Raw genomic sequence first — 72,089 nt, 5'->3', positions numbered from 1 at the left:
TAGCTTAACTCTTCTTATATATTTACCAATAAATTCTTCTTACTCAATTACTTTTGTGCAAGACTATCCAACCTATGCATGTAATATACACAATTTAAATGCAATGCTAAAAATAAATAGTAAAGGGAAAAGAGAAGACAAATACAGTTTTACGAGGTTCAGCCAACTTGGCCTATGTCCTCACCATGAGCAATGATTACGCATCAAAACTACGTAATTGGGCATCTTAACCCGGGCTTTATGGTTTATATTTTTAATTAAATGTCCAAAATTGTCCAATATTTTAATAAAGTGCCAAAATCATCATTCTTGAACTTTATTGCACTATTTATAAAGTTTTGGTAATTTTTTGTCGCAAGAAAATTCCCGAGAACCAAAACCGACACCTATTTGTATTTTGTACATAACTTTTCCATCCAAGCTCTGATCGAGACGATTCAAATTTTTGGAGAAAGAGGAAAGGATTATCTACAACTTTTGTGTTTTAATTTTTGTGAGATACGGACCTTAGAAGAGTCAGATTTGCGACGAACAGAGAACAAAAGAAAATGAAAAAAAATATAATAATTGGGTCATTGATGTGACTCGGCCATGCATGGTCGGGTCAGGTTGTCCACACCTGATCCTAGGGCACCCAGCTCTTCCTTTAAATCTTCTTCTCTTCCTCTCCTTGCGCAAGCAGCCTCGTGAGGGCTCTCCTCTCCTCTCCCTTCCTCTCCTCTTCTTCGTCTTCTTCTTCTTCTTCTTCTTCTTCTTCTTTGGTTTTGTATTTTTTTCTTTCAATTGCTGCTTTGCTCCTTCTCTATTTGCCTTTCCTTCTTCCCCTATTTTCCTTAATCTCTTGCAGTCTCTCCCTCTCCCTGTTCCTTACCTGCTGCTCCAACTTCGTGGCACACCAGCAGACCTGAGAGCCACCACACAACCGGCTTCCAGCCATCTTCAAGACAGCAGCCCCGACCTCCAGCTCCTTCACAGCAGTAGGCCGAGAGCTCTTCTAGAACAGAGCCACTCCCACTGCACACCATCTAGTAGCACAACTCCCCTGTAACAACTTCCCGTGAAGCACCAGTAGGCCTCCCTTCTCCTCAATCCTCTACACCACCGAGAGCCACCACCACAACCACCTCTGCACGAGCCTCTGCAGCAGAAAATCACCACCGAGACACTCCACAGCAGGCCAGCACATCCTGAAGCAAATACCAGCCCACAACAGGCCCCTGCTCTCTCTCTCTCTCTCTCTCTCTCTCTCTATCATTATTTATTATTAAATTAACTATTGAAATTTTGGATTTTGAATATTAGTTAGGGAGTTTTATTATTGTTGAACTTTAATTGTTTATTTAATCACTCTTAGTTGAATTTTTCCATCGATTTAATTAATATTTGAATTATTTAATTAGTTTGGTAAAGCCGGTTTTATTCTTAAAAAAAACGAAAAGAAAAAGAAAAAAATGAAAAAAGGTGTTTTTGTTTTGAGGTTTTTTTCAAGATTTAATTTTTCTATTTGTTGAAGCTCAATTTAGTTAGGGTTAGTTTTATCAAAGTTCGTATTTTTCTTGTGTTTCATTATCGTTCAAGTGTTAGGGTTGTTTTAATTTTTTATCTTTCGTTATTGATGCAATGAGCTACCATGGAATTGATTTGACTCAAAAATTGTGGATTACAAGCATGAGTGGCTAAGTTCGGTAACTTGGGTTGTGGGTCGATGTCGTTTGTGTTCCATGGTTTATTAGTTATCCTATGATATCATTGTTAAACTTTTATTTAGTTAAAACCAAAAATTGAAGGGATCGTTGATAAATCGCTAGCTCTTGCTTCTTGTTTTGTTGTTGACGTTAGGCACATCAAAACCTTGATTTAATCTAGGATTTTCATCAACTAATTTACACGACATTCGGTTGATGCTTAATGAGAGTTTATATTTTCTTCCGTTTGGATGTGGCAAATTTACTCAAGTTTAGTAATAAAATTTCATCTTATTAATGCCTTGATTGGATTAACAAGAAGATGAGTAAGGCCGAGGGAATTAGTAAACGATGGAAGCAAGCAGACATTGACCCGTAACCCGAGTGTTTGGTAAAAATTGTTTCAGTTAATCTATTTAATTTGATTGCGTTAGTAGGTTTACATTTTTGGAAAATTGATAAAATTTTAGTTTCATTTTGATAGTTTACTCAACCTTCTCTCACTTTGTTTACTGTTTTCAAAATTGTAAAAGACCAAAAAGATTTTCAAACCCCATTTTTCAGCAACAGGATTTCACTAAACTTGCGTAAATACTTTGATACTCAGTGGTCCCTATGGAATACGATCCTAGACTCATCCTTGATACAACTTGACACTTCTGCACTTGGATGCATAACTCAGAACGAGTCAAGCAACCACTCAAGGATTCACTAAAACCCTGCTCCTTAAAGTGGGATGGAGCTTCCCTTACAATCCGCTACTTACGAGAGGCACAACTTCCTCCTACTCCACTACTTACAAGAGATATAACTCTCTCCTCACACACCAGTTCACACACCGAACCGTGTATGCAATAGAATTTGAAAATTAACACTCAAAACAATGATTCTAACAAAAACTGGTAAGTACAATTCAAAATCCTAATACATTAACATATGATATAACTTGAAGCTCATGAATGTATGAAAAACGATACAATTTTTTATGTATGATATGCTTCAACACACAACTCACTATTTAACCAAAACTCCCAAGTAAAGATATATTTAAAATGTTTTGGAGTCAACTAGGGTTCTTAGTTCACTTTGCAAAGATGCACAAGTATGTTTGATGTGAACTAGTTAACAAAAACTTTGTCTTGAATACAAACTCAATCAAACTCACAAAGTTTTATTTCATGTATTCAATCACAAATTGAGTATATTAATTTTCAGAATATATCCCTCAATTAAATGTATAGTAATAAGTACCAAGGATATTTAATCAAGCTTTAATATATCTAAAATATAAATCCTTTAGAAAAAACACCCACTTGAATAAAAAAATCAATCAATCAAGTTAAATAAGTTTTCTCAAATAATGATCTTTTCAAAACTCAATCTCTATACGAATATGCACACTCAAGATCAAAAACTTTTCTAATGATAGTTAAGAGCACGTAATAAGATGAGATGAGATGTTCTTAAGAATAATAACTTGAAAGATCAATCCTCAATACTAGATTGAAGTACAGTTGAGTAAACAAGTTCCCTTTAAGAATATAAGTTGATTTGCCCAAGCTTGAAGATTAGAGATTGAAGTGTAGGCAATCGTATATCACTAAGAGCAGATTTTCAATGTTCTTTCAACAATGTATGTTTTTCTATTGCTTGTGTGTCTAACATGTGTTCTAGGGTTTAGGTATTCAGAATATATAGTGTATTACCCTTAGGGTTGATCTCAGTCGTTGGATCAATAAAATAGTTCTTTTAATAAAAATACAATTTTTAGACTTTCACGTGACTTCAGGCAACCGAAGTGGGGCTCAGGCTTCTAAAGTGACAACTTCAGGCGCCTGAGTTTCTAGGGTCAAGTGACTGAAGTACCTCTACCAGGTTCTGTTTTCCCATCTAATTCTTTAGGCTACCGAACTTAATCTTTAGGCAACCGAAGAAATTCTTAAGGCTACTGAGGTAAAGTTCAGGCTACCAAAGTCTTTTTTTTTTAATTTCGTTTTTCTAATTTTTAAAAAAAGCTTTGCTCTTTTTCTTGGGCTTTTTATAAAACATATTTTCCATGATTTCAAAAACATTTCTAAGTCCATGGAAGTTCCCTAATGATGTACATGAAATGCATGAATCCTAAAATCATTCTAAGTTATGTAAACCCTCAAATTAAATCATACGAAAATGTAAGTACAAGAGTTCTAAATACCCATTCCCAAGATATTCTTGAACTTTGCCACTTGCATCTTGATTCTTGTACTCTTTGGGTTCCATGGTGCTTTCCAAGATTTGTAAGTTTTACTTGAAGGCTTCCATGACTCGTTATCTTTCCGTGCATGCTTAACGTAAGTCCTGTTCACAAACTTAATGCATGGATCAAATACAAAGTGATTTTTCATTATCAAAACAGGATTGGAACTCGTAAAGTCAACAATCTCCCCCTTTTTGATGATGAAAAATACACGCGCAAAAATATATAATGGGTTATGCCTAACAAGGCTCCCCCTCAATTAATGCATCAAATATTCAATGATTGACAATATGCTTATGTTCATACACAAAGTGTTTAGCCTGAATCCAAATGAAATATGAAATATGCTCATGATGAATATAATATGCTAGATTTCTCCCCCTTTGTATGTCTCACCCTTTGCATAACTTCAATAACAATTTTTGTATCTCACCCTTTGCATAACTTCAATAACAATTTTTGCTCCCGATTTTTCTCCCCCTTTTGACATCAACAAAAAGGTGTAAACAAATAAATCATGGGTAAACGTACCCTTATGTTCTTCTCCCCTTAGAAATCTTAAGGTTTTAAATGTGTCCAATTTTTTATTAATGCAATGTCAAGTGATTATATCGTAAGTGATGTTGCTTCCCTTGAATTATATCATGTAACATGATTCTAAGCAACCTTTCGACTATGCATGAGACCTAATTCACACCTAATTTGGATAAACCTATCCTCCGCAAGTGGTTTTGTGAATATATCTGCCCATTGTACATCTGTGCTTACAAACTCTAGTGTTACATCCCTTTCTTGTACATGGTCACAAAGAAAGTGATGTCGTATTTTTGTGTGCTTAGTTCATGAATGTAATATGGGATTCTTTGAGATACTTTTGGCACTCGTATTATCGCATCTTATAGGGATTGTTTCATAACTTAATCCAAAATCTTTCAGTTGTTGCTTCATGTAAAGCATTTGAGCACAACAACTACCCGCCACTATGTATTCAGCCTCAGCTATGGAAAGAGCAACTGAATTTTTTTTCTTGGAAAACCACGTGACCAAGGAGTGACCTAAGAAATCACAAGCACCACTAGTGCTCTTCCTATCCACTTTGATACCCGAAAAATCAGCATCTGAATAACGAAGAATCTCAAAGGATGTGTACTTAGGATACCATAACCCAATGTCCATGGTTCCTATCAAATATCTAAGTATCCGTTTAACAGCTAGCAAATGAGACTCTTTTTGGAGAAGACTGAAATCTTGTGCACAAACATACGCTAAACATTATATCTGATCAACTGGAAGTCAGGTATAACAAGCTACCTATCATTCGATGATATAGCTTGACGTCTACCGGTATACCCTGTTCATCTTTATCTAATTTCAATGAAACGCTCATAGGTGTACCTAGTATTTTTCCGTCGTCCATATTAAACTTTTTGAGTATGTCTCTAATACACTTTGATTGATTTATCAATATTGCATGATTTTCTTGTTTGATTTGAAGTCCTAGGAAGATGTTTAGTTCACCCATCATGCTCATCTCAAATTCATTTTGCATGATATTGGTAAATTCATTACACAATTCTTTATCTGTAGCGCCAAATATGATGTCATCTACATATACTTGCACTAGGAGAATATCATTTTTCTTAGACTTTATGAACAAGGTTGTATCTATCTTTCCTCTTATAAATCCATTTTCTAATATAAAGTTGTTTAGCCTTTCATACCAAGCTCTAGGAGCTTGCTTAAATTCGTACAAGGCTTTCGTCAGTCCATACACGTGATCTGGATTCTTATGGTTTTCAAAACCTGGGGGATGTTCTACATACACTTCTTCATTTATGTAGCCATTTAAAAATGCACTTTTGACGTCCATTTGATATAGCTTGAAATCCTTAAAAGCCGCATATGCTAAAAGCATTCGTATGGCTTCCATCCTAGTTACAGGGGCAAATGTTTCTTCAAAATCTATACCTTCTTCTTGATTATATCCCTGAGCTACTAATCTAGCCTTATTTCTCACAACTACTCCATGTTTATCTTTCTTATTCTTATATATCCATTTGGTCCCTATGATTGACTTATCCTCCGGTCAGGGAACTAAAGTCCATACTTTGTTTCTTTCAAATTGATTTAATTCTTCTTGCATCGACAACACCTAAGATTCATCCTCTATAGCTTCACTCACATTTTTAGGTTCTTCCTGAGATAAAAATGCAAAATGACTAACCATGTTACTAAGAGAGGAGCGAGTGGCTACTCCAAGTAATGGTTCACCTATTATTTGATCTATAGGATGATTCTTTATGTATTTCCATTCTCTAGGTAGTTCATTAATCTCATTTGTTGTTTTATGAATTTCAATGGATGGTTCTTTAAGTTCATTTTTCTTTTCTGAGTAATTCTCAATTGATAGTTCTTCTAGTTCCTTATTTAATTCAATTTCATCTTCATCAATTCTTTTGGAGAAGGGATTTGACTCATCGAACACTATATGAATAGATTCTATGACTATCAATGTTCGTTTGTTATACACTCTATAGGCTTTACTATCTAAAGCATACCCTAGGAAGATACCTTCATCTGATTTCACGTAAAACTTTCCTAGATGCTCATTGGCTCTAAGCGCAAAACACTTACATCCAAAGACATGAAAATATGATATGTTTGGTCTATGGCCATTCCATAATTCATAAGGAGTCTTATTAAGCGATGGTCTAATCAGAACTCTATTTAGCACATAGCAGGCAGTATTCACTGCCTCGGCCCAGAAGTATTTAGGTAATTTATGCTCGTTAAGCATAGTTCTGGCCATTTCTTGTATAGACCTATTCTTCTTTTCAACTGCACCATTCTTTTGTGGTGTTCTAGGAGCTAAGAAATTATGGGCAATTCCTAATGAATTACAATAGTCTTCCATGCCTTGATTTTTAAATTCTCTACCCCTATCATTTCGAATTTTTGTAATTATGTATCCCTTTTCATTTTAGACTTTCTTTCACAGGTTTATAAATTTTTCACATGCTTCATTTTTGTGACATAAGAATAGTACCCATGTGTATCTTGAAAAGTCATCAACTATGACAAGAGCGTATGATTTTCCTCCTAAACTCTGAATTGGGTTTGGTCCAAATAAGTATAAGTGTAGCATTTGAAGTGGCCTAGTAGTGGAGATCTCTTTCTTCTTCTTAAAACTTGTTCTTTCTTGTTTTCCTAGTTGGCATGCATCATAGATTTTATCTTTCACAAATTTAGTCTTAGGCAGTCCATTAACTAATTCTTTCTTAATTAGTTTTGAGATTAAATCCATGTTTGCGTGTCCTAGTCTCCTATGCCAAATCCAACGTATTTCATTCATTGCAGATAAGTATGTCACACTCTGTGAAGTTAAGTTATCAAAGCTTGTGGTATATACGTTTTCATGATGCCTAGCAATGAACAGTATCTTATTATCAGTTTTGTGTTCAACTATGCACTTGTCATGTTCAAATGATACTTTGTAGCCTTTATCACATAGTTGACTTATGCTCAATAAATTGTGCTTCAAACCTTCAACTATTAAAACATCATCTATAATAAGTAAGGAATCATTACCGACTTTACCAAAATCTGTGATCCTTCCCTTAGCATTATATCTAAAAGTAACAAACCCTTCATCTTTGAGTATGAGGGATGTGAATTTTTCTTTATCCCCGGTCATGTGGAGTGAGCATCTGCTATCCATATACCATCTATCTTTTGACGATGCTGATCTTAAACAAATCTACAAGACACAATTAAACAACTAACTTTGGTACCCAGATTGTCTTGGGTCCAAGAGGGTTAGTGCTAGATTGACCTTTGACCTTCCATACTTTCTTAATTTTTACATCTTTATTTTTGAAAGGACAGTCGAATTGTATGTGAGCCAACCTTCTACATTTAAAGCATGTAGTATATCTATAATGATTCTTAATTGGAACAAATGACTTTGATTCTTTTGTAAAATACCCCATGTAAAGATGTCTTTTCTTTATATTTTTCTTACCATTAAAACTGAGCCGTTCTTTTTCTAGGGAATTTCTTTGAGATCCTAGGAGCTTCTCAAATTTTTTTTGTCCTTTAGTAAATTTACAGATAATTTCATATTTATCTTTCAAGTCCTTTCCTAACTCCTCAATTTTCAAATCTTGATCTTTTATGAAAGATGCATGGAATTCATTTGGGTGTTCAACTAGATTTGAACGTTCTTTGACTTTGCTTCTCAACTCAAAAATTTTCTTTGTTTTCTTCTCAAGCATTTTAAGAGTGTACATGTATTCTTGTTTCTATTCATCATATGAAATCATATCATTTTCATTTTTAGATTCACTAGAATAGTATGACATTGATGAAAAGCATGATTGCGCCTCAAGGTCATCATGTGCCATTAGACACAGATGGGCAACCTCGTCGTCACTGGATTCAGATTCTGAACTGCTAGTTCTGTGTGTATCCCATCCAAATTTCAGAACCTTCTTCTTTTTCTTTGAAGCTTTTATAAGCTTGGGGCACTCAGGCTTGATGTGTCTAACTTCTCGGAAGTTGTAGCATGTTGGTGGATCCTCCTTCTTTTTCTTCATGCTCTGCTCTCCTCTTTTCGATTTAGAGTTCCGGAATATTCTGTTGAACTTTTTTTTCTTCTTCAAGAACTTCCCGAACTTCTTTGTTAGGTAGGCCATGTCATCATCTGTTTCGGAATCGCTTCCTTCACTTGAATAGCCTGATGATACCTTATGTGCAGTGACCTTCTTAGCTTTGCTTTGCTCATTTTTCCTCTTGTTTATTGCCAGCTCATAGGTCATGAGTGATCAAATGAGTTCGTCCACCAACATCTCCCTGAGATTTCTCCCTTCTACTATTGCCATAGCTTTCGCTTCCCACACTGAAGGTAATCCCTTGAGTATTTTCCTGATCAACTCATAAGTAGGGTAAGTTTTTCCAAGAGCATTTAAAGAGTTAATGATGTATGTGAATCTAATGTACATGGATTGTATGGATTCATCAACCGTCATTTTAAATGCTTCATATTCACTAGTGACCATGTCTATCCTACTATCCATGACTTCCTTAGTGCCTTCATATGTAACTTCTAGTTTTTCCCACATTTATTTAGCTGAGTTACATGCCATTACCCTATTAAATTCATTGACATCTAATGCATAGAAAAGTAAGTTCATGGCAGTGGCATTGATTTGAACTGACTTCCAATCCTCTCCAACATATTCATCTTCAGTTCTAGGTACATTAATCTTATCAATTACTTTCATGTGAATGTGATTTCCCTTAGTCAATATTTTCCAAACTTTCCAATCTACATTCAGTAGATATATGCTCATCCTACGTTTCCAATAGGTGTAATTTACACCACAGAAGATGGGTGGTCTAGTGGATGAGTGTCCCTCACCGAATGGAGTTACACCAATGTGTGTCATGTGATCGTTTTACAAATTAACTATCAAGTCTAAGTAAACCATCTCTGATACTAAATGTTGAATCACGTGTAATCCCAAGAGGGGGGACGAATTGGATATTTAAAAACACTTTGGCACTAATTTACCGCTTAAACTCTTCTTATATATTTACCAATAAATTCTTGTTACTCAATTACTTTTATGCAAGACTATCCAACCTATTCATGCAATATACACAATTTAAATGTAATGCTGAAAATAAATAGTAAAGGGAAGAGAGAAGACAAACACAGCTTTACGAGGTTAAGCCGACTTGGCCTACGTCCTCACCTTGAGCAACCACTCAAGGATTCACTAAAACCCTACCCCTTAAAGTGGGACGGAGCTTCCCTTACAATCCGCTACTTACAAGAGGCACAACTTCCTCCTACTCCGCTGCTTACAAGAGATACAGCTCTCTCCTCACATACCAGTTCAGACACCAAACCGTGCATACAATAGAATTTGAAAATTAACACTCAAAAAAATGCTTCCAACAAAAGCTGGTGAGTATAATTCAAAATCCTAATACATTAATATATGATATAACATGAAGCTCATGAATGTATGAAAAGCGATACAATCGTTTTATGTATGATATGCTTTAACACACAACTCTATACTTAACCAAAACTCCCAAGTAAAGATATATTTAAAATGTTTTGGAGTCAACTAGGGTTCTTGGTTCACTTTGCAAAGATGCACAAGTATGTTTGATGTGAACTAGTTAAAAAAATTTTTTTTTTTGAATTCAAACTCAATCAAACTCACAAAGTTTTATTTCATGTATTCAATCACAAATTGAGTATATTAATTTTCAAAATATATCCCTCAATTAAATGTATAGTTATAAGTACCAAGGATATTTAATCAAGCTTTAATATATCTAAAATATAAATCGTTTAGAAAAAACACCCACTTGAATCAAAAAATCAATCAACCAAGTTAAATAAGTTTTCTCAAGTAATCATCTTTTCAAAACTCAATTTTTATACGAATATGCACACTCTAGATAAAAAACTTTTCTAATGATAGTGAAGTGCACGTAATAAGATGGAATGAGATGTTCTTAAGAATAATAACTTGAAAGATCAAACCTCAATACTATATTGAAGTACAATTGAGTAAACAAGTTCCCTTTGAGAATCTGATTTGATTTGCCCAAGCTTGAAGATTAGAGATTGAAGTGTAGGCAATCGTATATCACTAGGAGCAGATTTTCAACGTTCTTTCAACAATGTGTGTTCTTCTCTTTCTTGTGTGTCTAACATGTGTTCTAGGGTTTAGGTATTCAGAATATATAGTATATTACCTTTAGGATTGATCTTAGTCATTGGATCAATAAAATAGCTCGCGAGTTCTTTTAATAAAAATTTGATTTTTAGACTTTTCCGCGACTTCAGGCAACCGAAGTGGGGCTCAGACTCCTGAAGTGACAACTTCAGGCGCCTGAGGTTCCAGGGTCAGGTGACCGAAGTACCTCTACCAGATTCTGTTTTCCCATTTAATTCTTTAAGCTACCAAACTTAATTTTCAGGCAACCGAAGAAATTCTTAAGGCTACTGAGCTGAAGTTCAGGCTACTGAAGTCCATTTTTTTTATTTCCTTTTTCTAATTTTTAAAAAATGCTTTGCTATTTTTCTTGGACCTTTTATAAAACATGTTTTCCATGATTTCAAAAACATTTCTAAGTCCATGGAAGTTCCCTAATGATGTATATGAAATGCATGAATCCTAAAATCATTCTATGTTATGTTGAGCCTCAAATAAAATCATACAAAAATGTATGTACAAAAGTTCTAAATACCCATTCCCAAGATATTCTTTAACTTTGCCGCTTGCATCTTGATTCTCATACTCTTTGAGTTCCATGGTGCTTTCCAAGATTTGTAAGTTTTACTTGAAGGCTTCCATGACTCGTTATCTTTCCGTGCATGCTTAATGTAAGTCCTGTTCACAAACTCAATGCACAGATCAAATACAAAGTGGTTTGTCATTATCAAAACAAGATTGGACTTGTAAAGTCAACACATGACTCATTAGTATCCAAACTAAATGCTTATGAAGGAAATCTTGTCTATCATGCATTGAGAAAGTTCGATAAAAATCACTATCAAGCTAATGATAAACAATTTACCCCTTTATCCTAATCACATTAAGACTCTATAACGTGGAAGCATGTAATTGGAATATGCAATTCCCTCCCCCCAAGTAAGCAATGCAGTGTCCTCAATGGCAACAGAGAAAAAAATATGTAAAGAAAAACAAAGCAAAGAATGAAATAAAATAAACTAAAAAACAAACTGATGTAATTTGTGTAATTCCAAGAAGGGGGGTGAATTCGGTATTTCAAACAATTCTTCCTAAGATAGGTATGTTTAGTGTTAAACCATAAATAGTATTGCACAACCTAGGGTTTGTATAAGAAAATACCAATTACGCAACAATGTAAAACTAAGCAGACAAATAAAATAGATAAAGCAAACTCAATACTTCCCAATCATTCACAATAATAAAGATATAAACATTTAAGTGCTGAAATGAAATACCATAGGGAAGAGAAAGCGAACGCGATATTGAGGTTCGACCAAACCAACCTACATCCTCGCCTCAAGCTAACCAAAAATAGGATTCCCTAATGCTCACTTAACGAGTGGAACGACACCGATTACAACCTCCTCTCCTTACTGGGCGAGGAATACCCTAACTCAAATTCATAAGGCTGAGCCCAACCTACTACCACACCTTATAGGATAGTGATCCTTGTTCTCCTAACTAGGTCCAAATCAATCTGGTTCTCTCCTAACTGAGTTTGAGCTAATCCGGTGCATGTTATAGGCTAGTGCAATCCTTTTTGGACGATCACACACCGGGAATACGACAATAATAAAATTTGTGTGTACAACTAGTATGCTTCTACACTAAGTAGATGATGTAGAATAATAAGCACAAATGCACTCTCGTATGATATGAGTTAAAGCTCAGTAGAGTCTATGTATTTTTCAAAATAAATTTGCACTATTTGAGAATGATGTATACGATAAAATACTTCAAGGATTAAACCCTAGAAAAAATATTTCTCCAAATATATTTCTCAATAAAAATAAGGAGAACCTAGGGTTTTTCTTATAAAACAATTTCTGCCCAAATAAAGAATAAGAGACCTTTTTCAAGCAAAGATATACAAATGAAAATATGCTCAAGGTGCTCTTAATCTATCCATGGATTTTTTCAAGAAAAAAATAAACTTCAAAATAAATATAGGAGAAGCCTAAGGTAATTTTCTCAATAGAAATTTTCAATAAAGATTGAAAAGTAAAGAGTATTCCAAAGAGGGGGGGGGGGTGAATTGGGATTTAAAAATTTCTTTGCAGATTCTTTTTATAAGTTCCTTTACTTATTTTTGAATCTCAGCTGTGTTTATTTTCAGTTGTCACACAAAAGTATAATTAGTTTGCAATGACCAAAACTCAATATAATTAACAACGTAATATTGATTTCATAATAAAATAGAAAATTCAACAATCTTCCAAAATTCAGATTTTTGATATCAAACAAGTTACATTAGTTTAAGTCTATTAATGAACTTTGATATTTCTCGACGTACTTCTTTTAATCAAGATTTCCACAATCAACGTACTTTCTTTAATCAAGGTTTCTGCAATTCCCAATGATAATTTAATTTCCAGCAATTAAGTAAGCATCCACACAATTTATATATGCGGAAAATTAAAGAGAGTAGGGCAAGGAGAGTGACACCGTATTTTTACAAGGTTTGGTCTTAAACCTACGTCCTTGCTCAAAGCAAACTACTGTGAGGATTTTACTTTCCAACTTTTTTATTAGGACCAAGTTACGACCTCTCTAAAAGGAATCCTCTCTCATTAGTACAACAATCCAATCCCCTAAACCGTCAACATATCTCCCTAGCAAGAATCCCCTCTCGCTAGTCCAACGATTCCATAACCTGAACCATAAAAAATCAACAAGATACAATTTATGTACAATGACACTCTCAAAAGAGCTGATTAGTATGATGGAATGCACAACAAAGATACTTCAACTATATATCAATTTAGAAAGAATTGAAGCTCAGAAATTTTTCACCGTATTCTCTATTGGAATTGGTGTATTCCCAAGATGGGGGGTGAAATGGAGTATTTAAAAATTTATGACTAGGTAAAATTTGAATCCACAAACAGTTATACACAACCTAGGGTACGTCTATGCAAATTCCAATAACCCAACAAAATATAATTGAGCAGATAAATTGCATAGATACAATAGGCTCAGCATTTCCCAATCATTCACAATATTTTTAGCAAGTGCACATTCATAAGAAATTTAAATTTAGGTGTAAAATATGAAAGTGTAGGGAAAAAGATAATGACACGGTACGATATAAGGGGTCGGCCAATACTACATACGTCCCTACTTTAAGCTAACAAGCAAGAGGATTCCACTATCCTTTGCCCACTTATGGGTGGAGCGGCACTGATTACAATTTCCCTGTCCTTATTGGAAAAGGGAATACCCCGAGGCAAATTCACAAGGTTGACCCCAACCTTTACGACACCTTAATAGGATGGTGCACCTAGTTCTCTTAACTGGGTTTGAACTAGTCCAATTGTCACGCCTCAATTTTTCATACCATTTTTTTTTACAAAAAAAAAAATTTATTCAATGACAATTAAATCACACATCAAACATCACATCAACCATATCAAAAAATCAAATACCACACACAAGACCTGACCCGCATTGGGTACCGAGCATACAAGCAGTTTATTTATATTAACCTTAAAGTGGAAGACATAATATAGAAATCATCCAGAATAAGATATCTGGAGCATTAATATCCATATACATACATTTTTACCACATTCCCAAAAACCATAAAACTCTAGGGAAAATACACATTCCTAACCAATAACTCACCCTATATATCAGGGTATCTGCTCCCCACTATCTCATAGCTCTTTTTTTCTAGTCTATCTCGGTTTCCTAAAAAGTTTAGATAATTTGGGTGCGACACATCTTAGTAAGACAGAATAAATTATTTGCATTGTGTGGCATATGAGTTCAGTTATAACACATTTTACTTTTCAAATCATCGATTCATCTGAGAAAATACATTGATATATATATATATGCTCAAAATCATATAGATATAAAATACAAACTTTTATAAGCTTTTAATTTCATTTTCTACTCATTCGTATGCAACCCATGTTTGCCAACGAAGTTCCTAAGAATAGAGAAGATTAACCGTCCATACAAGTAGCTTCCCTCTACCCTAATATCGTTTGTAAGATTGCCCGAATAGTTCAAGTGTGACCACAACTGAGCACTCGCCTTACTCGGTAAGCTCTCAAGTGGAGAGTTTTACTTTGCTTAATTATTCAGGTTATTAAACTCCCACTCTTTCATTTCATTTTTCATCATTCTTTCCTTTTCTATTTCCATTTCTATTTCACTATCCAGCACATGAGTTTCCTTGGCATTCAGTACCAACATTGTGTCAGTAACTCATGGTTGCCCAGAAGATATGTTTTCCATGCCATGCTCTCCCCCTGGTGGTCAGGGTTGTGCAACTTGAAGGCTGGATCTAACCGCGGTTGGCCTACCCAATTAGATCAAAATGAAAATCCATCCATGCGTCTGTCGTATGAGTGGCTGACCTATAGCCCTGATTCGGACTCAGGGGACACAACAACCCTACTAAATGGCTAAGTCGACTGCCTATGCCACACTCTCCATGAGACCGCATGGCTGCACTAACACCTCATTAGCAACGGTACCGTGCTCAATATCACAACCTATTATTAGGGTTTCATAACCATCTGTCAGGGTTATCATTACCACATACCCATAATCATTAAGTGATATTGACATGTCATCAATCATATTTCAATAATCCCATTGCAGCTTTCGCAATTTGCAATGTTTACATTTCCTAGTATTTAATGATCTCATTGCAACTTTCGCACTTTGCAATATTCACATTCCAATTTCCACATTTCAATATTTATATTGCAGAATTTACATTCCAATATTCCCATTTTTAATATTCAAATTTCAAAATTCATTTCATAATAATGCATATAAATCTCATTTAACATTATTCAACATTTCCCAGTAAAACTTTTCTATACTGCATATTTCATCATTTTTCAGAAAATACTCTTCAATATATATATATCCTCATTTCAATGTTTCCCAATAAAACATATCTTCATTTCATTCACATACTAGCATATATCATAATTCACATGTTTCAATATTTCTAAAAATACCCATATTCGTAATTCACACATTCTCATTTTCATAGAAATCATTTCAATTCACATATAAATACCACATTTCATCATTTTCTACTAACATATCAATAATTCTCATTTCATTATTTTCTCAGAAATTACCTATTTATTATATTTCACAATTTCAGTATACATCATATGCCACACAACTTTTGTCCAATACTCATAATATATTAATTTTTCAGATAACTCATTATATTCCATTTTCACAAAATAATTCATTCAGTATTCTCCAAAAAAACTGCTATAATTTATTCCCCTTTCGTAGTTTCCTGAACTACGCTTGAAGGGATCCCCAAATTATACCCGCGGTGCTCAACTGAATCCTGAATTCAATAACCCTAGTTTAATCCCAGAATGCCCAATATTTTAACATTTCCAAATCTACATTAATTAAATAACAATTAATCTATAAATAACTCCCTTATCCTAATTTTGGGGCTATGCCTACATCGACACCATGAGAAATTTGCTCCATTAGACTTTCTGAGAATCATTCCTAGATTCTTGTGGTGATTTCTGATCTTCCATTTGGCTTAGGATTTAAGAAAATTGAGGTAAGCGTGAGAATTTACCTTACCCCAGGAGATATGTCTATGTCGCTCCTACGACAAATATGCTTTAGTAGAAATGTCAGTGGTGGAGAATGGAGCCCCATGGTATTTTATGATTTTCGATCGGCCGAATATTTGCTGAGAAATTGTAGAGAGAGAGAGAGAGAGAGAGAGAGAGAAAGAGACGAAGGGGTGAGATGAGAGAACTGAAGAGAACGCTGAGAGAGAAATGAAAAAGAAAAAAAGTGCAGGGGGCGGCTTAGGAAGAGAAAAGACATCCAATTTTATTAAAACATAAAATTATATTATATTAATGTTGCATATATATATATATATATACCTATATATCTATTACATCATTTATTAAATTACGTTAATTTAATAATGTTTAATTTATTAATTGACTACTAATCAATATATAGCTTTTATTTTACTTATTTATTTATTTATTCGTTATTTTACATAAATTGGGGTCATCACACCAGTGCTCTCTTAACCGAGTTTGAACAATTCAAGACTATTCATAGTGCTAGTCTCCCTCTTTCGACCACACATCAGGAATACAACAAATAATAAATAATTTTGTGTACTATACAGATGCTTCTTATACTAAGTAGATATATGCAACAACTAAGGCACAATGCACTAATGTCTATGTCTGACATGAATTAAAGTTGAATGCGAGTATGTGCATTTCTCAAAATGAATTTGTTATCTTTGAAAGTAATATATATAATAAGCACTTGAAAGATTCAATCCTAATATAATTTTTCTCCCAAAAGAAATATCTCAAATAATAATAGGAAAACTTAGGATGTTAGCTTTCCATTGGAATTGGTGTATTCCCAAGAGGGGGAGGGTGAATTTGGTATTTAAAACTTTTCTCCTAGGTTCAACTAATCAAACAAAAGTATTTCACAACATAGGGTCTTTCTATGCAATCCCAATCACACTAGTAATTAACTGAGCAAAAATTTAAATAATTAACGCAATCTTAGTACTTCCAAGCAATCACAAAAATTAAAATATAACATACATGCGCAGGAATATAAAGTGTATAAAATTAAAAATAAACACACGATATGTTATCAGGGTTCGACCAATACTACCTACGTCCCCGCCTTAGCTCGCAAGCCCGAGGATTATCACTATTGCTTACTTAATGGGTGGAGCAGTACCGGTTACAACTAAGTCAAATTCAAAGGGCTGACCTCAACCTTTACACACTCTCCTTATGGATGCTTCTAATACAAGAAGATTTGTATGATACGCACAAGAAATAGCCAATGCACTTCAATATAATAAGAAATTATAATCTCGGTGAAGAAATATGAAACTACTCTTAATATAATGTCAATATGTAATTAAAGAGTGAGCTAGTAAAGTTTCTTTGAAACAATCTTTATAAATATATCAACCACAAATAATGTTTCAAAGATTTCCAAGACTATAATCAAATATCTCAAAATAATTTTCAAAAGTTTAAGCACAAGAGATATTTGCTAGCCAAGCTCATCAAAAATATTTTATACAAAACACAAGACAAGCTTAAGAGTCTTGCAATAAAAGTGTAAGGACTCACAAGCTTGTGAAGTTTTCCCACAAACGAATTTATTGATTAAACCAATGGGGAAGACTTTGGGCTTAAGTCTCTCAAAAATCAACAATTAATATGAGAGTATAAGCTAGTATAAGCAGTGTAGGATCTTTCAAAGCGCTCACACTAAGTATGATTTTGCAAAAGAATGAAAATAGGTGGAGTATATGTGCTTGTATGTGGAAGTAAAGCTCTATAAATTTCAGAGAAAAAGTTTTTAATCAAAAGCCCTAATATTGTTTTTAATCTTTCAAAATGGAGGCATATATGTAGCCTCACTAAAAAAAAGTAACCCTTAGGATATGAGGGGTATTTTTAAATTTGTTTAATTAATTTTAAAACCAATTTACCTTTAGTTAACCTATGTTGCCGCAGTTAAAATTATAGCAACCCGAGAGTTTCGGTCGCCCGAACCGATACATACTAAAAAGTAGATTTCAACTTTAGGTGCCCGGTGAATGGTTTAGGTGGCTTAGTCAAAGGCAGTTTCTAAACTATTCGAGGTTCGGTCACCTAACAAAGAGTGCCCATGGAAGCTAGGAAAAGTCAAGGCTAGGGTTCGGTCAACCGTTATCATTTATTTCAAATTAGTTCACTCACCCAAGCCATAGTCAACATATTTACATTTCAACTATTCGATCAACTAAGGCATTTTTAGCGCACATAGTTTGGTAGCCTAAAGCCCTTTCAAACTTAAGATTTAGGTCTTATTTTTTAGAAAAAGTTACGTGCAAAGAACTAGGGTCATTCTATGCCCAAGGATTTTTAACTTAGCCAAAAAAACCTAGCATCGATCGACCGAAGTCTCGTCTAATGTCGTTTGATTAACCTACGGTCTGTCTACGACATTACCAAGCTTACAGTCCTACCATGCATGCAGTGCATTAATTATTACAAACCTTGGATTATAATTACAGACCTGAATAATAAATATGAAACAATATAATACAACTTAAAATAAACAAGGACTACATGCTCTGTTCCTCTACATTTCCAAGGAATGCACTGAATTGTGGGCTCGTTTAAGTGCTTCTTGGCTTCCATTTATCATCTGTCATCCGTGCTTAGAAAAGTAAACCTATTCATACACTTAGCACATATATGAGATAATGTGGTTTGTTATAATTAAAATAGAATACGAACTCAAAAAGTCAACAATCTTCTCTTTTTTGATGATGACAAACACATAAGCAAAATTTGGGTTCGCCTGACAAGGTTCCCCTAACAATATGCATTAAAAGAATAATATTCAATAAAGTTCATAAACAAGCATGAAGACTTGAGAATGTTTCAAGTTGTGCATTTAAGTTCAGTTCTCATTTTCCATTTTGAATAACAAAAGGTCATGGAGAAAGGATTAATTTTGCTCTTATAAAACATCTCTTTCTTTTGTCATCAGCAAAAGGGATATATATTTGAAAAGTACAGCAATTGAGTACACCAAAACAGCGTAAATGGTCATTATGAATTAAAATGACACAGTAAACAAGGTTAAACCATAAATATACACAAACCATTGCAAATAAAACATAGCATAAGACGTGTGAAAGATTGAGTTTAAAGCATACGACATATGATAGTAAATAGTTGGTTTGAGTAAAGACACAGACTAACTAGTTCGCATCCATTTCCATGTGTAGTCACTGAACCAGTAATGCATTGCAAAAGTTTGTATATATATGAATATTATTAAGGCAATACATAAATGTTTTTTGATTTGAAAGAATTTCTTGCCAAAAAAAAATTTCCTCCTGAGAGATTTATCAAAAGGTACTAAGGGGTGTGTGACAAAAAAAATTTAAAGATCATGCAAGCAAGCAACACTATTCTACTTAAAAATTTAAGCACACTTCATAAAACAACCAAAATAGGACAGCCGTATAGATCTTAAGAATTTAATAATCACATGCAAGATCATATGGCAAAGAAGAACTATTGTGGCTAAGCAATATGTATCTAATTAAGATTTTCAATAAAAAATATTTCAACATTTATTTTATTACAATCATCTTTGGCACAAGGTGTAGAGACTCGGAAAATAATATCCATTAAATAATAAAGAGAGAGGAAATAGGTGGAAGGAAAAAGAAATCAAAAAAGGAATTAAGCAAGATTCGTCGATGAACCCTCGGGTTTCATCGACGAACTTCCTCTTGGTTTCAACGTGCACCACGTGTCTCATCAATGGAAAAATACCGAAAGGGGCTATATTAGAGCCTGAAGTTCATCGACAAAGGTAACGAGTTCATCGATGAACTTGCTTCTTTGACTCGTCGAGGAGGTAACATGTCTCGTCGACGAAATCATGTGTTCAAAGGTGTATAAATAAGCTCAAAATGGGTTTTGAACGAGAAAATCACATGCAAAACCCTCTTTCTTTTTAAAATTCGTCTCTCCCTCCTCTCAAAGATTTCAGCTTCAATTCTCACTGGTTTAATGATCAGAAGCCGCCACGTTACTCCTGGGAAGATTTTTTACAATACCACCAGATCATAATTTTGATTTGGAGTATTTGGGCACCATCCTAAAATTTGGGTAAGTTGATTACTTTACGTTTAATAAGTTATTGGGTATTTCTGTACTAAGGGGAAGGTGAAGGAAGGTATTATATTGGGTTTTGTTGATTTGTTGGGAAAATGTAAATTTCAGGGTGTTGTGCTAAGAACACACAGGAGTATGTATATTTCGATTTGTAGGCTTCTCAGTATGCGAGGTAAGGGAATAAATCAAGTCAACATTTTTCATGAAATTATTTATTTATATACAACATTCATTTCCAGAAAATTATGTTTGTCATATTGTTATGTTTGAGAATACTGTTATTGAACAAGAAATAGATTTAATACATTTTATCAAAAAATATGATTTCATATCAGATTTTATGTTTAGGGTATTACTCACATTTGTGTGGCATGAGTATGGATTTCCTTGAAAATTATGTTATATCAAAATAATATGATTTTTCCAACTTAAGCATGTTACGACAGTTTTGAGAAAAATCATGAAAACAGTATAGAAACTAAGGTTTATAATTCTATGTTAAGCAGTGCAAAAAATTCATGTTCAGTATGTTATGATATGGCTAGTGTAGATGTCGTGATTTATATGTTATAATATGGCCGACGTAGATGTCATGATTTATATGATATGATATGGATGGCTTAGATGCAGTGATTTACAATTGGTGTGAATGCTATAAATATGTATGATATTTTAGAATCCATGAAAATATGATCATGTCTGATATTACTCAGAAATACGAAATAACTATGTATTAGAATTATGAAATGTACTATATGTTATCAGAACCAGGATGGTTTAGTTTAGTCTTTCAGAGCACGGTACCGTAGCTATATGTATAAGTTCAAGTTTATGTTAGTGCTAAAACACATCTTAGATAGAGTGTGGGAGATGACAGTCGATGTGGCTTCAGTGCAATGCAAGTGTTCCTCTGGTAGTCCAAACCAAGTGGGACAAGCCCATCGTACTAATAGACATATGTTTGACTTAGTGTGGTTGGCCAACCATTGCCAGGTCCCACCTTCGAGGTACACAACCGCCGCCATGTGAGGGGTAAGACATGACATCAGCTAACTATCCATCCTGAGTATTATTTCTATATTGTACAGTTATAGAAGATCTTTTACATGATTACAGAAATTAGTATGGTATTTATTATGATATTTATTATGATATGATGAATCATGTTTTGCTCAGAGTTCATACAACTAGTTTTGATTAGATATACACACTATGTGCAGTTCATGTTTAAACACAATAATACTCATGTTGCCACACATTGATATTAGTTTATCTCCCTTACTGAGAGGTGTCTTACACTAGGATTACAAATATTTCAGGAAATCCAGATAGAAGGGTGGATAGAGATCCGCAACAGTAGAGGTTGACTGAACTACCTTGTTAGAAGGGTAAGTAGTTGAGTTAGGGCAAGATTGATTTTTGGGTTATGACCCTAGGGTACTTTTTGGTCCTTTTGTGGATGTTTGTATATATATGACTGGTTCAGTAGATTTTTTAGTATTGTGCCCATTGTTGTAAGGCATGTATGTAATTTATGTTTTTCACTACTTAAATATCAAAGATGTATGATAGGTTTATCCACGGTACCCATAGGTCCGGGTTGATCATGACTAAATCAATATTAGTAGGATATTAGAGTTGTTATGTAGAAAAATAAATAAATATATGGTGAAATAGGCAGGTCGTTATAGTTTGGTACCAAAGCCTAGGTTGCTAGGTTTTGTAAACTTTAGAGTGCAGCAGAAACAATACCAGAGTATAGGAAAAATGATTTGAGGTTTTGTTATATAGTGTGGAGGCGGGACTTCTGTGGTAGTTTCTGTGTCATTCTTGGGGTGACGATTTCAAGAAAGTCATAGTAAACTATTGTCGGGTCGTGTTTTTTATAGTGTAAGACCAAATCTTGATTTAAGATAAGGATGTTAGGATAGTGATTAGATACATAAATTTTAAGGATAGGGTCCCTAAGCTATGTTTATTGTCTTTTCAGGATGGACCCCGAGGGTGGTAGTGCTAATGCAAGCGGTACTGAGGATGTAGGGCCCTTGGGTGCAAGTGGAGGTGATTCATATGCGGTATTATGCTGTGTAGCTCAATAGGTCATGGCAAAAATTACACGAAGCTCCAAGGAACAGAGAGGTCTGTCTGTAGGCCATAGGTGTACGATAGAGAAATTCACCAAGATGAATCCTCCGGTATTTTCAGGAAGAGTTAATCCTATAGTCGCCAAAAATTGGATGCAGAAAATTGAGAAAGTATTGGCGGTCTTGTATTGTACAGAAGAGCAGAGGGTCTTATTTGCCACCTATAAGTTGTCAAGAGAGGCCGAGAGATGGTGGACTGCGATAATATTATTGGATTAACAGAGGGCAATACCTATAGCTATGATTTGGTGCTGGTTTAGTGATTTTTTCTTCAATAGATATTTTCCAGCCACTACTAGAGAGGCCAAAGTAAAGAAATTCCTGAATTTGAAGCAGGGAGAGCAAACACTCCAGCAGTACGTAGCAACGTTCATATAGTTGTCCCGCTTCGCCCCGTATGTCATTCCTAATAAGGCAAAGAAGGCGAGATAGTTTGAAAGAGGTTTGAGGCATGAAATATATAAATATGTAGAGGTGCTGAAAGTCCAGGACTTTGCTGAGTTGGCAGAAAGAGCAATCATGGTAGAGGCCAATGAGTAGATAGGTGTAGAGGAGCAGGGATAGAAGAAAAGGTCCACGCCTTCATATTTTCAATAGGGATCTAGTCGAGTCCTATGGAGGAGAGGTAATTATGGTGGAGGAGAGAGGTAGGAGACGAGGGATTATGAAATTCAGGGTATGCAGATCTACCCTGTCTGTCAGGCATGTGGGAAGAGACATTTGAAGGATTATCGAGTGGGAAGAGGCTTCTACTATCATTGTGGAGTACCGGGACATTTGGTACGAGATTTCCCTACACCATCTGGTACCACTCCTGCTCCCACACCTTACTGGGGAGGTTATTAGGTGCCCCGTAGGGGTTAGCAGAGGAATGTAGCCCCGATAAGGGTTTATGCATTGACACTAGGAGATGCTAAGACCACAGGCGACGTCATAACAGGTACCCTTACTACTTTATCATGTCATGCTATTATTTTGTTTGATTTGGGTGCCACCCATTCCTTTGTGTCTATGGGATACATTAAATTCTCTGGAATCGAGACACAGTTATTAGATGTTGAATTGTCAATAACTACACCGACAGGGTTAGTGGTGAGGTGTCATAGGGTGCTCAAAGGCTATCCAATAGTTGTTCTGGGGAGAGTATTACCAGCTGACCTAATAGTGCTAGACATGCATAGACTCAACGTAATATTGGGCATGGACTGGCTGGTAACTAACTATACTAGTATTGATTGTCATCCGAAAGAGGTGATATTCAGACCACCGAGAAAGTGAGGATTCAAATTAGTGGGGTCGCGGGTGCATTCCCTGCCTCAGTTAGTGTCAGTCATACAAGCAAGAAGACTACTCCTAGATGGATGTTAAGGGTATATGGCCTATGTAAATAAGGTGACACAAAATGAATTGAAGCTTGTTAACAAACTAGTGGTAAAGGAGTTTCTAAACATTTTTCTAGAGGGGTTACCCGGGTTGCCTCCCAACCGCAAGGTAGATTTTTCTATCGATTTGCTTCCAGGGACGACATCAATCTCTAAAGCTCCTTATCAAATTGCTCCAGAAGAATTAGGAGAATTAAAGGATCAGCTGCAAGATTTATTGAATAAAGGGTTTATTAGACCTAATGTATCATCATGGGGAGCTCTAGTTTTATTTGTGAAAAATAAAGACAAAACTATGAGAATATGCATAGATTACCAAGAGATAAACAAACAAAAGTTTAAGAACAGGTATCCTTTACCTCATATAAATGATTTATTCAATAAATTTCGGAGCACACATGTTTATTCAAAGATTGATCTATGCTTTAGGTACGATCAGGTAAAAGTTAGGGCAGAGGACATCCTTAAGATAGCATTCCGAACTTGATAAGGCCATTATGAATTTTTTCTCATGCAATTCAGACCGACGAATGCTTTTGTTGTATTTATGAATTTGATGAACAAAGTCTTTCATCAATATTTAGACCAGTTCATTTTGGTCTTCATTGATGATATACTGGTTTACTCGAGGAGTTCTGAAAAGCATGAGACGCATTTAAGGTTAGTACTTCAGATGCTCAGGGAAAAGAAATTATATGCAAAATTTAGCAAATGTAAATTTTGGTTAGAGAAAGTTGTGTTTCTGGGGCCTCTTATATCAAGAGATGGAATTTTAGCAGATCCTTGCAAGATAGAGGCAGTGGTGAATTGGGCTAGACCGAGGAACATTCAAGAAATCAAGAGTTTTTAAGACTAGCGAGTTTTTACCGTCGATTTGTAAAAGGATTCTCAGGATTGTCAGGGCCTTTGACGTGACTAACCAAGAAGAATGTCAAGCTTGAATGGAATGACGATTGTGAGCAGAGCTTCCAAGAATTGAAGCAAAGGCTCATCACTGCACTGGTATTGACCATTCCATCAGGAGGTGATGGTTATGTGATCTATAGTGGCGTGTCTTTCAAAAGGCCTCAGATGTGTGTTGATGTAACAGGACAAAGTTGTAGCATATGCCTCTTGAAAATTGAAAAATTATGAAAATAATTATCCCACCCATGATCTAGAATTGACTGTAGTGGTTCATGCATTAAAAATTTGGAGGCATTATCTGTACGGAGAGAGATGTGATATATTTTTGGACCATAAAAGTTTAAAGTACTTCTTTACACAGAAGGAGTTGAATATAAAATAGAGGATATGGTTGGAACTTATTAAGGATTACGACTGCACCATCAGTTACCACCTAGGAAAGGCAAATGTGGTGGCTGACGCTCTAAGCCAGAAATTAGGGGGAGTAGGACAGTTAGCAACAGTAATTCAGCACCTAATTCAAATGAACTTAAAGAGTCTTGGTGTGGAGCTAGTGGAGAGTGATCCTTAGGCATTTATTGCCAACTTGGTGGCACAACCTACTATATAGGAAAGGATTAAAGCTACTTGAAGGGATGAAGCAGAATTAGTGGAATTGATAGATAAAGTGCATGATGGATAGAGAGAGAAATTAGTGTTTTAGATGACAGAGCTCGGAGATTTTGTATCGGGTTGTGCGTGCCTACAGATAAGGATATCAAAATGGAGATCCTAGAAGAGGCACACAAGTCTCTGTATACAATTCTTCCTGACAATACTAAAATATATAGGTGAAAACTAAGGTGTAGCCCCAAAAGGGGGGGTGGATTGGGTTATTAAAATTTCTTTTAAATCCTTTTATGAATTTTTAACCTTTTATAATTCTTTCAAAGATTTCTTGACTTCTTTTAGCAATCACACAGAGGCTTAAATCTTTTATTCAATCCACAACCAAAACACAAATAAACGATCAATCAACTACTTAAACCAATCAACCACAATATAAGTAACCAATCAATATATGCTTTACAATTCTTATGGCAATATTTATTTTGATTGTTTGTAGCCCTGTGTATATGAATATGTAAGCCTTCTAGAGAATGCAATTTGCCTTTCAATTGATAATCAAAATAACATCCAATCACTCTTCCAAAATCAGAATTCAAATAAACCTTCAGGTAATAGGTTTTGGATTGTTAACAAATCAACGTACTCCATTATGGTTTCCACAAAATATTGAATAACCAATGTACTCCCTTTCGGTTTTCGCAAACCCAAGAACAAATTAAGCTTTGGTTTATTTAATTTCCAATACATGTTGTTCTTATGATTGAGAGAATTACAACAACCACACAGTTTATATTTTTGCCAGAACTTAAAGAGAATAAGGGAAAGGGAGTGACACCGTAGTTTTTAAGATGTTCGACTTGTCCCCAGCCTATGTCCTCGCCTTAGGCAAACAACCTAAGGATTCCACTATACCTGTTCCTTTCCGGGTGGAACAAAACCATTACAAATAACCTCTTTTTTAGGAAGAGAAACCTCTCCAAGTGATAGCCCACGCTTGGTCCAACGATCAAAATCAATTTTGAATTGTCAAAGAACTACTAAAAAAAAGTAAGAATCTGTGCACAAGAAAACTCTCAAAACGGAGCAAATTTGTACAAGTTAGAGCATTTAATATAGTTCAAAGAAAATACTGAATAGAAAATACAAAACTCAAGGTTGAGATGTCACCAAAGGTTCTTTCTTATAGATAAAGAAAACTTAATTACAAAATCAAAGCCAAGCCTTTTGATCAACCAACAATTTCGTAGAGTTCTCCCAACAAAAATGTGAGCATATATGGATTTAGGAGAGTATGAACATAGAATGCTTGTATTGCTTAAGCCTATATCTTCGTTGAGCAAGGGAGGTATTTATAAACTCTTTTCTGAAAGAGTTTCCTTATTTACCAAATTTACTTAGAGCATTTGGTCAATTTAACAAAAGATTTGAAATCCTAGAATTAATATTGAAAAACTTCCCATTTAGTTCGAATTCAAAATCTACGTGGAGTCAGTCGGCTAACTCACTCAATTGGGTCAAATTTTGTGTAGGTCAGCCAGCTGGACAGGCAGCTGACATTGTTCTATCTGTCCAAAAGTTATTTCAATGAATAGCTAGTTGGTTGACTGAACTTAGTTAAAAGATGGTCAGTTAGCTGGACAAATTAGGGTGTCAGTTGATTGACTAATCCTAGTTCAAATTTGTCAGTCGGCTGGGTAGGTTTTTAATTCTTTATGTTTTTCAGTCGGCTAGCTGGACTTTAGTTCAAACATTGTTAATCAGATGGATAGATCATTCTTTTTCAACTATTTTCATTTTTGATTTTTAAACTCTAGTTTATTTTGAAAAACTCAAAATCAATTTCAAAGATTTGTTTAAGAGATGGTCTCTAAGTCTTTTTGATCCTAAAGAGCTTCATATATCTAAATAGTATTGGATTGAAGTACTTACCAATATCTTTGTAAGCATTAACTCATTTAGCTTTAAGTCTTCAAGTCTCTCGAGGATTAGCTTTACTTCAAGTTCCACTTAGCCTTTAAGCTCTTCATTTGTCTTTTATTGCTTCTATATTCTAAGAAGTTTTCCTTAATTTGCAGCTTCCTTCCATGATCATGAGTGTGATTTTACTTAATCCTGAAATAAAGTCACTTAACAACACAAGTTAAAATATCCTTCATTTGTTAGCATCAAAACAAGATTGAAAAGTCTTCTTAGGCCAACAATCTCTCCCTTTTTGATGATGACAAATAAGGAGTAAAAATTTGAGTAAGCCTTAAAAAGACTCCCGCTTACAATAAGCATCATCTTAACAATTTTGGAGTTTCAAGACCAAATTAAATATCATACAATATCATGCTCATTACATCATCCAAGTTCAAGATCATTTAATATCAAATACTTCTCCCCCTTCCTTTTGATACATATATCATGTTTGAATTCTTCAATACCATGCTCAGTTTTTACTCAATACTTCTCCCCCTTTTGACATCAATCAAAAAGAGAAAGATATCAAAAATGATTAAGTTCAAATAAAATCGTATTTTAAGCATATGAACATATGAACACACACTTCTCAATATATTGCAATATAGTATATGTAGTGTGCTTCAATAGTCAAATAGTCATGCATATTTCATATTTGACATTCATATTGCGTATGTGTTGTGACATCTTTTACAATCAGGCATATGTTGTACAACATTCATATTAGCTAAAAATACTTCAAAATTCATATTTTTCATTCATAATTTATCATTCTTTCAACATTCTTTCCCTCATTGACATTAAATCATGATACCAATTGTTTTTTCGTGATACCAATTTGATAATTTCATATGAAAATTAGGGAAAATTCACAATACAAGCAATGAGTTATAATACTCTGCCTAAATTTAATACATTCATATTTGATACCAATTATGCTTTTAAGTTTATCATCCCATGCCTCAAATATTGATTCATATCATGTATGTGCTCATGGGTACTAATATTAAATACCAATATCATGTCAATATCATTAATATCATAACATGCTCATGGATATAATTATGTTGTCTTGCTCAAATACCAATGGATAAATTCATGGATACTAATATACTTCATAGATACTAATGTTGATGTCACATTATGCACTGCTCATGGATGCCAAATTATTTAGATGCCAATTTTTCAATTTAACTTTCTCTCCTTTTTTACATTAGTTAACATAAAGAAGATTATCAATAACCATATGTAGTTTAGTACAAGGAGTAGCACAAGACAAATAAGTTTATCTATATGATCCATCATTAGCATGTATGGTCAAGAATTAATTTCATATTTCTATATCAATGTCATATCAAAATTCATGCATCAAAATTATGCCTAATAACTTCATGCTCAAATTTTAAATATATAGTAAGCCATAAATTATAATTCAAATCATTTTCATGTCTTTGGCACTATCAAGATATTAGCATGTAAGCATGTAACATATCAGCATACATATAAGCATGTAAGTATAACAACATATCATATAGGCATGGAGCATATTATTATATTGTGCTACAATTATTCTCATGTTTCTTAAGTGTTTCTCATTCTACTTAACTACTTCTCATTTTGCTCAAATATTTTTCATATTGCTTCAGATTTTCTTTCTTTTGATTTCATATGAACTCCAAAATTTGCTTTGCAAATCTTAATGTTTTCTAACTTAAGTCTTGTACAATTCATTCATTGATTGAGGCCAATATGTTTTATTAGTTTTAACATGATAAGCATCAGTAGGCTTCTTAAAACTCATATTTTTATTTCAACCAGTTAAATATCCTTGTAGAAGATGTGATTAAGTTTCTTTCATAATTTCTAAAATGAATACCTAACATCTATGGAGTCCTTGATTTATAAACTAGACTTTTATCTTGGTACATTGAGGATTTGGGGAGTGAACAAATATCGACCAGCAAACCCTAGATTTCGAGGGGAAGATGAGTAATCATGCAAAGGAGCTAGATTTGTAGGCCATGGAGCAAGGGATAAAGAGAAAAATGGTGAGGAAACTTCGGGTGATTGACGTACCAGAGTTTAGGAGCGCGACGTTTAAGAAAAAATAAGGTTTTGTGCAATAAATATAAAGGTGATCCGTAACTTTAGGCACCTAAAGATTTAGATCGGTTGCCTGAAGAATTTCTAGAATGAATTTTAGTAGTTAGAGGCACTTCAATCACCTAAGGGTTAGACTTCAATAGCCTGAAGTACCTTTAGGAGCCTGAACTTGCAATTTGTTTGACCGAAGTATCTAATTTTCTCAAGTATCTTTGTCTTCTTGATTTGAATCCTTCCTAACTTGTTTCCTTATTGTGTAAAAGTCCAAGTTCTCTTTTTAGCATTTCCTTATATAACTTTCTTATTCTCTAAAAGAGAATAGCTTAATATCTTTGACATGCTTGGTTAGGTATTTCATCTGGGTACCCATACTTTCTTGGGACCGTATGGTTTAACAAGAGAAGCTTTTCTTTTTTTACTTTCCAAACTTGTTTAACTTTTACATATTTCCTCTTTAATGGACATTTAAACTTTATATGTCCCTTCTTTTTACATAAGTAGCATATAGTGTGTGTATAGGCATTAGAAGAGGTGCTAGCATAATTTTTTGAGGTTTTTGTAAAGTATCATATAAAGATTCTTTTTTCTTTTATTCCCAGTTCCATTAAATCCTATGCCTTCTTTTTTTAAGGACATTCTTTGTGATCCAATTAGTTTGTCAAATGTTTCTTTCCCTCTAGTTAAATTGTAGATGATCTTTTCTTTCTCTTCAATTTGTCTTTTGAGATCATTTATCTTTATATCTTTCCTGCCATCAACATTCACTTGTGATTTCACTATTTCTTGAGACAAGTTATTGATTTTACTTTTTAATTCAGAAATATATATGTCTTTCTCAATTTGCATAGAAGTTTTGAATCTTAGATCTTCTATTTCTTTCATCATATTTTCTTTTTTGCTTTCTAATCTCTTGATTTTTAAATCTTTCTCTCTTCCAGCAAGATTTTTAGATTCTAATTCTTTTATGACAGCGTCATTCTTATTTTTCAATGAAGTATATTGTTTAGTTACTTTAACTAACATTTTATGAGCTTTGAATAATTCATTTCATAACTCTTCATAAGATGGCATGCTCTCATTACTAGATTCATTAGATGAATCACTACCATATTCATTATTCGATTTGGATGAGGAACAATGTTCTTTTTCATCATCCCATGCCATATAGCAAGTATAAGCAACCTCTTTGTCATTTGATTCATCATCAAAACTACTTGTACTTAGATTATCCCAAGTAGTGGCCTTCATTGCCTTTTTTTTTTTAGAATCCTTCTTAAGCTGTGGACATTCCGATTTTATATGTCCAGTTTTGTTGTAATTATAACATGCAAGAATTTTATTTCTTGATTTCTTTTGGCTAATTTCTTCTTCTTCTTCTTCTTCTTCTTCTTCTTCTTCTGATTTAGATTTAGATTTTCTTGTAAATTCATTCTTCCTTCTAAGGATTTTAGCAAGTTTCATGGATATGTAGGCTAATTCATGTTCATTCATCTCTTATTCATCATCACTAAAACTTTTATTAGTTGTTTTAAAAGCTATGGATTCTTGAGCTTTAGTTTTCCCACTTCTTTCATTCATGACCATTTCGTATATGAGGAGAGAACCTTTGAGTTCATCCAGGGAAGTGTTTTTAAGATTTCTTCCTTCAGTAATTGTTGTGGCTTTCGGTTCCCATATTGGTGGACCCCCTTTAAGAATTTTTTGAATCATCTCATAGGTGGTGGATGTCTTTCCTAATGCATTGAGGGAGTTTATGATATGGGTGAACCTAGTATACATACGAGTGATTGATTCTTTGGGATTCATCCTAAAGGCTTCATATTCGCTAGTGAGCATATCGATCCTATTATCTGTTACATCTACCATTCTTTCATAGGTTACCTCTAGCTTATCCCGAATTTCTTTGTCTATTTTGTAGGCCATGACTCTAATGAATTCATTAATATCTAGAGCACAATACAAAGCATTGATAGCACTTGAATTTAATTGCAGCATTTTGTGATCTATTTCAGTCATGTCCTTTTTCTCCTTAGGGATTTGTTTTCCATCTATTAGTTTGGTAGGAATTAGATCACCATCGTGAGTACCTTCCAAGCTTTCCAATCCATGGTTTGAAGGTAGATCCTCATACCTTGTTTCCAAAATGTATAGTTTAAACGACAAAAGAGGGGAGACCTACTTAAGGATTGTCCTTCTCCAAAGGAAGCTACACCTAAGTGTTCCATTGAGATCTTTGTATAACTACAAATTAAGATTTGCTATAACCCCACCCTGATACCAATTGAAAACTAAGGTGTAGCTCCAATAGTGGGGTGAATTGGGTTATTAAAACTTCTTTTGAATCCTTTTATGAATTCTTAACCTTTTATAATTCTTTCAAAGATTTTTTGACTTCTTTTAGAAATCACACAAAAGCTTAAGTCTTTTGTTCAATCCAAAATCACAACACAAATAAACCAATCAACTACTTAAACCAATCAACCACAATATAAGTAACCAATCAATATATGCTTTGCAATTCTTTTGGTAATATTTAGCTTGATTGTTTGCAGCCCTGTGTATATGAACATGTAAGCCCTGAAGAGAATGCAATTTGCCATTCAATTGATGATCAAAATAACAACCAATCACTCTTTCCAAAATCAGAATTGAAATAAACCTCCAGTCAATAGGTTTTGGGTTGTTAACCAATCAACGTACTCCCTTACGGTTTTCACAAAATATTGATTAACCAACGTACTCCGTTTCAATTTCCGCAAGCCCAAGAAAAAATTAAGTTTTGATTTATTTAATTTTCTATACACATTATTTTTATGATTGGGAGAATTACAACATCCATACAGTTTATATTTTTGATAGAATTTAAAGAGAATAAGGGAAAGAGAGTGACACCACTATTTTTATGAGGTTTGGCCTATCCCCAGCCTATGTCCTCGCCTTAGGCAAACCACCTAAGGATTCCACTGTACATGTTCCTTTCTTGGTGGAACAAAACCATAACAAATAACCTATTTTTCAGGAAGAGAAAAATATCCAAGCCATAGCCAACGCTTGGTCCAACGATCAAAATGAATCTTGAATCGTCAAAGAACCACTAAATAGAAGTAAGAATCTGTGTAGAAGAACATTCTCAAAGTAGAGCAAATTTGTACAAGTTAGAGTACTTAATATACTTCAAAGCAAATACTAAATAGAAAATACAAAACTCTAGGTTTAGATGTCACAAAAGTTTCTTTTTTATATATAGAGAAAACTTAGTTGCAAAATCAGAACCAAGGCTTTTGATCAACTTGCAATTTCGTAGAGTTCTCCCAGCAAAAATGTGAGCACCTATGGATTTAGGAGAGTATGAACATAGAATGCTTGTATTGCTTGAGCCTATATTTTCATTGAGCAAGGGAAGTATTGATAGACTCTTTTGTGAAAGAGTTTCCTTATTTACCAAGTTGAGTTGGAGTGTTTGGTCAATTTCACAAAAGCTGTGAAATCCTAGAGTTAATTTTGAAAAACTTCTCGTTTAGTTCAAATTTGCAAATCTGCGTGGAGTCAATCGGCCGACTCATTCAACTGGGTCAAATTTTATGCAAGTCAGCCACTGGACAAGTAGCTGACAGCATTCTGTCTGTCCAAAAATTATTTTAATAAATAGTTAGTCGGCTGATTGAACTTAGTTCAAAGTTGGTCAGTCAGCTGGATAGATTAGGGTGTTAGTCAGTTGGTTATGTTTTTAATTCCTTATGTTTGTCAGTCAGATGGCTAGACTTTAGTTCAAACATGGTTAATTGGATGGACAGATCATTCTTTTTCAAATTTTTTCATTTTTGATTTTTAAACTCTAGTTTATTTTGAAAAACTCAAATAGAATATCTTCAAAATCATTTTCAAGGATTTGTTTAAGAGATGGTCTCTAAGTCTTTTGATCCTAAAGAGCCTTATATATCTAAATAGTATTGGATTGAAGTACTTACAAATATCTTTCTAAGCATGAACTCATTTAGCTCTAAGACCTTCAAGTCTCTTGAGGTTAAACTTTACTTCAAGTCCCACTTAGCCTTTAAGCTCTTCATTTGTCTTTTATTGATTCAATATTCTAAGAAGCTTTCTTTAATTTCTAGTTTTCTTCCATGATCATGAGTCTAATTTTACTTAATCCTGAAATAAAGTCACTCAACAACACATGTTAAAATATCCTTCATTTGTTATCATAAAAACAAGATTGAAAAACCTTGTTAAGCTAATAATAGGGATCTCAGGAGTCTTTCTGGTGGAATGGTATGAAGTGGGAGATAGCAGAATTTGTGCAGCAGTGTTTGACGTGCTAGCAGGTGAAGGCTGAGCACGAGAGACTAGAGGGATAGTTGCAACCACTTCACATCCTTGAGTTGAAGTGGGACCATATTTCTAAGAATTTTGTTACAAGTTTACCGTCGGCGTTGCATGGGCAGAATGTGATTTGGGTGATTGTAGATATACTAACGAAGACTGCTCGTTTTCTTCCTATCAAAGTTAACTACTCCATAGACAGGTTGGCAAAATTATATATGCGAGCCTGTCAAAATTATATATTCGAGAGATAGTACGATTACATGGTGTGCTTGTGTCTATAATATTATACCGAGACCCATGTTTCACATCACGGTTTTGGAAGAGCTTGCAGGGGGTCTCAATTATCGTTCAACACGACATTTCATCCTCAAACTGATGGGCAAACCGAGAGGACGATCTAGATCCTAGAGGATATGCTACGAGTGTGTGTGCTAGATTTTGGGGGTAGTTGGACCCAATATATGCTTTTGGTTGAGTTTACGTATAATAATAGTTATCAAGCCAACATCAGCATAACACCTTACGAGGCCTTATATGGCAGGAGGTTCCATTCTCCACTACACCGGGATGAGATGGGTGAGAGACAAGTTTTGGGACCAGAATTAGTGCAACAAGCATACGATAAAGTCTGACTTATCAGAGATAGAATCAGTACAGCTCAAAGTCAGTAGAAAAGCTACGCTAATACTTGCCATAGGAAATTTGAATTTGATACAAGAGATCATGTGTTTCTAAAAATAGATTTGTTGAAAGGAGTTATGAGGATTTTGAGGAATGGTAAGTTGAGCCCTAAGTTTATTGGCCCTTTTGAGATATTTAAGAGAGTGAAGCCAGTTGCCTATCGGCTAGCTTTACCACCGGCTTTATCCAGAATACCCTCCCTTGTGATCAACTATGCAGGGATAGAACTCTATAATACTTTGGCATATGAGGAAACATCGGTACAGATTCTAGATTGAAAAGAACAGGAATTGCGCAGTAAGAAAATTCCATTAGTAGAAGTCCTATGGAGGAATCACATAGTGGAAGAGGCTTCATGGGAAATCGAAGGGCAAATATGATAGAAATACTCATACCTTTTCAATGGGGACTAACAGTAATTAGAAAAATCAGGTAAGTAAGTAACATTTCTTTTGCAGGTTAATCAATACACGTATTAGTTTCTATTTTGGTTGGTTATGGGAGAATTTTGTTTAGTTATTGTAATCTCCAAGAACCATTTATGTAAACGCGATATTTTTCTGCCATAAATGAGGGTAAGTAATAAAATAAGTAGCCCATTTTCCTCAAGGGATGGTGTATAATTTATATAAAAAATTTCGAGGACAACATTTTTATAAGGAGGGGAGAATGTAGAGACTTAGAAAAAAAAAAAGCCATTGAATAATAAAGATAGATGAAATAGGTCGAAGGAAAAAAGAAATCAAAAAGGGAATTAAGCAGGATTCATTGATGAACCCTCTAGTCTTGTCGACAAACTTCCTTTTATGTTTGACGTGCACCACGTGTCTCGTCGATGGAAAAATACCGAGAGGAGTTATATTAGAGCCTTAAGTTTGTCGATGAAGGTTATAAGTTCTTCAATGAACTTGCTTCTTGGATTCATCGACGAGGTGACGTGTCTCGTTGACGAAGCTACGCGTTCAAAGGTGTATAAATAAGCTCAAAATGGTTTTTCAGCGAGAAACTCACATGCTAAACCCTCTCTCTCTCTCTCTCTCTAAAATTCATGTCTTTCTCCTTCTCTATAGGAGATTGGAAGCCACCACGTTACTCCTAGGAAGATTCTCTACAATACGGCGGGATCAGAATTTTGATTTGGAGTATTTGGGCACCATCCCAAAGTTTGGGTAAGTTGGTTATTTTAAGGTTTATAAGTTATTGGGCATCACTGGACTGAGGGGAAGGTGTAGGAAGGTATTATACTTGGTTTTGTTCATTTGTTATGGAAATGTAAATTTCAAGGTGTTCGAGTGGGAATACACTACAGTAGATTTGTTTAGATTTGTGGGCTTCTCAGTAAGTCAGGTAAGGGGATAAATTAAGTTAGCATTTTTCATGAAATTATTTATTTATATATAACATTTATTTTTAGAAAATTATGTATGTTATAGTATAATGTTTGAGAATACTGCTATTGAATAGGAAATAGATTTAATATATTTTATTAAAAAAATATGATTTCAGATCAAATTTTATGTTTAGGATATTACTCACATTTTTGTGGCATGAGTATTGATTTCCATGAAAATTATGTTATATCAGAATAATATGATTTTTTTCAGACTAAGCATGTTATGATAGTTTTCATAAAAACCATGAAAACAATATAGAAATTAAGGTTTAAAATTCTATGTTAAATAGTGCAGAAAATTCATGTTTAGTACGTTATAATATGGCTGGTGTAGATGCAGTGATTTATATGTTACGATATGATTGGCACAGATGCCATGATTTATATGATATGATATGGATGGCGTAGATGTCCTGATTTAGAATCAGTGCAGATGCCGTAATTATGTATAATGTGTTAGAATCCAAGAAAATATTATCATGTTAGATATTGCTCAAAAATACAAAACATCTATGTATCAGAACTATGAAATGTACTATATGTTATCAGAACAAGGATGGCTTAGTTTAGTCTTTCAGAGCACGGTACCGTAGCTATACATATAAGTTTAAGTTTGTGTTAGTGCTACCACACATCTCAGATAAAGTGTGGGAGATGATAGTTGATGTGGCTTCAGTGTAGTGCAGGTGTTCCCTTAGCAATCCAGACCAGGTGGGACAAGTCCATCATACTTACAGACATATGTTTGACTTAGTGTGGTCGGCCAACCATTGTTAGGTCCTTCCTTTGGGCCACACAACCCTATCATGTGGGGAGTAAGACATGACATAAGCTAGCTATCCATCCTGGGTATTATTTTAGAATTGTAAAGTTATATAAGATGTTTTACATGATTACATAAATTAGTATGATATTTATTATGATATGATGAATCATGTTTTGCTCAGAGTTTATAAAGCTAGTTTTGATCAGATATACATATTATGTACAGTTAATGTTTAAGCACAATAATACTCTTGGTTCTACACACTGATATTAGTTTATCTCCCTTACAAAGAGGTGTCTCACCTTAGCACTACAAATATTTCAAGAAATCGAAATAGAAGGGCGGATAGAGCTCCGCAGCAGTAGAGGTTTACCGAACTACCCTGTCAGAAGGGTAATTAGTTGACTTAGGGTTAGATTGATTTTTGGGTTATGATCCTAGGGTAATTTTTGGTCCTTTTTTGGATGTTTGTATATATATGACATGTTCAGTATAATTGTGGTATCGTGCCCGTCGTTGTATGGCATGTATGTAATTTATGTTTTCCACTACTTAGGTATCAAAGATGTGTGACAGGTTTATCCTTGGAACCCACGGGTCTAGGTTGACCATGACTAAATAAGTATTAGCAGGATATCAGAGTTTTTTATGTAGAAAAAAAATAAAAAAAATATATGATAAAATAGGAAGGTCGTTACACAAGGTTTTATGTTAGGAAAAGTCTATCAAAATTTCGGCAGCATGCCGTTTGTAAATCGAACATTGTCCCATAAAAATTAAGTAATATTAATTTAAATCCATTTTTCTTTAGGTCCTATGGGGTTCACTTTGCTAATTATCCATTTCATTTATTTTTCCATGCCTCTGGCACCTCTAGCTAAACAATTAAACCCGCTATGCCATTTTCTTTTATGTTGTAAACAAGTTTTGAATTTTCATGAAAGGCAATGCTTCCTAATCTTATGTTTCCATGATAAGGCATGATTATGGGATTTATATGATGACCTTGAATCCTTTTCACAAAGATTTTTCTTTTTAAATCCTAAGGATTTATCATCTCCCATTTCTCCTTTCTTGCAGATAATTTTTAATATCTTTACCATTGTTTTATTTTCTAGAATGACATGATAAGCTTTTAGTTCCTCTAATTCTTTAGCCATTCCTTTGTTTTTATTTTTCAAAAAGGCTTTCTACTTAGAAATCTTAGCTAGAAACTTATTCATTTTCAATAAACCATTTTCTAACTTTTCACATGAAGGCATGCTTTCATTATTCAATTTAGCACATGATTCATTATAAGATATATCATAGTTATTACATGAATTATTGCATGCTATGTCAACAGTATTACCACAAGGAATACTGGATGATTCATCACACAATATACTGCAATATTTTTCACCAGAATCATTGCATGCATCATTAACATTATTATCAATAGATGATTCAGCATATGACATGTCACAGCATTCAGCACAAAAATTATCAATAAAGGCAAAGATAGAATCATATACCTCTTTTTCTGTTAAAGCAATTACCCTATCATTTACCACATCCTGATCATCTGAACTTGATACTTCAGGAGTGGTGGTCTCTTCCTTCTTCTGGGTCTCTCCGTATTTCCTTTCGAGTTCATCCCAGATATCCTTTGTACTAGCACATACCAAAATCTCAAAAAAAAAAATATTAGAATCTAAAGCGAAATATAATAATCCATGGCATGTGAATTTGCAAACATCAAATTAATATCATTTTCATTTGTAGTCATACAAACTCCTTTATCAATAACCTTCCAAGCCCTCCAATTCCTAGATTTTATAAATATGCCCATTCGAATTTTCCAATGGATGTAATTTAAACCACAAAACACTGCAACACTAGAAGGTGATTGTCCCTCTCCGAGTGAGGATACACCAAAGTGAGCCATTACGATCTTTTGAAAAAAACTTTTTAGTCTATGCAACAAGGCCTTGATACCAATTGTTGGAATTGGTGTATTCCCAAGAGGAGGGGGTGAATTGGGTATTTAAAATATTTCTACTAGGTTCAACTAATCCAACAGTAGTATTTCATGACCTAGGGTCTTTCTATGCAATCCCAATCACAGTGGTAATTAATTGAGCAAATATTTAAACAATTAAAGCAATCTCAGTATTTCCAAGCATTCACATAAATTGAAATAAAGCATACATGCGTAGGAATATAAAGTGTATGAAATTAAAAGCAAACACACGATATGTTTTCGGGGTTCAGCCAATACTACCTACGTCCCCACCTCAACTCGTAAGATCGAGGCTTACAACTACTGCTTACTTAATGGGTGAAGTGGCATTGGTTACAATCAGGTCAAATTCCCAGGGCTGACCTCAACCTTTACACACTCTCCTTATGCGGCAGAGAAGGCCCCACTGATCCTTACAGGCTAGATCAACACCCCCTCAGGCTACGCATGGAATACAACAATGAATATAAATATTTCATACAAATAAAGATGGTTCTAATACAAGCAGATTTGTATTGATACACTCAAGCAATAACCAATACACTTCAATATGATAGGAAATTATAAGTTCAATGAAGATATATGAAACTACTCTCAAAATAATGTCAATATGCAATTAAAGTGTGAGAGTGAGCTAGCAAAGTTTCTTTGAAAAAATCTATATAAATATATCAACCACAAAAAATGTTTCCAAGATTTCAAAGAGTACAATCAAATATCTCAAAATGATTTCCAAAAGTTTAAGTACAAGAGATATTTGCAAACCAAGCTCGTCCAAAATAGTTTATGCAAAACATGAGACAAGCTTAAGTCTTGCAATAAAAGTGCAAGGACTCACAAGCCCAAAAAGTTTCCCCATAAATGAATTTCTTGATTAAACAATTGGGGAATAGTTTCTGCTTAACTCTCTCAAAAATCAATAATTAATATGAGAGTATAAGCTTGTATAAGCAGTGTGGGATCTCTCAAAGCACTCACACCAAATATGATTTTGCAAGAGAATGAAAATATGTTGAGTATATGGGCTTGTATGTGGAAGTGAAGCTTTAGAAATTTCAGAGACAAAATTTTTAATCAAAATCCCTACTCTTGTTTTTAATCTTTCCAAATGGAGGTATATATATAGCCTCACTTAAAAAAGTAACCGTTGGGACATGAAGGGCATTCTTAAATTTGTTTAATGAATTTTATAACCAATTTACCTTTAATTAACCCATGTTACCGAAATTAAAAATATAGCGGCCCGAGAGTTTTTGTAATAACCCAAGAAACCAATCAGGGTCTCGTCGACGAACACAGGGGATTCGTCGATGAGGGTACATAAGGATCTCGTTGACGAGAAGATATTGAGAGACTATATGTCAGCTTCTGAACTTCGTTGACGAGGAGTAGGTATTCGTTGACGAACTTCTTTCATGGCCTCGATGACGAAGTGACGTGTCTCGTCGATGAAGCCCTGAGTATAAATAGTCCTAAACTCATATTTTTAAGCAAAATTGTTTAGCAAAATTCTCTTTCTCTCTCTCCTCTACAGTTTTCCCTCTTCTCTCTTCGATCCCGGCCTCGTTTTTCACTGGATCGAAGATCTGAGGCCAACACGCCTAGTAAAGTTCTCTCCAAGTCTGCCGAAGCAGATCGTTGGTGGGGCTTGGTTGAATTTCATCCCAATCTCAGGGTAAGACATTTTATTCAGTATTTTCCTTTTCCACAGTTATAAGAAATGTAGTATATGGAGAAATAATGATATTATGTTCTGAGAAATCTTGTTTTCTGGGTCTTGAGTAGGGAACCCTCTAGGTGTAGGACCAGTCACAGAAGTAGACTTTCGTAGAAATCAAGTAAGGGAAATATGCTATGTTAGTTAAAATAGAAATTTTATGAGTAAAATATAGTATATATTCATGGGCTTTTCAGAGCAAGACTTTAGATAGTTTTATAAATCATGTTTAATGAATTTTAGTTTGTGTGGCATGAGAATATTGATATAGTACAGGATATTACATAGATTTTTACAGAGTTATGATTATCTAGTTTCTATAGTATCAAGTTATATATAGATTATAAAGTTATTACAAAGTTGTGGCTACACAGTGTTTATAGAAGCATGTTTTATAGTATTTGCAGAATCACATTTTACCGTGTATACAAATAGGAAAATGTTTTTACAGCTTTCATAGTACCATGATTATACAGTTTTACAGAATCATGACATACAGATATACAATTTATTATAGAAATACTGTTGATACAGATATATTTTATTGCAACATCATGGTAAATATAGTTAATACAAAATCATGGTAAAATAAATAGATTGTATATAGAAAATGTATTATATAGTATCAGACCCTGATGAACCATTACATATCAGTTTACAGAGCATGGTACTGTAGCTATTTACAGTTCAGAGTGCAACCACATAACTCAAAAAGTATATGGATTTATAGCAGTCGATCATGTCTATGAAGTGGATAGGCTCCCCATCAGTTAGGGTTAAGGAGGCCGATCTGACTTTCGTAGAATAGTGATTTATCCTAATAGGCCAACCAGTAATAAGTCCCGCCCACGAGCTGCACAACCTTGTCATGAGGGGTTAAATCATGACATATAGATTTATAGAAACAATGAATGCATCTACATATATTAGAAGTATTATGAATAGAAAATTTATAAAGATAGATGTGATAAGCAACGTAAATAGAAGCTATATTGTATGTATTTATACCCGTATTCTCAGATTCAGTTGTTCATGATACAATTAAATCGGACATTTACATAAATGTAACTCATTTGCCACTCAATAGCAATAGCATATTTTGTCTTACTGAGCGTTGTCTCATCCCTGTGATTTAATATTTTTCAGATGATCCAGTTAGGCGAGCAGATCAGGCTCGTAGGTAGAAGGGTTACTGTACTGCCCTATCCGAGGGTGAGTTTTTGGGAAGTTATTTTTTATAGCCCTACTTTTAATTAAGAGTATTTTTGGGGAATGGATGTGTAAGTACAGTTTGGAGAATACTCTAACACTCTGGTATTGTGTATATATATATGGATATGTTTTTATGTATATAGCTTCCCACTGCTTAGGTTGATGGTTTGATTTAAATTAAAAAGTATCAGAGCAGTGTAAATTTCATAGTATCTACTATAGGGCAAAGAAAAATATAGCAGTAAAAAAAAAAAAAAATCAGGTCATTACAATTTTGTATCAGAGCCTAGGTTGCTAGGTTCTAGAGACTTTAGAATGCACCGGAAGCAATACCAGAGTATAGAAAAGGATTGAGGTTTTCTTCTGTAGTCTAGGTACAAATTTTCAATGGTGGTTTTTATGTTTTTCCTGTGGTGACGATTTTAGGAAAGACATAGTAAACTATTGTCGGGTCATGTGTCTGGGCTACAGGATTAGATTTTGAACTTTAGTTCGAGGGAAGACAGTCAAGTGTGAATATGGAATTTTAGTTAAATGGAATAGTATAGGTTTGTACAGGAGATAAGGTTTTTAAGGGGTGTTCTTTGTTTTTCTAGGATGGACCCAGGAAGTAGTGGCACGAACGCTTGGGAAGACGAACAAAGACCTTCTAGTGTGGAAGGTGGAGATACTGAGGCAATACTGCATAGTGTCAACTAGCAGGTGATGGCTCAAATGGCTAGGAGCTTGGGGGAGCATAGTTGCACAATCGAGCAATTGACGCGAATGAAGCCCCCATCTTTTGCTGGAAGTGATGACCCGATTATGGCTGAAAATTGGGTCCAGGATATTGAGGAGATGTTGTTTGTACTTCCATTTAAGGATGAACAAAAGCTGGTATTTGCGGCGTTTAAGCTAGCAGGAGAGGCAAAACCGTGGTGGAGATCAACGTGACTGATTGAGGAGTAGAGGCCGATTCCAGTGCCGGTGACATGGCACTGATTCAAGGAGCTGTTCTTCGAGCTATATTTCCCTGCTATCATTTAGAGCGCGAAGGTAGTAGAGTTTATACACCTAGTACAGGGGCAGATGACAGTATCTTAGTATGCAGCTCGATTTATTGAGTATTCATGATTTGCCCCGTATTTAGCACCAGATGAAGAGAAAGAGACAAAAAAGTTTCAAGAGGGTATGAGGCAGAACTTGTTTGAGAAGGTGATTGGTTTTAGGGCTCAGAATTTTGCGAAGGTCATAGATAGCGCTGTGATTATAGAGAGTGGCATACAAAGAGGTATCGCAACTTAGAGTCAGAGAATGAGGCCCACACCTCAAGGCTTTCCGACAGGTTCCAATCGGGGCCCATGGAGAGGAGGCTGTAATAGGGGAGATCAAAGACAGACAGCATGACCCCGTGAGAATCAGGGTGTGTAGGCCTACCCGATGTGTCAGACGTGTAGGAGACGACATTTGGGGGAGTGCCTGGTAGGGAGCGATGTGTGCTATCATTGTGGGAGATCCGACCACATGGCCCGTGCATGCCCAAGATCACCAATCTAGGTCCCAGCTCCTAAACCCTATCGTAGAGGTTATTAGGCAGCTAGTGCAGGCCAGCAGAGAAATTTAGCCTCGATGAGGGTTTACATTTTGACGCCAGGTGATGTTGAGACTACAACAGAGGTGGTGACAAGTACTTTCATTGTTCTATCATATCCAGTTATTGTTTTATTTGATTCAGGTGCTACTTATTCCTTTGTCTCTGCATCCTATGTCGAATTGTCTAGATATAAGACTCAGTTATTAGATGTGGAATTTTCAGTAGCTACATCGTTAGAGTTAGTAATGAGGTGTCAAAGGGTACTCAGGGGCTATCCAATAGGAATTCAGGGGAGAGTGTTACTAGCTGATTTGATCATATTGAATATGTGTGGGTTTGATGTAATACTGGGTATGGATGGGTTGACAATTAATCACGCTAGTATTGATTGTCATCAGAAAGAAGTGATTTTTAGACTCCCTAACGAGCAAGAATTCAAATTTGTTGGTTCACATGTGCATGCTTCGTTGAAGTTAGTGACAGCCATGCAGGTGAGCAGATTGCTCCAAGATGAAAGTCAAGGGTTTGTGGCTTTTGTAAAGGATGTGTGAGAAAATGAATTGAAGCTTGACAGTACACCAGTGGTAAGGAAATTTCCAGATGTTTTTCTAAATGAGCTACCTAGGTTGCCTCTCAAACGTGAGGTGTATTTTGTTATAAATTTACCTCCAAGGATAGTGTCGATCTCTAAAATTCCTTATTGTATGGCTCCAACAAAATTGGTAGAATTAAAGGATCAGTTACAAGACTTATTAGATAAGAGATTTTTATGACCTAGTGTATCGTCATGGGGAGCTCCATTGTTGTTTGTATAGAAGAAAGATGAGTCTATGAGGATGTGTATAGATTATAGGGAAATAAACAAGGTAACTATTAAGAACAAATATCCTCTACCCCATATAGATGATCTGTTTGATCAGCTCTAGGGCGCACGAATGTATTCCAAGATCGACCTCAAATCATGTTATCATTGAGTTAGTGTAAAAGTAAAGAATGTTTCGAAGACAGCCTTCAAGACCAGGTACAGGCACTATGAATTCCTCGTTATGCCATTCGGTCTAACAAATGCCCCAACTATATTCATAGACTTGATGAATAGAGTTTTTCACTAGTATTTAGACCAGTTTATAGTAGTTTTTATTGAAGATATACTGGTTTACTCAAGGAGTTTTAAGGATCATGAGGCGCATTTTAGGCAAGTACTGCAGATGCTTAGGGAGAAGAAGTTGTATGCCAAGTTTAGTAAATGTGAACTTTGGCTTGAGAATGTGACATTTTTGTGGCACATGATTTCAGGAGATGGTATTTCCGTGGATCCTAGTAAAATTGATGTGGTGGTGAATCGGGCCAGGCCGAAGAACGTTCAAGAAATCAGAAGTTTTTTAGGACTGGCAGGTTATTACTATCGATTTGTTGAGGGGTTTTCAGCCTTATCAGGACCTCTCACGCGATTGACCAAGAAAAATGCCAGATTTGCATGGGATGATGAATGCAAACAGAGTTTTCAGGAATTAAAACAACGGCTCGTCGCTACACCAGTACTAATGATTCCGTCAGGAGGTGATGGTTATGTAATTTATAGTGACGCATATTTGAAAGGGCTTGGCTGTGTATTAATACAACATGGTAGGGTGGTAGCGTATGATTCTAGGAAATTGAAAGAGTATGAAAAGAACTACCCTACTCAAGATTTGGAATTGGCTGTAGTGGTACACGCACTGAAGATTTGGAGGCATTTATATGGTGAGAGATGTGAAATATTTTTTGATCATAAGAGTCTAAAGTATTTCTTTATGCAAAAAGAGTTGAATACGCAGCAAAGGAGATGGTTAGAACTCATCAAGGATTATGAATACGCCATTAGTTATCACATAGGTAAAGCAAATGTGGTGGCTGATGCACCGAGCTGTAAATTAGAGAGTGCAACACAGCTAGCAGCAGTAATTCAGCACCCAATTCAGTTGGACTTGGAAAGGCTTGGCATGAAGTTAGTGGAAGGTGATCCTCAGGCATTTATCGCTAGCTTGGTTGTGCAGCCTACGTTATATGAAAAGATTAAAGCCACTAAGGGGGATGATCCAGAATTAGTAGATGTGATAGCCAAAGTACAAGATTGTCAAGGAGAGGAATTCAGCATTTTTTACGATGGGGCTCTCAGATTTTGCACCAGTGCGTGCCTACAAATGATGACATTAGGAAAATGATTCTAAAGGAGGCTCATAGATCCTTATACACAGTTCATCCCGGCAAAACAAAAATGTATAGGGATCTGCAAGAGTATTTTTGGTGGAGTGGTATGAAGAGAGAGATTGCAAAATTTGTGCAGTAGTACTTGACATGCCAATAGGTTAAGGCTGAGCACTAGAGGTCAGCAGGACAGTTCCAGCCACTCTACATCCCTGAGTGGAAGTGGAACCACATATCCATGGATTTTGTTACTAGGCTACCACCAATGCCGCATGGTGAGAACGCCATCTAGTAGTGGTCGATTAGCTAACAAAAGTAGCCCATTTTCTACCCATTAAAGTCAGCTACTTTATGAACATATTGGCTGAAATGTACATTGAGGAGATTGTCTGACCCCGTGGAATATCGGTATCTATAGTCTCCGACTGTGATCCACGCTTTACATCATGGTTTTGGAAAAGCTTGCATGAGGGTTTGGGGTCTCAGTTAGCTTTCAGCAGCGCTTTTCATCCTCAGACAGATGGTCAAACAGAGAGAATGATCCACATATTTTAGGATATGTTGCGAGCGTGTGTGTTGGATTTTGGGGGTAGATGGACCTAGTATTTGCCATTGGTGGAATTTGCCAACAGTAACAGCTATCAAGCTACTATCATCATGGCACCATACGAGGCATTATATGGTAGGAGATGTTGTTCTCCTTTTTTCTGGAATGAAGTAGGCGAGATGCGATTTTTGGGGCCATAAATAGTACAGCAGGCATACGATAAAGTTTGACTTATTCAAGATAGAATTAGGGCAGCACAGAGTTAGTAGAAAAGCTACACTGATACTCGCTCTCGGGAATTGAAATTTGAATTGGGTGACCATGTATTTCTAAAAGTAGTACCACTAAAGGGAATCATGAGATTTGTGGAGAAGGGTAAGTTGAGCCCTACGTTTATTGGTCCATTTGAGATACTTGAAAAAATTGGTCTAGTTGCCTATCGGCTAGCGCTACCACCATCTTTATTCATAATACATGACATATTTCATGTTTCTATGTTAAGGAAATACGTCCCAGATCCTTCCCATATTATCAGTTACGCAAAATTGGAATTCAGTGATGTTCTAGCATATGAGGAAGCTCCAGTGCAGATCTTAGATAGAAAGGAATAGGAATTGCGCAATAAGAAGATACCGCTAGTAAAAGTCCTATGGAGGAACCACGCAATATACGAAACTTCTTGGGAGCTTGAGGATGAGATTAGACAAAAATAGCCCCACCTGTTTAGTTGGATATAGCTATGATTTGTAAGCTAAAGCAATGGTAACTCTTTATAATTTAGTCTAGTGCAATTGTAATGTAGAGTATAAGATAGGTAGTGTTTTTAGTTTTGGTAGAATCTTTATTTTATGGTATAATTGTAATCTCCCAAAACTACCTATGTAACCATAGTATTCATCCACCATAAGTGAGGGTAAGTAATAAAATAAGTAGACCGTTTATCTTAAAGGATGATGAATCATATGAATAGCAAATTTCAAGAATGAAATTTTATAAGGAGGGGAGAATGTAATAACCCAAGAAATTAATTAGGGCCTCGCCAACGAACACAGGGGATTCATCAATGAGGGTACATTAGGATCTCGACGATGAGAAGATACCGAGAGACTATATGTTAGCTTCTGAAACTTTGTCTACGAGGAGTATGTATTCGTCGACAAAACCCAGAGTATAAATAGTCCTAAACTCGAATTTTTACGCAAAATTGTTCAAAAAAATTCTCTCTCTCTCCTCTACAGTTTTTCCCTCCTCTTTCTTCGATGTCGACCTCGTTTTTCTCCAGATCGACTTTTTGAGGCCACAACAACGCTCCAGGGAAGGTTCTCCCCAAGTCTGCCAGAGTGGATCGTTGATGGGGCTGGGTTGAATTTCATCCCAATCTCAGGGTAAGACATTTTATTAAATATTTTCCTTTTCCATAGTTATAAGAAACGTAGTATATGGAGAAATAATGATATTTTGTTATGAGAAATGTTGTTTTCAGGTTGTTGAGTGAGAAACCCTGCAGGTGTAGGACCAATCGCAGAAGGGGGCTTTCGCAGAAATCAAGTAAAGGAAATATGCTATGTTAGTTTAAATAGAAATTTTACCAGTAAAATATAGTATATATTCATGGGTTTTTTAGAGCAAGACTTTAGATAGTTTTATAAATCATGTTTAATGAATTTTAGTTTGTGTGGCATGAGAATATTGATATAGTACAGGATATTACACAGCTTTTTACAGAGTTATGATTTTCTAGTTTCTATAGTATCATGTTATATATAGATTATATAGTTATTATAAAGTTATGGCCACATAGTATTTACAGAAGCATGTTTTACAGTATTTCTAAGATCATGTTTTGCAGTGTATATAGATAGGTAAATGTTTTTACAACTTTCATAGTACTATGATTATACAGTTTTACAAAACCATGACATATAGATATACAGTTTATTACACAAATATAGTTGATATAGATACAATTTATTATGGCGTCATGGTTAATACAGTTAATACAGAATCATGCAAAAATTAATAGATTGTATATATAAAATGTATTATATAGTATCAGACCCTGATGGACTATTACAAATCAGTTTATAGAGCACGATACTGTAGCGATTTACAATTCAAAGTGCAACCACATAACTCAGATAGTATGTGGATTTATAGCAAACGATCGTGCCTATGAAGTGGACAAGCTCCCTGTAAGTTAGGGTTGAGGAGGCCCATCTGACTTTTGTAGAATAGTGATTTATCCTGGTAGGCCAGGCAGTGATAAGTCCCGCCCACAGGCCACATAACCCTGTCATGAAGGGTTAAATTATGACATACAATTATCCATCGAGGAAAGTTTTCTTAGTTATTATATGTATATATAGATTTACAGAAACAGTGAATGTATCTACATATATTATAAGTATTATGAATAGAAAATTTATAAAGACAGATATGATAAGCAATGTAAAGAGAAGCTATATTGTATGTATTTGTACCTATATGGTCAGATTCAGTTACTCATGGCACAATTAAGTCAAATATTTACATAAATATAACTCATTTGCCATACACTAGCAATAGCATATTTCATCTTACTGAGCATTGTATCATCCTAGTGATTTATTATTTTTAAGGTGATCTAGCTAGGCAAGCAGATCAGTCTCGCAGGTAGAGGGGCTACAATACTACCCTATCTGAGGGTGAGTTTTTGGGAAGTTGTTTTGTATAGCCCTAGTTTCAGTTGAGAGTATTTTTGGGGAATGGATGTGTAAGTACAATTTGGAGAATACTCTGACACTCTGGTATTGTAAATATATATAAGGATATGTTTTTATGTATACAGCTTCCCATTGCTTAGGTTGATGGTTTGGTTTAAATTAAAAAGTATTAGAGTCGTGTAAATTTCATAATATTTACTATAAGGAAAAAGAAAAATATAGCAGTAAAAAAAATAAGGTCGCTACAGTTTCGGTCACCCAAACAGATGCATACCAAAAAGTAAATTTTCAACTTCAGGGTGCCCAGTGAACGGTTCAGGTGGCTGAGTTAAAGGCGATTTCCAAACTGCTCGAGGTTTAGTCACCTGAAAAATAGTTTGGTCCACCGAACTTAAGGATTAAGTCTCCCGGGGTAAAAATGAACTTAAAGTTTGTGCGCCCGTGGAAGCTAAGAAAAGTCAAGGCTAAGGTTCGATTGACTGTGGATGTTTAGTTCAAATTAGTTCGGTCGTACGAGCCATAGTCAACATATTGACTTTTCAATTCTTCAGTCGACTGAGGCATTTTCAACACACAAGGTTTGGTCGCTCGAAGTCCTTTCAGACTTAAGATTTAGGTCTTCTTTTTAAGAAAAAGTTACGTGCAAGGACCAAGGGTTGTTTTTTTACGAAGGCTTTCGGTTGACCGAAGTCTTGTCTAATGTCAATTGATTAACCTATGGTCTTTCTACGACATTACTAAGGTTATAGTCTTACCATGCATGCAGTGCATTAATTATTACAGATCTTGGATTATAATTACCGACTTGAATGATAAATTTGAAACAATATAATACAACTTGAAATAAACAAGGACTTCATGCTCTGCTCCGCTACATTTCCATGGAATGCACCGAATAATGTGCTCATTTAAGTGCTTCTCGGCTAACCATTTCTTATTTTTCATCCATGCTTAGAAAAGTAAACTTGTTCATACACTTAGCACACATATGAGATACTATGGTTTTTCATAATCAAAATAGAAGACAAACTCAAGAAGTCAAGAATCTCCCCTGTTTTGATTATGACAAACACAAGAGCAAAATTTGGGTTGGCCTAACTCCCCATAACAATATGCATTAAAAAAAATGATATTCAATAAAGTTTATAAACAAGCATTAAGACTTTAGAATGTTTCAATTTGTGCATTGAAGTGCAGTTTTCATTTGTCATTTAAGTTCCCTCTTTTGTCATCGGCAAAAGGGCATGTAAAAAAGAAATATAACAGTTTTTGAAAAACACTGAGTACACAAAAACAGTTTAACTGGTCATTAAGAATTGAAATTACATGGCAAACAAGGTTAGACCATAAATTTGCACAAACCATTGCAAATGAAACATGGCATAAAACTCGTGAAAGATTGAGTTTAAAGCATATGACATATGATAGCAAATAGTTGGTTTGAGCATAGACACAGACCAACTAGTTCGCATACTTTTCCATGTGTTGTAACTTAATCAGTTAGGCATATCAAGAGTGTGTGTATATATATTATTAAGGCAAGCCATAAATGATTTTTGATTTGAAAGAATTTCTTACCAAACAAAAATTTCCTCCTTAGAGATTTATCAAAAGGTACTAGGGGGTGTTTGCCAAAAAAAAATTTAAAGATCATACAAGCAAGTAACATTATTCTGGTTAAACATTTAAGCACAATTCATAAAATAACTAGAATAGGACAACTATATAGATCTTAAGAAATTAACAATCACATGCGAGATCATATAGCAAAGAAGAACTATTGTGGCGAAGCAATATGTATCTAATTATGATTTTCAATAAAATAAAACATCATTTTAACACATAAACCAAAATGAATTCAAGAACTAATCTAAACAAACATTTGTGAGCATAATATGATAGACATTTTAATTTTTGGATGCTTCTCCTACCGATTTGAATTCTAGCTTGGATACAGTCCTGCCATCCATGCAGTGCATTATTATTATAGACCTTGGACAATAATTATGGACCCGAATGATAAATATGAAACAATATAATAGAACTTGAAATAAAAAAGGACTTCATGCTCTGCTCCTTTACATTTCCATGGAATGCCCCAAATGATGTGCTCATTTAAGTGCCTCTCAATTTCCATTTTTCATCTGTCATCCGTGCTTAGAAAAGTAAACATGTTCATACACTTAGCACACAGATGAGATACTGTGGTTTGTCATAATCAAAGCAGAAGACAAACTCAAAAAGTCAACACTTTCAAATAATTTTTGCCCAACAATAAACTAATATGATCTTTGATAAAAATAAATAAAAAAATAAAGTTTGAAATATATGCTTTTCAAAGATCTCAAAAACCCCCAAATGATATCTCCCAAATATATTCTTGGAAAATAAAGTGTTGGATATTTAGGATTTTAAAGCTAAAAATGTTTTTGCAATAAAGACAAGTGAGCTTTTGGAATCTTGCAATAGATGTACAAGATTCTTAATTAGGCTATGACAACTTTTCTCCAAGAAAATTTATCAATAAAACTAATGTAGAGAAAACTTAAAGTCAACTCTCAAAGAATTTTCAAATGAAATATATGAGAGAGTAGATGTTTTTTATATGAAAAAATCAATGCCCAAAGTGAATGTCCTCTTAATAAAATTTGAATGGAATGTGTAAAAGAGAGTATAAAAAATTTAAGGAAAAAAAATTTGGGAAGATTTTCTAATCTAAGGTCCATTAAAATCTGAGTAATGAGGGGGTATATATAGACTTGGGAAAAAATATGACTGTTTGGGACATATTAGGGATTTTGAAACATGTTTAATTAAAATTTAACCCTAATTACCATCGTAAAGATGTGTGAGCCCGAGAGGTTCAGTCGCCAGGTCCATAGGGCCGGTCACCCAAATAGACACAAGCCTGTTTTTGGGTTCGGGTGACAGTGAGTGAGTTCGGTTGGCTGAAGCCAATGCAACTTCCCAACCTTCGTAGATTCGGGTGCCTTACCAATAGTTTGGGTTGCCAAACCTCCCAATTTTGTCATCCAGTGTGTTTTTGAACTACAGGTTTGGGCATCTGGGGATGGAGTAAAAATTAAGCTTTAAGGTATGGTCGACCATGGACGTTCAATTCAATTTCAATTCGTCAGCATGTTGACTTTCTACTAGTTCGGTCAATCGGGCCATTTATTACTCTGTGTGGTCTGTCACTTGAAGCCCTTTGAAAGTTAGATTTAGGTTCCATTTTTTATTTGAATTCTCCCCTGTTCACATAGTTATAACTTTTGAGTTATGAGGGATTTTCCATAAAGTGCTTGGGGACGTATGGTTAATTTATGGCCTAGGCTTTCTAATTAAGCCTAAAAACCTGGCATCGGTCGACCGAAGATTGCTCGAATTATTTTCTATGGTCTTTTGATTTCCCTATGGTCCATCAGCGGTCATCACTGAGCTTTCGTTCATACCATGCATGTCATGCATTATTACAAACCAAATACAAAACAAAATGCATTACAATAAGAACAAATGTCTTCTTTTCTTTTTGCTCTTCCATTTTCAATAGAGTGCGCCAGGAATATGTGCTTTAAGTCTTTTCTTGCCTCCATCAATCCTCTCTCATGTGTGTGTTTGGAATTGATGACCTATTCAAGTACTAGGCACACACATTAGTTCCAAGTGCTTTGTTAGCATCAAAACAGGGATCAAACTCAAAAAGTCAACAATCTCCCCCTTTTTGATGATGACAAACACAAGGGCAAAATGGGGTTTAGCCTGAAAAGGCTCCCCCCAAGAACATGCATATCTAAAACATAAGCAATATAAATCAAGCATATTCACAGAAGAAGACATTTCAGATAATATGTATTCAATTTTGATAATGAAGCACATATATGTAGCATGCAATATAACTAAGAGATTTTACATTTTATTCTCCCTCTCCCCCTTTTGGCATCAACAAAAAGGTTAAGCTAATAAAAAATATTTGATTGCTTTAAAAGGAGTTTTAGCTTAAAAATGGCAGTCCTCCTTTCTAAAATAATTTTCATTTTGCTTAAAAGAAATCTCCCCCTTTAAAATATTTCCCCCTTTTTGAATTAATATTTGAGAGTATAACTCCCCTTTTTTTTATTAAAAAAAAAAAATTCCGGGCATAGCAATTTTGCACAAAGCAAGAAACAAGATATGTCTCACGTAAATTCATTTCTTGATTATATATATATCCCCTTTAGATGTTTGTAAAAGGTACTCGGGGTGCTTGCTGAAAAAGAAACTTTAAAGATCATGCAAGCAATATTTTTCTTGTTTAATATTTACGCACAATTTAATAATATGACTAGAATCACAACCATATGGATCCAAAGAAACATATAAAGAAAAATTAGAACATGGATCATATGGTCAAATCAAAGAATATGTGGCAAGTATTAAAATTTTCACTCAAGGTATTCAATAACAATATTATAAGTAAGCGTATGCCACATTTAATTTCAATATAGATCTAAGATTTAAAAGGTTGGTGAGCATAACAAGATGGAATTTTCATTTTAGATGCTCCCCCTATCGATTTCAATCACATCATAGATGAAATGGAATGCTTATACCATCAAGATTAATCTCATTAAGCATGCCAAACCGTATAAGGAATTATTTTTGTTCTCCTTAAACCAACTCTATTGAATATTTGTCAACTATGCTATGTAGTTCATGAGTCAGAAACATTCCATATCAAATCATAAAGCTTTAAGCATAGGATATAATGTTCAAGATTTTCGAAAGAGCCTACATTCAAAAGGAATGAAAATGATGCATATGGGTCCTTTATGTTCTTTCTATAGGGATGGTGCTTATCTTCTCTAAATATCTAATAATTATGCCACGATGAAGTTTAATTTTCATCTAGTTTTTACTCATCCTTTAAAAAAGATTTTAATATTTATTCTATTATAATCATTTTTGTACAAGATTTTATTTTGGGAAAAATCCTGTCGAAATTTCGGCAGCAAGCCATTTATAAATCGGACATTTTCCCATAAACCTGTACTTGATCGTAGGTTGTTTTCAACAAAATATTCATACAAATCATGCAACAACTGTTAGCCTTGGTATATTCCCAAGAGAGGGGATGAATTGGAAATTTAAAACCTTCCTAGATCAAATTCAAATCACAATCAGTATTTCCCAACCTAGGGTTTTTCTAAGCATTAACCAATTTAGTAGAAATCAAACTGAGTAAGAATGTAAAGCAATTGAAGCAATATCATTAGTTTTGAACCATTCACCATAATTAAAATGACAAAATTTAAGTGCATAAATTTAAGTGCGAAAATTAAATACGACACAAGAAATGTTATCGGGATTCGACCAATACTGCCTACGTTCCTACCTTGGCTAACAAGTACAAGGATTACCACGATAAGGCTCACTTAACGGGTGGAGCGGCACCTAAACAACCAAGAGAATTAGCGCAAGGCTTACCTCAACCTTTACAACTAGGTCAATTAACACAAGGCTAACCTCAACCTTTACAACCAATCCTTACCAAGCTGGATTACCGCCCCCTCAAGCCACACCTGGAATACAACAGATTTCTCAATATAACAAGGTAAAGTGATTAGGCTTCTCAGTCAAGTAGATATGTACCAAATGTAATCAATCACATGCACGTCAACAATATAGGTAAATGTAAGCTCAATGATGTGAATATTTGTGCAAACACCACTCAACAAGATGTGATCACTATAATGTTTAAGTGTGTTCTAAACAAGTTATATCTTTGAAACAAGTTATATCAAATCTTAATAAAAAATCAGGGTTTCAAAGATTCTAATCAGATAATCAAACTATCTCAAGAGATTTCCTTCAATGAAATGAGCATAATAATAGTTTGATGATATTGTAGCATGAAAAAAAAATATTATATTTCACAACAAAATCAAGCTATAGGAATCTTGCAATGACAATGCAAAGGTCCTCAAGCCTATGAGTTTATCCCAAAACACGATTTACTATATTGAAATCTGTGGGATAAAATTTTCCCCAAATAATATCAGACAATCAAGCCAAGAAAATGAGAGTATGAGCAATCTATACTAATCAATAACCCAATATAGAACTCTCACAAAACTAAGATATATCAAGGGAATGGAGATTTGAGAGTGTTTTGAAGTGAAATGGGCATATGAACTTTTGGAAATAGAGAGGATTTTTGCTAATGAGTTTTGCTTATCTCTTTTTAATCCTCACAAATGAACTCATATTTATAGACCAAGGCCTAATTATGACCGTTTAGGACATGTAAGGCATTATTAGAAAAGTTTTAAAACACATTAGAACTTTTAACCCTGTTTAACCCTTTTAACCTCGGTAAATAATAAAGTAACCCCAGAGGATTCGGGTGGCAAAACTTTTTTTCAGTTGCCCGAATAGATTCAGCTTAAAAAGGCCTTTTAAATGGTTCAGGTGCCCGAGTTCAAACTCGGTTTGCTGAACAAAATTCAGAAAGATTTTGTGCCTGGTTCGAGTGCACGAAAATATGTTTGGTTAACTAAACTGTGGGATTCAGTCGTATGAAGCATGTTTTGAACTGAAAAGTTTGGCAGCTCGAGTTGGTGAAAAGTCACTTTCTAAGGGTTCGGTCGCCCGAGGGCGATAGGGTCATTTTTGGTTCGGTTGCCCGAAGCCTGGTCAAACCGCTAACTTCCCAATGGTTCAGGTGCCTGAGGTGATTTGAACACCTGGGGTTTGGTTGCTCGACCTCTCTCATTTTATGCCTATCATGTTCAATCCATTTCAATTTGATCCCATGATTGTGAATGATAATGAGGACTTATTAGTGCACAATGTGTAGGAACCTAAGGTCTTTTCAAGTACGCCCAAAAGCCTGGCATCGATTGACCGCATATGGTTAGTCTATGGTCATGTTAAGCTTACAAACCTACATGCATGACATGCAGTGATTATTAAATAACCATTTGAAATGAAATCATTACAGACCAAAAAAAAATTAAATGCAAATACAATTGACAATAGTGGTCTTCATTCCTTTTGCTTCTCCAAACGTCATCATACGGTGTGAGCATTGAGTTCCTTATGGCATCAACTGTATCTTTACAATCCATGTGTGCAACGAATTAACCATCTTCATAAGCTCAAAGCACAGGTAAGATATATATGCTTTTTCAGCATAAAAAATAGGGATCGGACTCAAAAATTCAACTATCTCCCCCTTTTTGATGATGACAAATGCATGAGAGCAAAATGGGATTTAGCCTAAAAGGCTCCCCCTATCAATATGCATAATGTAAAAGATAAATAATGTAACTCATGCATATTTACAAATGAAGACATTTCAAATGATATACATTTAGTTCTGACAATTTAGCACTCTTAAGCTCAAACCATTCAAATTATGAGTATAAGAAATATGAAACATTTTGCTCAGACAATTCTCTCCCCTTTGGCATCTGCAAAAGGGTTAAGCTAAGAAAGATTTTATTATTATAAAATAAGTCTTAGCTTAAAATAGCACTCCCCCTTTCTAAAATTATTTTTATTTTGTTAAAAAAAATTCTCCCCCTTTTTAATATAGCATTTGGGTATGAAAAGTTTTAGAACCAAGGAATATGTCATTTAAGCACACAAGCAAGAAAGCAAGATAAGTCGCATGTAAAATAATTTTCCTGCTAAAAATAAAAATATGTAATAAAAATAAATAAATATATATCTCCCTTATGATTTTAAACACATGCATAGGAGCAGTGCTTGCTGAAAAATAAACTTTAATTCGAAGATCAAGCAAGCGAATTTTTCTTGTGATTATTTACAACCAAATGCAACTTAAAGATAAACAATTTTAAGCGCAAGATCATATGGCAAACTTTAAAATATTTTGTGGCAAAACAATATATTTCAATTTTAAGATTTTCAATGAGATTAATACATTTGAGCACATGCCAACAATACAACTTAGAACACATATAAGCTTTAAAAAAAATGGGCCAGCACAACGAGATTGTGATTTTAGTCTAAGGTCCCCCCTATGAATTTGAGTACATGCTCAGATGAAATAAACTACTTATACTCAACAAGAATTACTTTCATTTAACAGGCCAAGTAGTATAAGCAGTTAGTCAAAATCTTTTAATTCAACTATACTGAATATTTATTAACTAGATTCTGATTAGTATGGTCGTCCCTATAGGCAATAAATGCATCATAAATAGATATTAAGGCATGAAAAGTAGTTCATGAACCAAGAACATTCCATATCATATCGTAAAGCGTTAAACACAAGATATAATGTTCAAGGTTTTCTAAAGAACCTCAATATTTTAGTGGACGAAAGTGTTGCATATGGGTCATTTATGTGCTTCCTATAGGGATGGAGTTGAGCTCCTATAAATGTTCGATGATTATGCCAGGATGAAGTTTAATTATTCAATTAGGTTTCACTCATCGTTTCAAAAATGTTTTAACATAAATTTTTTCATAATCATCTTTAGCCCTAAGTTTTATTTTAGGAAAATTCCTCTTGAAATTTCGGCAGCATACCGTCTATAAATCAAACATTTTCACATAAAACATGTACCTAATAGGTTCAAATAAGCAATTTATAGTTCAATTCAAAGCACCCAAGAACTGATATCCAGTACCAGCATGCAATTCACATCAACTACATCTGCCATGCAGGAGGCTTTTAACACAAGCATGCAATCCAGTAGTAATCAACAATTTATGAAATATAAACTATCCATTAAAGAATATGCATAGTAAAGAGTAGAGGATTGTTATGAGGTAAGTGCAATGCTTTCATTCATAAAGGCATATGGGCATAGATATTACAAGATAATGCGAGCATTTAATTTGTTATGTCCATGAAAGTGAAAAGCTCCCCCTGAGTTATGCACTAATCCATTTTATGCCTTTTTTATTTTCTAATTACTTAGCCAAGTGTTTAGATTTTTCGTGATTTGATCTTGGCTGAATATGCTTAGGCTTAGAGGACTAAAGATTCACATGCAATACTTCTTTAGGCCATAAGCCAACGTATGCCTATTTACTTATGAATTTCAATATATGATAAAGGCACAAGATGAAATGGCTTTCATATTTAATAGTTTGTGCATAGGTTTCTTTGAACTATGTATCTTTATTTTTGATAGAAACCTAGAGCAATCAGTTTAGCCATTTAACTTATTCTGATAAGGTGAAGCTCTAAAATATTTGATGTAAAGTTTAAAAGCTTGTAGGGAAATTGAATACTCTTAAAGATTAAATTTCTATTATGTTCAGAAGAGTATTTTGATAAAGCAGGATGTTATGCATAATGAGCACGCCAAATAATATGGCCTAACTAGTTTTAGCAAAGAGCAATATGGAGGCTTTGAAGATGAGTTTAGGACTAGATGTTTAACTAAAAGGATTCATTTCCTAAAACTCAAACTTGTGCAATGGATAGAGTATGCTAAACTTTAGATGATCATATTTAAGCATGAGTTAAGCAAATTGACTTATTTACCAAGCAAATAATGCTTTGTCCATTTGGAAGTGGATTTCATTCAATTATGTTATAGCCAATGTTTATCATATTTTATCCAGCCATTATGATATATATATACACGTATTAAGTTCAGGTTGGATACATTACTTGAATACTCATATTGGCTTAATTATTTAAGATTCTTAGTGTTCAATATAGAGTACAGTGAATGCATATACTAAGAATTTTCATTTTAAACGCCAATCACTTCCTAAGCCTACAGTCACCACAACTCCTTAACTTTAACCTATGATCTAAGGAAGAATTAACTAATTTGGTAATATTAATTTAAATTCATTTTTCTTTAGGTCCTAATGGGTTTGCTTTCATGACAACCCACTTCATTTCTTTATCCATGCCTCTGACACTTCTACCTAAACAAGTGTATTTTATATACCCTTTCTTTCCAATGAATAAACAAGATTTATATGCACATGAACAATTACTCTTATTTGTGTTGGCCTAAATAGGTTTTTCAATCTTGTTTTGATGGTAACAAATGAAGATGTTTTAACATGTGTTTTTGAATGACTCTATTTCAAGAATACATAACTCAACACCCACATTTGTCATGGATGCAATCCGGAAATCAAAGCCAAATTAAGTGAAAGTTTCACCAAGTATTTGAGCATTAAAAGACAAATGAAAAAGCTTAAAAACCAAGAAGGGACTTGAAGTCAAGAGGACCATCAATAGGCTTGAAGATTTAGTACTTAAATGCCATATTCAATAAAGTTGCTTGCAAGTACTTCGTATAAAATATAATTTAGAAATATGAAGCTCTTTAAGGGAAATACATGGACTTAGAGACCTATTTTAAAACCCCAAAAAATGTTGTATGAAAAATCAAAACAAAAGAGCAAAATTAAATTTGAAAACCAAAAATGAAAAATCATAAAAAGGACTGGTCAGCCAACTGACCAAAAAAATTTCGGGTTCACTCAGCTGATTGACAAAAAAACAACAACCAAATTAATTGTCCAACCGATTGACTCAATGAACTGAAAATACCCAGCTGACTAACAATGCCCAGCTAACTAACCCATTCTGAAATGTGTCATGCCAACCGAGTGACAATTTCCTAATTTTAATTCTGGTAGATAGAAGGGTGTCAACCGCCTATCCAACCAACTAACCCTGTGAAAATATACTACCCAGTCGCCTAGTCAGCCGATTAATTCCATAGGTTTTGATATTTTAAACTCCAATGGGAAAATTTCAAATTTTGGTTTTTCAATTATGAACGTTATAAAAATTTGTGGACACTACAAGTCACTTAGGGAACAAGGAAACTAATCCTAAAATTCCTAAAAATACTCCTTTAATCCCAAGAATTCAATCACCTAGTAATCACTCAGCACTCTTACAATCAAGCGTACAATCTCTCTCAAAGCTCTCTATTACTCACACTCCATCTAGGAGATAACTTTTGAAATCGCTATTGAATCATCAAACCACAGTTCTTACACTATGTTTTCTCAATCAACGAACCTTTGGTGATCTCTATACTCGAGCTTCGTGATTTCCTTATTATTATTTGATTTAAGTATAATTTGTGCTCTAACTTGTACAACTCTACTCTATTTTGAGAGTTTCTTTGTACTCATATTATAGTATCCTTCTCATTGTATAATTGACGGTTCAAAGCTGGTTTGGATTGTTGTACAAAGTGGGGGTTGATTGTTTGGAGAGGTTTCTCTTCCTCAAAAAGAGGAAATATTGTAAAAGGCTTGCTCTACTCGGAAAGGAGCATACTTAGTGGAATCATTTAGTGGAATTGACCAAAGGTGAGGACATAGGCAGGGGATGAGACGAACCTCATAAATCTCAGTGTTCTTCTCATCCCTACTCTTTTTATTTTCTGCACCATATATTCTTGTGTATACTAAGTGTAGGTTGCAAGGCTTAAAATCAAAAATCAAAGAAGACTCTTGATTTTAGAAAGTACGTTTTAAGTAACCATTTGAGAAAACCCACAAGGGAGTATGTTGGTTAATTTGCGAAAATCTTGATTAAGAGAAGCGCAGTAAAATTCCTTTCAAAGCAGGGTTTGCAAACAACTACAGGGCTGCTACCAAAAAGCATAAAATTCTTCAATGATTGATTGATTTTCATACTTTGGTTGGTTGGATTATGTTTTTAATTTTTTTGTACTTTGTGGTGTGATTTGGTTGTGATCATAAGCTGATTGATTTACTTTCTTGTTGTTGCATTAAAATAAGTAAGAAGTTGAAAAGAGGTTAAATTGTTAATTAATCCAATTCACCGTCCTTTTGGGAAAGTTATTCTAATTTCAATTGGTATCAGAGCCTAGTTATAATAAATCTTAACAAGAAACTATAAAAAGATCTAATGGCACATATAGGAGTATCTCCCTTCAAAGAGGGTCAATCCTCAACCTGTCCACCAAACTTTTGTGGACATAACTATACTTTTTGGGAAAAAAACGAATGCAAATCTATCTTCAACATATGGATTGGAAAGCTTGGGAAGTAGTCATGGATGGAGATCTAATTCCTACTAAAATAGTGGATGGAAAGCAAATTCCTAAAGAGAAAGAGGATATGACCGATATAGACTACAAAATGCTTCAAATAAATTCAAGTGCCATAAATGTCTTGTATTGTGCTTTAGATGCTAATGAATTCAATAGAGTCATGGCTTGCAAAACGGCCAAAGAAATTTAGGACAAGTTAGAAGTAATGTATGAAAGAACGGTAAATGTTAGAGACAATAGGATTGACATGCTAACCAATGAGTATGAAGCGCTAATTGACATGCTAACCAATGAGTATGAAGCATTCAAAATTAATTCAGATGAAACAATCACTAGTATATATACTAGATTTACTGACATAATAAATTCTTAAGTTCCTTAGGAAATACCTACACTACCTATGAAGTGATTCGTACTAAGAGGCCTTCCCTCCATATTGGAACCAAAGGCCACTACAATTACAGAAGGTAGGAACCTTAAGGCTACCTCACTAGATGAACTTATAGGTTCACTACTCACTTATGAAATGACATTAAAAGAAAAAAACCCTGAACCTAAGCATAAGAAGTCCATTGCCTTAAAAGCATATAGTAAAAGCTCAAGTGAAGATGACCCTCATGTATGTTATCATTGTAAGAAATCAGGACACATCAAGTCGGACTACCCTTTACTCAAGAAGGATAAAAAGAAGAAGAAGGAAGCCATGAAAGCTACTTGGGATGATTCAAACTCAAGAAAAATGGAGAACGAGTCAAGCGGACAAGAGATAGCTAATATGTGCTTCATGGCAAATGATGAAGAGGTAAACTCTTACTATTCCTCATCAAGGGCACTAGTAATGAATCTTGTGATGAATCTTGCAATAGCAAGCCCTCCTATAAAGAATTACAAACGGAGTTATTTGCCTTACATAAAAGTTTTATTAAAGCCTCCAAAAGAAATAAAACTTTGAAAGAACAAAATGAAAAACTAATAAAACAACTTGAATCTTCTAAATCCATTGAAAATAAGAAAGAATCTCATATTAAAAAGTTAGAAGAGAAAATAAAAGATATGACTCAAGAAATAGGCAAAATACAAGTAGATGATCTAAATAAGAAGGATTTAGAAAGAATTGAACTTAAGAAGTCAATAGAGGATAAAGAGAAAATCAATTATAACTTTACCAAAGGTAAAGAAAATTTTGAAAAAATGATTGGACAACAAAGATTACATGGAAATAGTGAAGGAATCCGATATAATGGAAAAACAAATAAAAGAAGTAAAAATTTATTCATGGGGTATTTTGTTAAAGAAGCAAAGTACTATGCTAGTACTTCCTCAACCAATATACATGAACATACTACTTGCTACATGTGCAAGAATATAAAGGACATGTGATGTTTAATTTCCCACTCAAAAGAAAATATGTTAAAGTTCAAGGTGAATGAAAAGTAAACAATAGAACTAGAAATAATTCAAAGAAAGTTAAGAAAATATGGGTTCCAAAAACTAACACCATGAATCCTTCATTATAGGTGTGCTTTAGGACAACACCATCAAGGGAAAAGTTGTACTTGGACAGCGGGTGTTCAAGACACATAATCAGAGATAGGACCAAGTTAACCACACTAAAACAAAAATATGGGGGATACGTGACCTTCGGTGACAATGTCAAAGGTAAAATTGTTGGTATTGGTAAAATAGGTAAAAAACCCTCTCTTACAATTGATGACGTGTTGTTGGTAGATGGCTTAAAACATAATATTTTGAGTATTAGTCAATTAAGTTACAAAGGTTTTGAAATAATTTTTAAGCAAGACAAATGCATTATTCAAAATCCAAAGAATAGTGAAACCCTATTGATAGCTCATAGGGTAAATAACGTATATTGTATAAATCTTGATAACCTAGTTGATCAAAATGTGACTTGTTTGGCTGTCATGAATGAAACTAGTTGGCTTTGGCATAGGAAACTAGGGCATGCAAGCATGGACCTATTATCTAAACTATCCAAGAAAATTTTAATAAAAGGATTACCAAATACAAAGTTTATAAAAATAAGATTTGTGATGCATGCCGAAAAGGAAAACAAGTCAAAACAAGTTTCAAAAAGAAGAAGTACATATCAACTAGTAGACCATTAGAACTCTTGCACCTAAACTTATTTGGTCCTATTAGAACACAAAGCTTAGGAGGCAAACAATATGCTTTTGTGATTGTATTATTGAAGATATACTTGGGTATTGTTCCTAGCAAATAAAGATGAAGCTTGTAACATGTTAATCACACTATGCAAGAAACTACAAAATGAAAAAGGCTATAATGTAACTAACTTTAGGAGTGATCAAGGTAGAGAATTCAAAAACAAAGATTTTGATAAATTTTGTAATGATTATGGTATATGTTAGCTTTGGTGTATTCCCAAGAGAGGGGGTGAATTGGAATTTAAAATTTATTCCTAGGTTTAGCTAATCTAACAACAGTATATTCACATCCTAAGGTATGTCTATACAGTTCCAAATGTGCAGATAAATATAATGTGCATAAATTAAAATCATGCGCAGCATTCACCAACTATAACATAGATGTGCAGAAATGTAAATTGCAGAAATATAAACAGTGCACACAAGATATGTTATCGGGGTTCAGCCAATTGTTCCCACGTCCTCGATTCTAGCTCGCAAGCCCGAGGATTCCACTAATAGCTCACTTAATAGGTGGCGTGGTGCCTAATACAAATAGGCCAATTAGCATAGGGGTGACCTCAACCTTTACACAATCTCCTTGCGGGGCAGATAAGGTCCTAGGTCAAATTCACAGGACTAACCCTAACCTGATCCTTCTAGCCTAGATCAAACCCCCTCAAGTTATGCTGGGAAATACAACTGTTTTTTTTTTTTTTTTCACAAAGTAACTAGTACAGTGATTATGCTTCTCAAGTAAAGCAGATATGTACCCAATACGCGCAATCACATACACATTAACAATGTAGGTAAACATAAGCTCAGTGATGTGTATATATATGAGCAAATAACACTCAACAAGATATGATCATAATAATCTTCAAGAGTGTTCTAAACAAGCAATACCTTGATATTTAAGCAATGCACAAATCAATAGAAAATCAGTATTCCAAAGATATCAATCAGATATTCAAACTAGTTCAAGAAGATTTTCTTCAATGAAATAGGCACACTACTGGTTTGAAAATATTTTGCTTGTATGAAAATATCTTTGCAGAACCAAAAACAAAGTTATTGGATACTTGAAATAATAATGCAAATATCCTAAGCTTGCTAGGTTATCCCAACACAAGATTTATAGTATGAAAATATGTGGGATAAACCTAAGCTAAACTCCCCAAAAATAATATGTTTGTTTAACCGTGATCCCAAGAGGGGGGTGAATTGGTATTTTTAAAATTTAACCCCTAGGTATTCCTCCTAACAGCAGTATGTTCACAACCCTATGGTAAATATAGTGCAAGTAATATCAGAAAATAAATAAAGCAGTTTAATCAATCACACAAGCACCAGAAAGCAGTAAAGAGGGGGTGACACGCATATATGTTATCGAGGTTCGACCAACTGCCTACGTCCCCGTCTCGGCTAACCAGCACAAGGATTATCACAATAACTTGCTCACTTAAATGGGTAGAGCGGCACCTATACATACCAGGTCAATTAGCACAGGGCTGACCTCAACCTTTACACCAATCCTTACCGGACTGGATTACCGCCCCCTCAGGCCACGCCTAGAATCTCTCAGATATACAATCAAAAGGTACAATATAAGGGTGCTTTCATGTAAAGCAGATTTGTATCCCAAATGCGTACAATCACAAACACCACAGATGATTTAAAATGTAAGCTCAGTATGGTCTAAATAGTTCAACTCTCAAATTTATTTTCTATCAGTGTAATACGTACGTGAGAGTGTCAACGACAATCTGTGTATTTCAAGGTATTCAATCAAACGTGCTCACACAGAATATCAAGCAAGCCTCAAGAGTATCGATCAACAGAATATCTCAATCACATAAATATGTATATGCTTGGACTTGCAAAATATATATGATCTTTGTTTTCAGTAAAAAATATATGAGTGAATAAATATTGCAACAAAGATGTTTCACTTCAAAAACAAATATCTCCTCCAATAGTTTTCAAAATAAAGAGCAATAGATATTTGTAAATGATTTTGAAAATATTTCACAACCAAAAGCAAATACGAGCTTCTCAAGATATTGCAACGAATATGCAATCTCAGAAGATCTAGTAAAGTCTTCTTAGGATGAACTTATTAGCAAAGTCCCCTAAGAATCCGTTTGGTTTGGCTCTCAATAAAAATGAATCAATCTCACAACAATGAGATAGTAAACCTTCCTATCTAAACACTCAAGAACACTTACAGATGATTTAATGAGTTTTGAATGTAAGCTAGAGTGTTTGGAGAAAGAGTACGAGCAGTAGAGGGCATTTTTCTTAAGAGAGAAATTTGATATTTGTTTTTGCTAATCGATCCTTAATTCTCCCAAATGAAAGGGTATATATAGACATACCAGAATTTTTTACCATTGGAGACCTATTAGGGATTGTTAGAAAAGTTTAATGACATTTAAAACATTTTAACCCAGTTTAAAAATGTCAACTGCAATAAAAAATTAGGAGCAACCCGAGAGGTCCAATCGACCAGGTCTCATGTAGTTCGGTCGACTAGGGGGATTTTGAACTAAAGGCTTACTCGACCAGGAGAAAGCGATTCTTCAAATCTCCGAGGTTCGGTCGACCGGACCATTTTGAACTGCCTAGTTTGGTCGACCAGACCATTAGGATTTCTCCCTAGGACCCTTGGTCAATCAGGTAGTTGGAGTACAAAATTGGTTCGCTTAACCAGATGGTCAAAATGTTGACCTAGGAAGGTTTCGGTTGACTGAGGCTTTTTGAACTACCTAATTTGGTCGACCAGGACCTTGGTCAACTGTTGACTCAGGTCCGGTTCGGTCGACCAGGCCAAAATGAACTATGTTGGCCGGTCGACCGAAAGTGCACCAAGTGTGCATTTAGGTCCCGTTTTGAAACATACAAACCCTATTGAAGTGCCTAACAGACATAGATGCAAATGCGTGTGTCTTGGGGTCATTTATGTCCAAAATAGAGACACCGAAAAAGTCCGGTGTCGATTGACCTCCCTAAGGTCATTCTACGGTCACTTTTTGTTCATATTTGGTTTAAGCTCACAAAATAAACCATGCATGTGATTTGTGTGCTTATTACAAACCAAATATCATAATTACTATTACAAACAAATTTCACTACTAAATATTACAATTGAGAACATAAATTTGTCTTCAAGCTTTGAGCTTTCACATGCCATCAATGTATCTGCTAATATAGACTTACACATGAACTAGATATTTATTAAATACAGGACTATTTGTCATTGTCAAAATCGGGCGTGACCTATAAGGTCAACCTAATATCTCAATCATACAAACAAGTGGGAGTATTAGCAATACCTAATATACACTAACACAATCAATATACTCTCACAATACTAAAATGTATAAAGGGAATAGAAATTTAAGAGTATTTGGATAAAAAGAGTATTTATGATAGAGAGGATTTTTACTAATGATTTTGGCTAATCTCCCACTATCCTCATAAATGAACTCATAGGCAGGGGTAAAATTATAACCATTAGGGACTTGTTAGGAATTATTAAAAAGCTTCAACTAGTTAAAACACCATTAACCCAACTTAACCCTAATTTACTGTGGTTAAAATAATTTTAACCTGCCAAGGTTTGGGTGGCTGAACCATGGTTCGATCGCCCGAATAGACATAGTGAAAAAAGTCATTTAAATAGATTCGGTCGCCCGTGTTATGCTTCGAAAACCCGAACAGAAGTCAGTTGCCTCTGTTCATAAATTTGCGTGCCCGGTCATAGGGTTGGTAGTCCGAACTCAGGTGTTCGGTCACCTAGGGCTCAATTTGAACTGAATGGATCGGTCACTCGAGTAGGTGGAATGTCCCTTTCAAAGGGTTTAGGCGCGCGTGGCCGGTACACACAAAATAATTCGGTCGCCTGAGAGCCCAAGTCAACTGTTGACTTCTTAACAGTTCGGGAGCCCAAGGAGTTTTGAACTTCAAGGGTTCGGTCGACCGAGCTCTCTCAACTTTCCTTATAATGTTCAAGTAAGTGCAATTTTAACACTCCTATATTTTTATGATGTATGTGCGTGAGTGTTGGGACCTATAGCCATACTAAGGTCATACTGAGGCCTTAAAGTCATTCAGCCCCTATGGTCATTCTACAGTCATTTTGATCTTACAAAACGTATATGCATGACATGCAGAGATTATTACATACCATTATAAATTATTACAGACCCAAATAATATAAATTACAATAATAAATAATCTTCAAGGTCTTCATGCTTTATTTCGTGTGTCATCAATTGATTTACTAATATGAAACTACACACAAACTTGGAAGACATTAAATACAAATAGTATTTTCCATTATCAAAACTGGGAATGACCTATCAAGTCAACAGTATAAACTATAACTTTTCAACATCTAGGACTCCACAACAAAATGGAGTAGTTAAAAGAAAAAATAGAACCCTTCAAGAGATGGCAATAACCATGTTAAATGAAAATGATTTACCTAAGTACTTTTGGGCTAAAGCAGTAAATACAGCTTTTTATGTTATAAATGATCAAGTCTAGATAAAACACCTTATAAACTATGGAAAGGCAAAAGACCCATCAGAGCTTACTTCCATGTATTTGGATGTAAATGCTTTATTCTTAATAATCAAGATGATTTAGGTAAATTTGATGCAAAATCTGATGAAGGTATCTTCTTAAGATATTCCACAAATAGTAAAGCCTATAGGGCTTATAATAAAAGAACACTTACTATCGTTGAATCCATGCATATAACTTTTGACGAATCAAATCACTATGTCAACGAAATTGAGAATGGTGAAAGAAAAGATATCTCACAAAAAGAAGAAAATATTGAAATAAAAGAATAAAATAATTATGAAACTTCAAATGAAAAAGAAAACCAAGAACTACCAAAAGAGTGGAAATATGTTAAAAGTCATTCAAAAGATCAAATTCTTGGAGAACCATCAAAAGGAGTAACCACAAGAGCATCATTGAAAAATATATGCAACAATTATGCATTTTTATCTCAAGTTGAACCCAAGAATATCGAACAAGCCTTAAATGGCGATTCAAGAATAATGGTTATGCAAAAAGAACTAAATTAGTTTGAAAGAATTCAAGTATGGCAACTAGTACCTAAACCCAAAGAGTATTCAATCATAGGAACTAAATGGGTCTTTAGAAATAAGAACGGTGAAAATGAGGTAGTTGTTAGAAATAAGGTTAGGCTAGTAGCACAAGTTTATAATCAAGAAGAAGGTATTGACTATGATGAAACCTTTGCTCCTGTAGCAAGAATGGAAACAATTAGAATTCTCTTAGACTATGCAACCCATAATGAATTCAAGCTATATCAAATAGATGTAAAATGTGTATTCTTAAATGGATATATAAATGAATAGGTTTATGTTAAACAACCACAAGGTTTTGAAGATCTAAAACATCCCGATCACGTATTTAGATTAACTAAAGCCTTATATAGATTAAAACAAGCTCCTAGAACTTGGTATGAGAGACTAAGTAAATTCTTACTTAAAAATGACTTTCAAGAGGAATGGTAGACAACACTCTATTCATTAAGACTAAAAACAAAGAAATGCTAATTTTTCAAATATATGTGAATGATATCATATTCGATGCTACAAAAGAAGAACTTTGTAAAGACTTTGCCACCTGTATGCAAAAAGAGTTTGAAATGAGTATAATGGGGGAGTTAAACTATTTCCTATGGTTACAAATTAAACAAGCCAAAAATGGAACTTTCATAAATCAAACTAAATATATTAAAGATATGCTTAAAAATTTTGATGTGGAACAAAGTAAACCCATAGGAACCCCTCTGAGTACCTCAACAAGCCTTGATAAAGAAGTAAAGGGAAAACAAGCAGACACAAAACATTATTGATGAATGATAGGTAGTTTACTATATTTAACTGTTAGTAGAACCGATATCATGTTTAGTGTATGCATGTGTGCTCGATTTCAATCAACACCTAAGGAATCACATCAAATGGCAGTTAAACGAATACTTAGGTACTTGCTAGGAACACTTGATCTAGGCTTGTGGTATCCAATGGACACTAATTTTGACATAATAAGCTATTCAGACATTGATTATGTTGGATGTAAAATTGATAGAAATAGTACAAGTGGCACATGTCACTTCTTAGGTCGATCCTTAGTATCTTGGTTCTCAAAGAAACAAAACTCCATGGCCTTATCAACCGCTGAGGTTGAATATGTAGCGGCTGGGAGTTGTTCGCAAATACTATACATGAAACAACAATTAAAAGACTTCAATCTAGATAATAACACAATACCAATAAAGTGTGACAACACAAGTGCTATAAATATATCAGAAAATCCAATTTCACACTCAAAATCAAGCATATAGACATAAGGCATCATTTTTTAAAAGATCATGTTAAAAAAGAAGACATAATTCTTGAATTTATAAATATAAATGATCAATGGGCCGATATCTTCACTAAACCTCTCTCAGAAGATAGAGTTATAAACATTAAAAGAGAGCTTGGTCTATCGCACAAAAGAGAAATTGAGTAAAAAGTCAAATTAAAAAAGATTGCACAGTCAGCTGACTGACTACAGGCCTAGCTGAATAACTGACCAAAGAAATAAAGAGAAGCATTGCAGTCAACCGCCTGACCCAAGACCCAGCCGACTGACTGAGCTAAAGTTTCCAAAACAAAGAGCAGTCAGCCGACTAACTAACAAAAAAACCCTAACTTTGTTTATAAAAATACAGGTCATTCGAGTTGTTAGCCAATTGACTTAGGGTTTCTACTCTTCTTTGCTTTCGTCCTCTTCCTTTCCTCAGCTCCTTCTCCTCCAAAAATCACCAAACCCTCTCTTCCATTTCCAAAATTCATCACTACCACCTTCATTTTTCCATAGAAAAACTTCAAAATGCTGAGAATCAAATCAGTTGAAAGCAAGAAACCTTCCACCTCTTTTCAAACCATTGAAGATCTGACCATTGAGCAATGGCTTGTGGCACCACACGACAAAAGTTTCTATCGCAATCATCTAAGCATGATGGAACCACTCCTAGGTAAAGTTCTTAACACTTCCTTTTTCACAATTGATTTCTTGCATATTATTTCATTATTTAAAGCCCTAGGATGGAAAAATTTTGTACTCTATCAAGCTAAGGGACACTTCCTGAACCTTGTCAAAATTTTTTACGCCAATCTTGTTAGAGAGGAACATGGGCTTTCAACCAAAGTGATGGGAAAATCTATCTCTCTTACTTCCAAATCCCTTGCCAAAATTTTTAAAATTACCAATAGCGATTTTGAATGTCCTACTTTTGGCATGTCATGGATTCTCAAATAGGACTTCACTCCGAAAGAATTTCTTCCTTTGATATTAGACCATGAGCCCATTTCTTTTGATAATCCACCACTATATAAGCATTTGAATCTTCAAGTTCAATTTTTGCAAAAAATCATTACATATAATATCCTCCCTCAAGCTGGATCCCATGCATATATCTCTTATGTCGATCGCTTCGTCCTCTGGTGCTTGCTCAAAGGTAAGAAACTAGACTTACCAAACCTCATTCTTAGATGGATGCTATCATGTGTAGAGGCACGACAAGTTACTCTTCCTTATGGAGGCATCCTAAATATGCTTTTTTTAAACCTTCAAATATCCTCCTCCGATTTCTTTGTAAAACATACCCATTGTGAAATTTTCAATTCTACAACTCTTAAATTAATGGGGTGTGAAAAGTATGATGATGGATGGATTCTTAAGGGTAAGCGGAGGTCAAGTCTGTCCTCCTCCTATTATCGGTCCTCCTGCATGGTTTTATCCATTTTACTGCAATTCACCAACTTCAACCAAAACATGCAAACAGGGATCCAATTGCTTCAAACCAACTTCTCAGCTCTTCAAGCTAATTACTCCTCCCTTGATAACCGTTTGGGTCGCATCGAGAAACACTTAGCCAGTTCCTCTTGAACTATTGATCCTATGGATATTAGTTCCGCTTCCGCTACTGATGATGGAAGTGATGACTTTTTTATCTTATTTTTCTCCTTTAGCCACAACTTTTACTTTTCCTTTTATAAAAAAATCTCAACTTCATTTTCCATTTGAATTCCATTTGGGATTGATCGTTCTAAAACAGCCCCAGTGTGGGGTGTGATCCTTTGACGGGTTAATTAAGAATTGAATTTTTCAGGCTCAAAAAGGACTTGCAAAGGATTTCTTCTTTGCATGCCATCATTTTGGTAGTGACCATTGCCTCAAATGATTTGTCAAACACTAGGAGACCCAAACCCGAGTTAAATTTTTTGTAAACTAACTTCTGAGAAAAATGGGTTTAACAATCAGGCTCAAATGGGTTAACAAATGGTAAATCAATATTTGGTTCTTTTTAGGGCTACTTGGATGGCCAAGGATGGTCATCTATCATTTGATCAAAATATGAGTAACGAATTAACTTGAAATTCTTGGCACAACACAGATATTTTACTGAATTCCTTCGAGATTCTTTATTTCTTCACAACATCGAAGTTCATAGGGTGAGGGAAATTGTTTCATCTTCTTATACTTCCACCTCATGTGTTTGGTTTTCAAAATTAACATCGCGTTCTAGCTTATGAATATTGGTATTATCATTTTCCTTATCTTTACTCGAAACATCAGCAAACAAATTTTGGCAACTAAACTCATGGCACAAGTGATGTGAGGAAATGCATAATTCATTTTATTGATGAAAAGGAAATTGTTCGAGACAACAGTGTCGACAGACTACAAAGAGAAAGAGAATTAAAATAACATCATTACATGAAATAAACTAGATAATCAAAAGCTTGCCCCTTATGTACTTTTTCGCTCCTACGGTCAAAAAGCAAATCTATTTGTTCAGACTTCTTACAAGAACTCTATGATCCATAACTGATATATTATTTTGTGTGGCCTTGACTCCCAGATCTTCTTACAACTAATCATTTCCTTCCCCGTGATTGGGTAAAGGATCACTCTAGATCCCTGGATGCTTATCATCAAATGCAAACCAACCTGCATCCCTCAATGATTGTACCTTATGTTTAAATGCCCAGCATTGGTCGACAGTATGACTAGGAGAATTGGCGTGATATGCGTACCTAGCATTTAGGTCACACCATTGCGAGAGAGGGGTTGGAACGAAAACCCCTAGGATAGTTGAAACCATCCTTTTTTTGAGAAATTGAGGGAATAACTTTGAATACGACATATGAATAGGATCTATTCTCCTAAAATTCCTTTGGCCACTCCTTCTTC

Source organism: Malania oleifera, chromosome 2 (assembly GCF_029873635.1).
Source record: "Malania oleifera isolate guangnan ecotype guangnan chromosome 2, ASM2987363v1, whole genome shotgun sequence".
NCBI lineage: Eukaryota > Viridiplantae > Streptophyta > Magnoliopsida > Santalales > Ximeniaceae > Malania > Malania oleifera.
This window is presented reverse-complemented; position numbering follows the sequence as displayed.